At 49.9% G+C, this 71,247-nt stretch overlaps 1 protein-coding gene across 1 annotated transcript; it reads right to left on the bottom strand.

The window, feature by feature from the left end:
• Window positions 1–38,333: 38,333 nt before the first annotated feature.
• On the bottom strand, window positions 38,334–43,853 carry ZFP36L1 (ZFP36 ring finger protein like 1). Its single transcript, XM_040226218.1, has 2 exons — window positions 43,431–43,853; window positions 38,334–40,974 (listed from the first exon to the last, which is right to left on the bottom strand). Exons 1-2 carry the CDS (start codon window positions 43,485–43,487, stop codon window positions 40,015–40,017), a joined length of 1,017 nt encoding a protein of 338 aa, XP_040082152.1. The 5' UTR covers window positions 43,488–43,853; the 3' UTR covers window positions 38,334–40,014.
• Between the last annotated feature and the right edge of the window lie 27,394 nt (window positions 43,854–71,247).

Genomic DNA, 71,247 nt, shown 5'->3' with positions numbered 1-71,247 from the left:
GGCCACCTCATGCGAAGAGTTGACTCATTGGAAAAGACTCTGATGTTGGGAGGGATTGGGGGCAGGAGGAGAAGGGGATGATAGAGGATGAGATGGCTGGATGGCATCACTGACTCGATGGACGTGAGTCTGAGTGAACTCTGGGAGCTGGTGATGGACAGGGAGGCCTGGCGTGCTGCGATTCATGGGGTCGCAAAGAGTCGGACACAACTGAGTGCCTGAGCTGAGCTGAACTGATAGGCTGCCCACATCAGTATTCTTACGGCTTCTATTATTGCTCAGCTGGTAAAGAATCTGCCTGCAATGCAGGAGACCTGTGTTCAATCCCTGGATTGCGAATATCCCCTGAGAAGAGAAAGGCTCCCCACTCCAGTATTCTGGCCTAGAGAATTCCAGTGGGCTGTGTAGTCCATGGGGTCACAAAGAGTCGGACACAATCGAGCTACTTTCCCTCATAGCTTTAACAATGTGTTAGGCATTGGTCTAAAAGCTTTACAAATGCTAACTTGTTCAAGCCCTACAATTAAGCCTGTAAGATATCATCACCCTCACTCTACAGATAAGGAAACCCAGACAGAGAGAGGTTAAGTAACTTGACCAAAGTCACACAGCTAATAAGTAGAGGAGCCAGTACTTAAATCCAAGCAGTCTGGCTCCAGAGTCCATGCTTTTGGTCAGTATTCTATTCTCCCTGAGAAGAAAGGACTAAGAAGTATTGGGAACCCAGTATACAGAAAGAAATTCTAGAAAAAATTTAGAAAACTCAGATTGTTCATTATAAACCAGTCTTTCGGAAACAGCCTTCTCCTACTGCCCTCGGCGCCCCCCACCCCCACCCCCGCTTTGTCACCTTCCCTGCTGGCTTCAGACTGCGGCCCCTAAGCCCCTGGGGTACCCTCTCCCTAGTTACAACAACCCCTCCCTTTAGGGACCACCTCTGTATTTTACAGGAAGGACTGCAAAATCCATCACAGAACCCCTCATCCCTTGCCTCCAAGGCCCTCCCCTGCTGCAACTAATTATGTGTGCTGTAAACTCCCATGTGGAAACAATCGACAGGATTTCCCATCAAACCTGGCTGGCTGGCGGCTTCCACGCCTGCACTGAAGCAAGCCTGCCTCCCCTCTTAAACAAACACATTAAGTTAATAATAACACCAACCACGTTTGACAGCCACATTTACTAATTAATTCTCATTTGTTCCTTCTGCTAGGAAGGGGGGCTAGGACTTGCCCCGTTGACGGAGGAACTGAGGCTCCACAAGGATTTCTCTTAAGGCGGCACCAAAAATGTACTGGAGAGCTTGAGAACCTTCCTCTCTATTCAGCCTTGCCCACTGAGCTAGTGGCCTCACCTACACTTCACCTAAGTTCCCCCAGGGCCATGCTTGGGATGAAGAAGAGCCTAGAGTCACCGCCTGCTCACATCAGGTAGTGGGTAGTCCTGACGTGCGTGCAGACTGCTCCTCAAAACCTCCCCTTCCATTCACCTGGTAGAGCCTGTGGTGATATCACTCCAGCTTACCAACCACCCCTAAGAAATCTTGATGTGACCCCATCAAAGAAGGGCAACTGTGGCTCTGAAAGGTCAATGACATGCTCAAGAACACATGGCTTGGAAGAAACAAGATCTATTGTCTGCAGCCTCTCCCTTTGCCCAGAGATGATTGGTCGGAAATTTGTTCCAGGTGATATGACAGCTTCCAGGAGAACAGAAGTCTCTGTGCTGGCCTTGGGCTCTGACCACAGAACCCGCCCTCTTACCCCACACCTGCCTCCAAAGACCTTTGGGCTCTTGGCACTGAAGAGCTGAACTGTTTGCAGGCTCTGGAGGAAGAAGGGTGGATCCTTCAGGAAAGCTTCTCCTACTGAAGAGCTGAACTGTTTGCAGGCTCTGGAGGAAGAAGGGCGGATCCTTCAGGAAAGCTTCTGCTACTCCAACAGCCTCTGTTCCCTTAACCCCGAATCAGTTTATCCAAAGAGTGCTGTTGCCTGGGCCAGACAGCCCTGGACGAATGGTTTCAGCCATGTCATCGCTGGACTTGCACCCCACGCTGTTCTCAGTTCATGGCATCCCAAGATTAGGAAACGTTCTCTATCTGCTTATCTTAACCTCACGCCCTATCTTCTCTCCCTTCTGTAACATTCAGTGAGCATTTCAATGAGCCAAATGTTCCACTGGAACCATTAATACTCTAGCTCATGTTTAGTTCTTGCAGCAACCCTACAAGGCATGTATTGTTATGGCAGTGCTGGTTTTACAAACATGGAAACTGAGGCACAGGAAGCTTTGTGCATGACAGGCCATGACAGGCCGTGCAGCAAAACTGGCCTCTGCCTTCAAATCCAGGCTTCAGACACTGTTCTCTAGCTGACAGGAGGCACATTTCACAAGGTCCCCCACCTCCCACCCTCCCGTTGCAGAGGCTGCTGAACTCTCAGGGCCAATGGCCCCACCGTCACATTTTCAACTGGTGATGGCCCCTGGGGCTGGTGGCAGCCCTGTGTCTCTTCCAAGAGGTCTCAGAGTCTCTGGTCCAAAACCCAGCACCCTTACCTCTACCTTGGTTGTCGGGCAAGGGGTATCAACTGATTCTGAGCACTAAGAGCCCCAGGTTTCTGAGGTTGCACGGAGGGAAAAGGGGGAGTGCACTTGGCTTCTGCTCTGTCTGGGTCCAGCTAACCATGTCCCACCAGCATGAGACTTCATGAGGAGCAACACCACTGGGCTCTTCCGGAACCTCAAAGCCCTGAATTTCCCCAGAGCCTCACTAAGGACCCACAGCTCTGTGACAAACATGACCTCATGTACTCTTGTGATACCCTCATGAGCCAGAGGGAGAGGGTGGCCAAAGGGGCCCTTCTCCTTCTTTAATAATGGAGGTCGTCTTCCCTGGCAGTCCAGCAGTTATGACTCCATACTTCCAATGCAGGGGACACAGGTCTGATCCCTGGTCAGGGAACCAAGATCCCACATGCTGTGTGGTGCAGAAAAAAATAAATAAACGGTGGAGACACTGAGTTACAGAAGGGAGACTCGGCTTGCCAGCAGTTGATTAGCAAGAACTGAAACTCCGGTCCCTTTATCTGCCAGGAGGCCAGAGCCACAAGACGCCTCCATTTCTTATCCTGATCCAAGAAAGAATGATGGTTTCTAGGCCTCTCAAGGCAGCAGGAATAGAGGTGGCTCCAGGGCACTCATTTAAAGAAAGGCAGTGGCCCTGATGGGAAAGAGCCCAGACAGCTGGAGTGAACAGTTTGGCCATTATCTGCAGGCCTCCCCACCCCCTTCTCCTGCTTAACCGCCCTGCTCCAAGATAACACTCAGGGGCCACTCTGAACGCCAGGGGCTGCCTGTAGACACCGCCTTTCCTCTATGCTGGCCTCCAAACAACCAGGGAGCAAAGCCACCATTAGGCTGGAGAGCTTAGCTTGAGCCATGCGCTGGCCCAGCCGTGCGGGTCTCCACAGCAAGGCCCAGCTGGGGATGCCTCTCCTCCTTTCCTGCCCCAGGCAGGTCCATTCAGCAGAGAGCTGGCGGGGCAATCCTGTGAGGTGAGGACGCCCATCTCAGTCAGTGAGCAGGGATAACATCACTGACTCCAGCCCCTCAGAGGTCCACCCAGGCTGGATCTCGGCCTCGGGGTCTCTTAAGATGGCTGAGCGGGATGGACAAAGCCTGAGAGGGTAGCTAATTGCTCTGATTCCCTATTCACAACCCCTACCCCTAACTCTGACCTTCCAGCCCTTCTTCCCTGATTCCTGTACCTCAGCTGGTTTCTATGACCGCCCTCCTGCTCCCCCAGTTGGTTCCCCCTTTTATACCCACCCAGGCAAACCCCTCGGCCTGAGTTTCCTAGCGGTCTCCCTGGCCCACCCTTGGGGAATGGCCTTTGTTGAGAACATTTGAGCTAGAAGAACCCCCAAAAGCCACTGTCAGCATTTCACATTCGAGGAAACCATGGCCCCCCTCCCCCAGAGGGTTAGTGACAGGTCTAGGGCCCCCTTTTGCTAAAAGCAGAACCGAACTGGTGTCCAAGAATTCCAGAAATGTTTGCTCTACCAACCTACACACAGGAAACCAAATTAAGGTAATTGGGGTGGTAGGTGGGGTTAGGTAGAGAATGTTTCATCCGTTTAAAGATAAGGAAACCGATGTCCAGAGGGGTGAACAGATGATGTTCAAGGTTACTGAATACAGGGTAACTCCGTAATCAGATTGTTAGTGTGATCTCCTATACACAGACTAAATGGATGAGAAGCCCCCAATTCTGTTGGTGACAGCCAGCGTCCAGAGAGCATGATTGTAACCTCAGCTAGTCACCTGTTAACAAGCACTTCTGAAAATCCTTTGGCAGGGTTGCCATCAATCCCTTTGGTTACAAGGTACTGTACACACCTTGGTTCCCAGGAGAGCTCCTCCACAAAGGGATTCGGTTACCAAGTCAGAATAGAAGCCGATGGATCAGAAAAGGAATCAAAGCCAGGTGTGTGCTCAGTCATGTCTGATTCTTTTCGACCCTCTGGACTGTAGCCCACCAGGCTCCTCTGTCCATGGGATTTTCCAGGAAGGAATACTGGAACTGGAGTTGGTTGCCATTTCCTCCTCCAGGGGATCTTCCCAACCCAGAGATCCAGCATTCCTCTCTTGTATCTCCTGTGTTGCAGGTGAATTCTTTACCGCTGAGCCGCCAGGGAAGCCCGAAGGGCCAAATAGTACTTTCATTTTTAAAGTGGTTTAATAAAGAAATTTTTACATTATTCAAGCAGCCAAATCACTAGCTCCTGGAGAATACCTGCTCATCCCTGAGCTGTGGGCCCCACAGCTCAGTAGCCACAGGAGCCCAGCTCCCCTGCCCCTGCTCTAGTTTCTCAGCCCCTTTGAGCCTCAGTTTTCTCATTCATCAGTTGAGAATATTACCTCTTTTTCTGTCTCTGTGTGAGATTAAAATCAGAAAATAAATGTAAACAAATGCTGTGATTTGTTAGGTGTTCCACAAACATAAGCAGTTATTTGTGATTAACGTAATATTCTCCTGATATTTGAGAAGGGCCCTTTGTGGGGAAGGAGGAAGGGCATTTAGGTAACTCTGCCAGGTTACTCCCACCATCCTGATTTAATGAACCCCGCTCTTAGTCACTGAAGCTCCTCTCTCATAGTGCCTGCCTGGGTCCATCAGCTCTTCCTGAAATCTATAATCCAGAGCCCTCATCCACATTTCCCATGGTCCCTCTCCACTGACAATGGAGCCCCCAAGGGCTCTCAGGAAAGGGTTTCTCCCTTGCCTTCTCCCACCTCCAGCTCCCCTCCAATAGGTGAGCTGACTGGGTGACCTGGGCAAGCTGGTGAGGTCCCTTCTTTCCCCACAGAGGCATCACAGGGTGAATCAGAGGCTGGCTGACCCCCTAGTCCTTAAGGCAGAGCCTCTCAGGTCAGTGAGACACTTCTGGGGTGGGGACAGAGGTGGGCTTGGGCCAGGTTGGTGGCAGCATCCCTGGTCCCTCCCATTTTCTGAATCCCACACTACGTCAGAGGGAGGGGCAGCGAAGTAGCATTTACTAACCCCCTATTATGTACCCACATGAGGGTTACTTCCCATAACCCACGGAGGGTATCATTATCTCCGTGTAACAGATGAGGAGAAACAGCTTCCAAAATGCTAGGAAACACATCCACAGTCATATGGGGCAGAAGGGATGGGACGGAAATATAAATCCAGGGTTCTCACCTCTCAGCTGGTGAGGGTGGATGGCACACACCATGGTCATTTTCTTAGTCTATAGATAGCAGGTTTACAGGAGCAGATGAAAAGAAAAGAAAGGATAAAATTCCATGGACTTCTGGATTTTTTATTATGATTTCACAATAAATACTAGAAGTCAGAATAAAAAGTTAAAATAGTTGCTGTCAGAGTACATATCTTTAATATTGCTGTATTACCTTCTCAGTAAAAAAAAAAAAAAAATCAAAACAATTATTTCCCAACAATTTCCTATTCCCAAAGTGAACAGCTGAGATATATAAAGAGTAGCAACTAATACTGATTGACCACTTAAATACACAAAGCCTTATACAGAAACAGTCTCTTTTAACCCACCGCTATGCAATAGGAACTATTGTTACCTGTTTTACAGATGAGGAAACTGAGATGCAAACGTGATTTCCCCCATGTCACTGAGGCAACTAGAACATTTGAACCCCAATAATCTGATATTAGGGACTTCCCTTGTAGCTCAGATGGTAAAGAATCTGCCTGCAATGCAGGAGACTGGGTTCAGTTCCTGAGTCGGGAAGATCCCCTGGAGAAGGAAATGGCAACCCACTCCAGTATTCTTGCCTGGAGAATCCTATGGACAGAGGAGCCTGGCAGGCTATAGTCCATGGGGTCGCAAGAGTCAGACACGACTTAGCAACTAAATCACCACCAATCTGATATTGGAGCCCATACCCTGATCCATTAAACCTAACATTATCAGCCCTGAGACTTCCTGGACCAGGGATGGAACTTCAGCCAGTGAAGAGATCTACTGTGGGCTAGGGCCAGAGTAAGTAACCACTCAGTGACCACCAACTGGAATGGAAAGAAGGAAGAAAGGGATGAGTAGAGAGCAAATGGATGACTTCCTGGGGGGGCCCTCGGGGGGAACTGACACACATGGAAAGCTTGAGTTGACCATCAGCAACTGGATCCTTCTAACTGCCACCCCAACGAGGACAAGATGGGGATGCAGACAGATACAGCTTCAAGGGAATCAGGCCCTGCCCACGTGGGGTACAGCTCAAACCTCAACATGGATCCCACCCGTCCTCCTCCAGAGAGGCCAACCACCCAGGACAATATTGCCTGTCTGGTGTCTTCTCAAACCATCCAAGGCTGGGCTGAGGGACCAGACAGATGCCCGCCACGGATGAGGCGGAGGCCAAGAGGAACACCCATGGGAGGGAGCCCGAAGCCCACAAGCGTTTGCCGAGCACTGACACTGGGAGGCAACCAGATGAGGATGATGAGGCTTCCTCCTCTGGGAGTTACCACCTAAGACCATCTCAGACTTGACTGTGGTTCCCACTTCTCCATAGAGGAAAGTCTCCTGGAGGCCTCCCACCTCCCATCCCAACCAGTCCACATGGCTCCCATTTTCTCCCCCTCCCTCCAGGTGCCACTTCTTATTTCCATCTGCCTGCCTCTGCAGCCCCATACCTCACTGCTTCCTTCAGTCACATGAAACACCACTACTGTCTTTGTCCCCCAAATACCCCAGTCTCTTTAATGTCCTTGGCGCTTTCATCTCCATGATGTCCTCTGCCTGGGATTCTCTTCCTCTGTACTGCCCCTGATTATCTAAACAATCCTGCTCACCCTTTAGAAAGTCTTCCCCAACCATCAGGAAGTTTGGGTCCCTGCCATATGCTTCTATAGCAAGTCCTACCTTGTGCTTAGTTGCTTTTGCTCTCCATGAGGGCATGGGCTGTCTATTTTGTTCATTATTCTATCCCTATTCCCTAGCACAGCACCTAGCACAAGAGCAATTAATCTCCCACTGTGTTTAGGTCCCCAGGTATTGTACAGTTTAGGCTTTCTTTCAGGGAGGCTGGGGAATGCAGTTCAAAAAAAAAAAAAAAGGCAGGGAATCCTTGAATTAGCTTAAGCATGTTACCATAAGGCTCTATTGTGTCTGGAAACCCTTTCCCAGGGACCCAGGAGGCCAGGGGAGAGGCAGAGCTTCCATACCCATTACTTTGGGGAACCCAAGCCACAATCCAAGGTGAAAGCCTTGTATTTTAGCTCAAGTTCTTGCCTAGCCAGCTTTCTGCAGAAGTCCGGGCTGGGGGTGGGAGGTAAAGGAGAGATGTAAAAGCCACTCAGGCCCTGGCCAGCTGAAAGCAAGCCTCCGTCCAGGAACCACATACTGCCCTCCGCCCACACAGCTCCTCTACCCCCACCCCCAGGGACCAGCAGCAAGAACTCAAGCTTGTGTAAACAAGGCCACAGGAAAGCAAGCAATCTGTTATCAGTTCTCTTTCTCCAGCTCAGCCACTTGGCTGGAATGGCAGCCAGGAGGTGGGAGCTGGCCAGGCTCCTCCCCTTTTCTGCTTTATCTTTCCTCCCTGGTCAGCTCCTCCTCCCCTGGGGCTTGAGCTCCCTCGGGGTCACTGCTCCCGCCAGCTGGAGAAGGGAGGCGGCCCTATCTTAACAACCCAAGTCAAGGCCAAGTCTCTGATTGTCTTTGCTGGGGAGGCTCCCTCCTCCCTTTTTCTTCCCTCTCAGCTCCCTCAGGATGGGGTCGCAGATGTGTTTATCTTGTAGGAGGAGATGGGGAGGGGCGGTGGGCAGCTGTCTGAAAGTAGCTAAAGGGTATGGAGTGTCCATGGGGTCTTAAGTCCTGGCTTTGACACCTAGGATAAGAGCGTTGCGTTTTGGTCCTCGTGGCTTTCAGATATCCAGTTGGAACCAGATGGACAAGAGTTCATTAGGTGCAAGGTCTGTTCGTGCTCTAAACTTGTGTGATGACCAGCTAGAAGGCTGTGGGGGAAGGTTCTTGGCTGGGGTGAGTCTGCCTGTCTGCCTGTCTCCTCTTTGGACTTCTAATTACATAAGTCTGGTACTGACCCAAAAAGAGGGGGCGGCCGGCTAATACGCTCCAGACTGTCATATCACACTAGAGGCATTCCAGCCTGAAAAGAAAAAAAAAAAAAAATCTATGAGTCCGAGGCATTAGATTCCATGACATGAAAATATCTGAGCCACATCCCTGAGAAAATAGAGCTCTCTTCTCAGATCAACTGAACTGTGAACGGAATGGTGAACTTCTGCCTCATCCCGCCCTTGTCTTTTCCAATAGTCTAGGGGCCCCTCAGAGAAGTCAAACAAGGAATGTGGACTCATGCCCCAAAGCAAAAGAGATGAGGATACTGATTCACCTGAGACTTACAGCAACACAGTGAGACCCCAACCCTAGCCTGGCCAGGGATGTTAGGAAAGGAAAACAAACTAAAGCAGAAAGTGAACACTGGAAGCAGATGTCAGGAGGTGCCCAAACTGTAATATTGTGGCATTTCATTTTATGGAGATTAGAATAATAAATGTATGACCCTAAGATGGTCCCTGAAAAAGATATTAGGGGAAGCAAGGGGGAAAGCAAGAGCTTCAGAAGGCATCCTTGTGGCTAGATTAGGGGTAGGCAAACTGCAACCCACTCGCCTATTCTGGCCCACAGACTGCCTTTGCAAATAAAGTTTTATTGGAACATAGCCACACCCACTGATCACCTACACATTGTCTCTGGCTGCTTTTGCATTTCTGCAGTTGAGTAGTTGTCACAGAGACCATATGATATGGCCTCCAAAGCCTGAAATATTTACTATCTGCCCTCTACAGAAAAAAAGCTTGCTGACTCCTGGGCTAAACCAAAACAGGGGCTGAAAACAGCATCCAAAGTCAGGAGGTGAAGTCTTAGCTCCTCTGGTTTCATCAGAGAGCTACAGGTTCTCCATATCCAGAGATATAGGAGCATGGGACACAGATACTCCTTGGCTGAGGCAGAAAGGGTCAAATTGCATCTTAAACCCATTTATAATTCATTCAGCAACAAATACTTGTTGAAGGGCCTGTTCTTGGCCCTCAGGATACAGTAAACAAATTAGACCAAGATTCATCCCTCATGGAGCATAGGTTCCTGTGACTGGTTTATATCACTATCACAAGACAGCAGTTATCCACAATAGGACTCTGAGGTGTCTACACCTCTCAAGAACTGGTGCGGCTAGACCCCCAAAGGATCTAAAGCAAAGCAGGCTTTGTGGGAAAGACTTTATTGTTGTTCATTAGAGGACTATGCTTCCCTCTCCCAGAGGAGTTTAGGTTTGGCCACATGACTTACTTTGGCCGATGAAACGTGAGCAGATATAACAACTGTCACTAGAAGTTTTAAGGACCAGAAAGCTGTTCATCATGTCAGTCTCTTTTCCCTCTGCTATGAAACCATCAGTGCACCAGATGAAGAAGTCCCACTGTCCGTCCATTAGCCCAGGAGTAAAAACCACTCAGCATCCCTAAAGCCAAGACACAACAGACATGTGGGTGAGTCACCAAGACTTTGTGGTAGTTGCCACAGCATAACCACACACACCCTGACTTCATTTTTGTACACTAGGTATGTCCCCAGTTGAGCTGACTGTGTGTTTTTTTCTTTTTCCCCATTGACTCTCATTGGGAAAACGCTCAACTGATTCCAGTTGATGACGTGAAATTCTCCACAGGCCGCACGGACTTTCCACCACTCTTCCCTGTACAACACAGGCCTCCCCTCAAGACTTTTTATTATGCTTGATTAGTTCACTCGCAGCTCCCCATACCTTCTTTCTGTGGCCCCTAAAGGACAAGTCTTGGTAGATCTGTGTTGGAATCTTCCTTTTTTTTTTTTTTTTTTGGCTGCATCACATGGCATGCAGTAACTTCCCCAACCAGGAACTGAACTCTCAACCCCTGCAGTGGAAGCACAGCATCTTAACCACTGTACCACTAGGGAATTCCCTCACAGTTTCTAAGTAGGTAGAACCATCTTCCCCACAGTTACAGATCTTAGCCTGATTCTAGAGGCTTCCACTGTTTATAAAATATAGTCAAGCTAACAGATGAATGGATAAAGAAGATACAGTACCTACATGCAATGGAATATTACTCAGCCATAAAAAATAATAATGCTAAGGCCATCACAGCAACACGGATGGACCTAAGATTATCATACTAAGTGAAGTCAAACAGGGAAAGACAAATGTCACAAGATATCGCTTATACGTGGAATCTAAAAAATGATACAAATGAACTTATTTACAAAACAGAAACAGCCTCACACCCATAGAAAACAAATGTACGGTTAACAAACGGGAAAAGTAGGGTGGGCAAGGGATAAATTAGGAGTTTGGGATTAGCAGATACAAACTACTGTGCATAAAACAGATAAACAACAAAGCCCTACTGTATATATAGCGCAGGGAACTATATTGAATGTCCTGTGATAAATAATAAAGGAAACGAATATGAGAAAGAATATGTATATATGTATAACTGAATCACTTTGCTGTACAGCAGAAATTAATAAACATTGTAAATCAGCTATACTTTGAATTAATATATACATATATCCACATCTGTCTGTCTCTTTAGTTCAGTCATACACATCAAGTTCACTTGTGTTTTATCTGCACATCTGTGCTCCATCAACCTTTCCTCACAGTACCCTCTGTTTTGAGAGTGTTTCCTGTTGGCCTGCTCGGTCCCATCTCTACCAGAGAAGCCGTTTTCCCCTGTGACCAACCGTTCTTGCTCTCTAGCGCGTACTCCAGTTTCCTTGTCAAAACCATTTGTCTTCTGGGATGCTATACACCTTTCTTCTGACTCTCTTACTTCCCTGGGCCGGTCTGAGGCAGCCTTCAGGTATTGGTGGAAGTTTCCAAAACTAGAATGCTCAAGTTGGAAAGATTGGTGTGCTTATGGGGAAATATTGGAGCATTTATCTGGGCCAGGATTACCTGAGATCTGTGCCATTTGGAAGGAAGGAGCCTGAGACCTAGCTGGTATGAGAGACAGTACTGACTGCTGCCTTGCCTGGCTGATGGACCTGCAGAGCCATTGGCAGAACAAGATGGAAAGCCATGGGCAGACCCGGTAGGTGAGACAGGTGTGGAAATAAACAGGGGTTACTCTGATGTCAACAAGGTACCAGGAGCTCTGGTTCCCCTCCTAGCCTAGACTTTCTCCCTTCTGGGAGACACAGGAAGAGGGGCGCCCAGATACACCAGGTAGGGGCACATATCTTGGAAGAAGAGGAGAGCAGGATTAACAGAAATGAAGAGGGGTTGCAGGAAGGAGCGCCCTCCCAGAGCCATAATCCCTCCTCTCACCCTCCATGAAAGCTGAGCTTGGCAGCACATCCCACACAAGCTCTCAGTCCCGGAAACAGGGAGGAGAGGGATGGGAGGGTCAGGGCTAGGGCCCTCCTGGGAGTACATGGGGTGGAGGCAACCGAATTCCTCAATCCTCTCCCAGTTCATGAGCTAATAGATATGAAAACCCTTTGTTCACTACAGAACTTCATAAAAAATGTAAGGGATTGCCGTGGTTGGTGGTGGTGTTGGTATTATTATTACTATTATTCACTCTCTCCTTTGCCCCAGAGGTCAGCCCAGGTTCTGTCAACCCCAGGGCTCAATTTTCTCCTTAAGGACATGGAGTCTGGTCACATCCCCAGGTTTACAGGAAGTTCTGTGTTCCATAGCATTTTGAGTGACTTGTCTTCCCATACCCCTCCTCGCCAATGGTCTCATTTTTTGGCTCCATCCACCTGTATCCCCATCTCTCCTGAAGTGACATGTCATTCCATTTCCCTCGCACCCCATCCATCCAGGCTGGAGGTGAACAGAGGCCTACCTGGTCTGAAGGCCACATTGACACAAAGAGAAGGGCCACATGGGAGATTCCTGTTCTCAACAAAGCCCTGAGTAAGTCAATTTTCTTCCTTGCCCCAGTGCCTCTTCTTTCCACCCCAGACCTTTCTTCCCTGGCCACTACAGCCTCTGGTTGTTCCAGCTCAGAGCCCCATTGCCTTGCCCCCAACTGTGGAGCCCACCTTTCTTAGGCAGCACCCCCAAACTAAGCATTAAAGCCTACCAGTCCCATGACCCATCCTTTGAAGCTCTGCTCTCCTATGTAGCTCAGCTACCTATAAACTATCAACCTTCAGTAGATGCTTCATAAGCACAGAGCACTGTGGTAAGTGATGTGTGGACATCAGTAGGACCTGGACCTTGTCTTCAAGGGAGCTAAAGAAATAAACATGTACCTGAAGACAGACATTCATTCAAGAGAATCAAGGCCATGAGTGATGCCCTATGTTCTGTGTAGGTCATGGAGTTCTCTGGGGTTCTGTGGAGCTCAGAAGCAGGGTCCAGTCCTGCATGGAAGGTGAGTTTCATCTGGGTGGAGAGGATACGGTGGGCCTTGCTGCCCTAACATATTCTGGAGTGATGAAACTCTATCCTGTTTGTGAAGGACCTCCAGGGCTGGAGGTTCACTGCCGCCCAATGGTCTGGTGCAGTTTTCCCTTTGACCTCTCTCAGACATGACTGTCCACCGCGGCCAAAACTCCCTGCTAATCCCCAGGAGATGGAAAACAGCTGGTGGCCAGCCTCGGTGCGACCACCTGACCAGTAGATGGGAAGACGGGCAGAAGAGTAGCATGGATGTCGTGAGAGCTGGGAGAACCAGCCCAGTTAGACCTTGAGAAAAGGATTGAGGGAGCAGCCCTCACCAGTCACCTGACATCTGGTTTCCATGATTGCCAGACACTTAATTAGCCACCATTCTAACAAGGGGGTGGGAGGTATTTGGGGCTCTGCAAGGGACAAGAGATTCCCAGGTGTTCTCAGGTAGTGAGGATGATTAAGAAGGAAGGCATGGCCAGTCATAGGAGGACAAGGCTTCACAGTCCCCTTCCCAAAAGGGAAGCTTATGCTTCCAAACTGACGAGGCTGTGAAATGAGCCTTCTGTTGAGGCTGGATGCGGGCAAAGGAAGAGCCAGGTGGGAAAGGATGTTGTGCTTCTGTTCTTTCCCTATCTGCCCCCCTCCCACCACGGCCAGCACAACAATCAATGTTTATTAAGCACAGATCATGGGCTCGTCACCATGCTGAGATCCCACTGATCTGTCCCCAACTCACAGCAACTCTTTTAAAGTGGGTCCGGTGTGTAACCCCCAGCATAGACATAAGCAAACCTCAGAAGGTTTGTTGACCTGCCTAGAGTCACAGAGCAAGAAGTGGCCAGAAGCCCCCAAACAAATCCCTGCTCCAGGTTCCCGCAGCGACCACGTGCCCTCTTGTAATCTGCATAACCCCTCCATGAGGTCATAATAGTGCATAATAGTGCAAGACTATTATCATCCCTATCTCACAGCTGAGGATATTGAGGCTCAAAGAGGTCAAGTGCCTTCCTCAAAGTTATGCCAGAGGCCAGAGGGCAAAGTTAGGGTTGAACCCCAGGCTTTCCAACTTCAGAGCTCACACTTGTAATCAATCAGTCCTACTACCCACCTTCCCATCCACAACATAAGAAGCAGAGAGGGGTTCAGATAGTTTCTTCCAAAAAGAATTACCTTCTCCAAGAGTAATGTGATCTGTAACATGAAAACGCATGTGAAGAAACACACACCCGGGCTCCCCAGGTGGCTCAGTGTAAAGAATCCACCTACCAACGCAGGAGACATGGGTTCGATCCCTGGGTGAGGAAAATCCCCTGAAAAAGGAAATGGCAACCCACTCCAGTATTCTTGCCTGGCAAATCCCACGGATAGAGGAGCCTGGTGGGCTACAGTCCATGAGGTTGCAAAGAGTCAGACATGACTTAGCGACTAAACAATAACGACCCTTTTTAATGTCATGTGGCTGCAGAAGGTTGTTCAGTGGGATAGCCTCATGCTGCCTTTTTGGTGGTTTATTGTGGATTCGTTGTTACTGGGTGGGGAGAAAATGTGCCTCTTGGTAAAACATAAGGGCACACCTGCTGAGAGACTGTGTCTGCAACATCAGCACTGTCACAGCAGACAACATGCTGTAGGAGACACTCGCATCACACAAAGGAAGGGGAGGGGAGACCCAGGAAGGCACCCACATCTCTGAGAAAGCAAGAAGACCCTTCTGCTGGGGCCTCATGGGGCCAGGGCCAGGGTTGGGGAGTTTGGGAGGCCTCATTTTCTGATCTGTCAGCCTCACACTACCTCCAAACTCTGCCCAAAACGGTTTCTTAAACCAGGGAGTTCAACCTGGCTCTCTTGAGGAGTCTCGTAAGAGGAGCCGGCAGAGGACGGGATTGGGTTGCTGAGCTCTCCTGCAGAGGATCTTCCCGACGCAGGAATCAAACCCAAGTATCTTTCTGTCTAACTGCATTGGCAGGTGGGTTCTTTACCACTAGCACTACCTGGGAGGCCATCTTTATGGCAGCAGAAAGCAAACTCAGCCCCAGCCCCTCCTCGCTCCTCCACCTGGAGGAACTTGAAAAGAGCTTAGGCTTTGGAAGCCCCTCACCTGCAAATCCGAACAAGGGGTCCTCACTGCCATCCTTCCCTCTAAGTGGACAAGGGCCATGAATTCCTCGCTCTATGATTTCTTGTACCTCATTCTTTAAGACTTGTGTTGCTTATATTGTCATTTACCTTTTTTTTTTAAGTCTTTATTGAATTCGTGACAATACTGCTTCTGTTCTATGGTTTGGTATTCTGGCCCAGGAGGCATATGGGATCTTCCCTCCCTGACCAGGGATCGAACCAGCACCCCCTGTGTTGGAAAGCAAAGTCTTAACCACTGGACCACTGGAGAAGTCCCTGTCATTTACCTTTTCATGCCTATTAGTCTTGCTTCTGAGAGGGACTGGGTTGTTTCTGGTTCATATGCACAGCTGCATTCCCCATCATACCCACAGGCACGTAGTGGGTCTCAGCAGTTACTTGTTCAGCAAGCGCCTGGGCGGGGAAAGTTAGGACCCGGCCCACGTTCCCCCGCTCCTTCCTCACCTGGGTACCACTGTACGTGTCCTCCATCACCTCCTCTCTTGGTTCATTTCTCCGTTTCTGCACTGAGTCCTTGAAATAGGGCTCTTACCCACTCCTGTGGGAATCCTCTTTGCCCGGCAAAGTGCCTGGCACACAGCTGTTATTGGCATTCATTCACTTAACATGTATTCCATTCCTTCTGCCGGTTTTTTCTCATATGCTTCATATACATTCTCCTTGATTTTTAAACCACATTTCTGTAAGCGTCCATAGGTGGATATTCTCTCATTTTAGAGAGGGACAACTGAGGCTCAGAGACCTTAACTGAGGACATCCAACTTGTAAGAGGCAGAGGCGAGATTCAAGTCCAGGCTCTTCTGGTGCCCAAAACCAAGCTCTGTCTTGCAGGCCCTCTGCCGCCTCAGCTTCAAAGCAATAGCCTCTCTCATCCAACCCTTCCAGGCCTGTGGGATACAGCCACAGCATCACCCCAGGAGGAAGCCTGCTTCTTCTGGGCCCCAGGGAGAGGTCTTGGAGCTCAAACCTGGAGCTTTCCATCACCATGCTGGGAGCATGGGAAGCGGGTGTTTTTCTTCCTTGTGGCCTCATGGCTGTTTCCTACAATGTATCCGCCCTGGAGAATGCCCGGAAGAGGTGGCTTCCGGCTGGCACAGGGAGGAGCTGGCCTCTTCCCATCCTGCAGAGAAGGGGGTTTTGCTCCAATGCAGCAGTTCCCTCTGCCTTACCCTTTAATAGGGAGCATGGGCGAGTTTGGGTGCAGGGTCTGGATTCTTCCCCTGCCTGTTCAGATCAATGAATAGCTATTGAGCACCTCCTAGGTACCAGGGACTGCCTGAGATGAACTCCTCCCATCATCACCTACCAGCTGTGTGACCTTGGGAAAGGTATTCCATTGTGCTGAGGCTATTTCTCCATCTGAAAACGGGAGAGCGATAGCTATCTCAGGTTACTGGAACATTAACACAAAAATATAAGCAAGGGGCTTAGAACAATGCTTGGCACATAGTGAGTATTCAGCAAACGTTCAAAAGCATGTAAGAGATAAACAGATACTACCCTTAGTGTCAGTATTCCCATCTGTAAATTGCTCCCAATTTGCCAGGGAGAGAGCTACACCAGTAGTAGTTGCTCCCAATTCACAGATGGAAAAACTGACACAGACAACAAGAGTGAAGCTGGGACTTGAATCAAGAGGCCCTGGTTCCAAATCCTCTACTCTTCACAAGGCTCCGCACTCCTCACAGCTCTCACCACGTGGCCAAGCAACACAGCTGTAAGTGACAACACCAGGAGGATTCCATCTCAATCCTGTAGAATCAGAATTAGGAAGTGATGAAGTGGGGGTATTTGTTATATTCCCTATTAATATAATTTCTAAATTACAAGTTTGTAGAATTTACTATTTAATAATGGCTGTGTTTAACGACTGACTCTCAAAATTCCTGGAAACTTAGCAATCAGCTCTCATGAGCCAGTGCTTCTACAATGAGCAATTACTTCTCAGGGCTGTTGTTAAACCAAAGGAGGAAAGGTCAGTGTCAACCATGGGTGTGCTAGAACCAGCTGTAGGGCCTTGGGCAAGTTTCTTAAGCACCGTGTACTTCAGATTTTCCCCAATTGTAAAAAGAAGCTGTCATGAATATTACATGAGAAAATGTATATAAAAAAGTCTAGCCAGGGCAGATCCAGGGTGAGGCAAAATTCAACCTATGATGAGAACCTACAGTACAAAATTCAAAAAGGTGCTCTCTTTAAAGGTTGCCTAGTGCAGGGTCAGCAGTGGGGTGTGCCTTAAATTGTGTATGCTAAGTGTCTCGCTTACCTCACCCTCCTCCTAGCCCTATTCCTGGCACACAGTAGGCAGTTGCTGTTATTACAAGAGCTTCAAGGAGGGTGTAACCTATCAGGGTAGACAAGCCTTAAAGATGAGAAAAGTTACCTAACAATCTGCTGTTTGTGAGAAAAACAGCAGCTTGGTACATTGTCCTGGGGCATAAGGTAGGTACCGCGATGAGTCTCTCAGATAGCGGGGTTAAATTTCCACAATAATTGGCCACAGCCTGCCAAGGAGACTGAACCATCTCTAGATCCAAGGCTGTCTCTGGAAATAGCTACTGCAAGCAGGAATTTCTTCACATTAATTTGAAAGATAAAACACTAGTCCTCAAATATACTTTCTAAGAGGTGGCAAGAATACGCAGAAGAATTATACGAAAAAGATCTTCATGACCCAGATAACCATGATGGTGTGATCACTCGTCTAGAGCCAGACTTCCTGGAATGCAAAGGCAAGTGGGCCTTGGGAAGCATCACTATGAACAAAGCTAGCGGAGGTGATGGAATTCCAGGTGAACTATTTCAAATCCTAAAATGATGCTGTGAAAAGTGCTGCACTCAATATACCAGCAAATTTGGAAAACTCAGCAGTGGCCACAGGACTGGAAAATGTCCATTTTCATTCCCATCCCAAAGAAAGGCAATGCCAAAGAATGCTCAAACTACCGCACAATTGCGCTCATCTTACGTGCTAGTAAAGTAATGCTCAAAATTCTCCAAGCTAGGCTTCAACAGTATGTGAACCGAGAACTTCCATATGTTCAAGCTGGATTTAGAAAAGGCGGGGGAACCAGAGATCAAATTGCCAATATCCACTGGATCATAGAAAAGGCAAGAGAATTCCAGAAAAACATCTACTTTCTGCTTCATTGACTATGCTAAAGCCTTCGACTGTGAGGATCACAGCAAACTGTGGAAAATTCTTCAAGAGATGGGAGTACCAGACCACCTGACCTGCCTCCTGTGAAGCCTATATGCAGGTCAAGAAACAACAGCTAGAACCAGGCATGGAAAAATGGACTGGTTCCGAATTGGGAAAGGAGTATGTCAAGGCTATATATTGTCACCCTGCTTGTTTAACTTATATGCAGAGTACATAATGTGAAATGATGGGCTGGATGAAGCACAAGCTGGAATCAAGATTGCTGGGAGAAATATCAATAACCTCAGACAGGCAGATGACACCACCCTTATGGCAGAAAGCGAAGAGGAATTGTGATGAAATCTTGTGATGAAATTGTGAGGAATCTTGATGAAAGTAAAAGAGAAGAGTGAAAAAGTTGGCTTAAAACTCAACATTCAGAAAAGTAAGATCATGGCTTCTGGTCCCATCACTTCATGGCAAATAGATGGGGAAACAATGGATACAGTGACAGACTTTAATTTCTTGGGCTCCAAAATCACTGCAGATGGTGACTGCAACCATGGAATTAAAAGACACTTGCTCCTTGGAAGAAAAACTATGACAAACCTAGACAGCATATTAAAAAGCAGAGACGTTACTTTATCGACAAAGGTCCGCATTGTTACAGCTGTGATTTTTCCAGTAGTCATGTATGGATGTGAGAGTTGGACCATAAAGGAGGCAGAATGCCAAAGAATTGATGTTTTGGAACTTGGAGAAGGTGCTTAAGAGTTCCTTGGACTGCAAGGAGATCAAACCAGTCAATCCTAAACGAAATCAATCCGGAATAATCATTGAAAGACTGATTCTGAAGCTGAAGCTCCAATACTTTGACCACCTGATGCAAAGAGCTGATTCATTAGAAAAGACCTTGATGCTGGGAAAGATTGAAGGCAGAAGGAAAAGGGGATGACAGAAGACAAGATGGTTGGATGGCATCACCAATTCAATGGACATAAGTTAGAGCAAGCTCCAGGAAATGCTGATGGACAGGGAAGCCTGGCATGCTGCAGTCCATGGGGTTGCAAAGAGTTGGACACAACTGAACAACTGAACAACAGCAAAAACAACAACAACACCTCCCCAAAAAACTTTGCCAGTAAAATTGACACCAGGATAAGATGTGCCTGTTGACATGTTGTTTCTGAAGCTCCCTGACACCCCACTGGGCACCAGCCACTACTGGGGAGGATGGGGAAGGGAAGACCAGAGTGCTAAGGCCCTAGCTGTACTCTGTCAGGAAAAGGAGATGTGTGGGCTGAGATTTCTTTTGTTGAAGAACAGGGAAGGGGAATTGGGGACTGGATTTGGGCTTCCCTGGTAGCTCAGATAAAGAATCTGCCTGCAATGCAGGAGACCAGGGTTTGGTTCCTGGGGTGGGAAGATCCCCTGAAGAAGGGAATGGCTATCCACTCCAGTATACTTGCCTGGGAAATCCCACGGACAGAGGAACCTGGCAGGTGACAGTCCATGGGGTCACAGAAATTTGGACACGACTGAGCAACTAACACTTTGACTTCTCACTTTTTTCACTTAGGCATCTCCAGAGACAGAATCAATAGGATATAGAGAGATAGAAAGAGGGATTAATCCAGGTGATTATGGAGGCTGAGAAGTACCCCATCTGCCACCTTGCAGGCCTGATGCCCAGGAAAGTCAAAGTTATGGTTCCAGTCCCAACCCGAAGGCCTGAGAATCAGGGGGGCTGATGGTGTCAATCCCAGTCCAAGTCTGAAAGCCTAAAATTTGGGGGACATACAGAGTCAATCCCAGCATGAGTCCAAAGAGCTCAGAACCAGGGGCACCAATGTCTGAGGACAGAAGATGAACATCCCATCTCCAGCAAGAACAAATTTGTCCTTCATGCACATTTTTGTTTCATTCAGGTCTCAATAATTGGATGATGCCCACCTGCACTGGTAAGGGCAGTCTCAGTCTACTGAATCAAACGTGAATCACTTCTGGAAACACCCTCACATATAAAAATATTCTACCAGCCGTCTAGGCATCCTTTAGACCAGTTAAATTGACACATAAAATTAACCATCACAGGGTTGATGCCTTGAAAATTCCTAAAGTGTGTAACATTTTAAAGGAAGTCAACTCTCAAAACTCTGTCATTTCTCTTCAGTGCAATATTTGAGCAGATTCCAGACTGACATTGGCATTGTGATAAGAGTATTGGATTTGGAATTTAAAAGACTGGTTTCATGGAAGTAAACTGGCTATTGCTTAGGGCTGGAAGGGTTTGAGGAGGGGAGGAATGAGGGGTGATAGCTAAAGGATGTGGGATTTGAGGGGGGTAATAATGAAAATGTTCTAAAATTGACTCTAGTAATGGTTGTACAACTCTGTGAATATACTAAAAACCACTTAATTGTACACATTAATGGGTAAATTACATCTCAAAAAACTTTTTTTTATTTTAATTAATGATTTTGTGTGGTATTGTCATGAAAAATAAAAAATCATTGTTTACAAAATAAATCCCTTATCACCTCCATAGCCTTGAGCTAGTCATTTGATCTCTACAAGCCTCAATTTCTCTATCGGTAAAATGGGGACCATGCTGAGGAGCCAATGAAAAGAGAGCCCTTCAAGGTGAAGAGTTGCTACACCAATGGTCACATGGCCTTGAGTTGGCTGACCATATGAAGATCCTCAGCCAGTGATGCCAAAAGCTTCTTTGACTTCCAAGAGGCATGGTGAGCACTGCGGTGAAGGCCACTCATACAGATCAGTGTTGACCCATGCAGATTTGAGCTCTGCAGACTTAGTTCACATCCAGCTGGACCCATGTAGAAATACTGCAAGAATGTCTCTGCCTCCTGGGTTGGAAGGAGGGCCTTCCATTGCAATTGATGTCTTAATAGCAAAGGAGTTTGCTCCTCTCAGAAAGACCACACCACCAAGGAATGAGGAGAGGCCAGAGCCCCGCAACCTTTCTTCCCATTCACATTTGATGAATCTGGAAGGGTGTCCTAGCCCTGAAGGCGGGTTGGCCTTGAGGATCTCTCTCATCCCTGCCCAGTCTGGCTCTGTAGACTTTGGAGAATATACCTAGATTTGTTCTCTTCTGAGCTTGATGGTGCTGTAAGAACACAGTGGGTTTCTACACAGCATTTAGGAGAGCAGGATAGAGGAGGAGAAAAGGCCAGAGATCTGCAGGAGGCATTCAAACCTGAGCTGTGTGATGGCGGAGAGGTGGGTAACCTACAGGTGGAGGTATGACCCCAGGCAGCCCAAGAAACATGCCACGTCTGGGTACGTGCTCCCCAACTCATGTCTCGACAAGAGCTGTCAGTCCACCCAAGGTAAACAGCAGTGCCACACTGTTCACTGGGTCAAAGCTCTTTGGCTAGCTCTTTGTATGTGTATTTCTTCTGTGTTTTATGTAGGGAGGTGAATTAATACCTCTCCATGACGCCACCTACATTTGAAGTAGCTGCCAAATTTCCTTAAGCTCAAAAGTAAACTTTCTTTAATGGTTGATTAAACCAAGGGAAGCAGTAACATCCTATGTGATTCACTCACCTATGTTTTCTCCTATAAAAATAGTTTCTCTTAAGGAAAGAAAATTTGCTTATTAGCTAAGCAAGTTCAGGGCTTTAAAAAAGTAAACCACCGAATACAAATTATACGTCCTTGACTCAACTTCACTGTTACAACACGTCCCTGTCCAACAGTGGATGCTCTTCAGAGAAAAACAACGAATTTCGTCCTTGGTTCTTTTACCCTAGGATCCATGACTGTGCTTCACGTCTCCCCTACCAACACCACTCCCCACCCACCAGGCCATCCCAGAAGTTGGCGTCTACTCCAGGGCTCCAAACCAGAAGCTCACAACATCCCCATGTCTCCAGATCACCCTCTCTCACTTATTCCTCCATCCTCCAATCGGCTTCCTAAAGGGGGAAACCCTTTACTTTCTGAAATTCTACCTTTTTAAAAGACAAATAAACTATCCCATGCTTTCAGAAACATTTACCCAGTTTTCTTTACCATTCCCCATGGAGCCGGCATAGAGCAAAATAGAGAAGTAGAACCAATACCTTCTTTGGGCCAATCTCTCCCCTCCTTCCATCCATATGCTTCCCTCCCCACTCCCACCTTACAAGTTGGGTTTCTTAGCTGCAAGCCAAGTAGAAATTCATTAAGAGGATATGGTATACTACACATAATCCCTGGGAGAGATAAAAAACAAAGTTCGATTCTCTGCAGCCAGAAGCGTGCACGCATGCTAAGTTGCTTCAGTCTTGTCTGATTCTTTGCAACCCTGTGGACTGTAGCCCACCAGGCTCCTCTGTCCACAGGATTCTCCAGGCAAGAATACTGGAGTGGGTTGCCATGGCCTCCTCCAGGGGATATTCCTGACCCAGGAATTGAACCAGCGTCTCTCATGTCTCCCACATTGGCAGATGGGTTCTTTACTACTAGTGCCACCTGGGAAGTCCCTGCACCCAGAATAAATTCCCCCAAAACATGCCGCAGAATTTGTTTAGCAAAAATATCACTGCCATGAACGCTGGGCACCATGGCTGGTTCGTATCAGCACACAACCCCTGATACAGGGCTCAGCCTCTCCCCACAGCCACCGCTGCTCCAGGAATTCAGACCACCTCTGGAGAGCTCACCGATCCTGCTGCTTCACATCACTAGCTCCTATCCTGAGTCCAGAGGCAGGTATGTCTGACCAGCAAAGCCCAGGTCGTATACTCACCTCCTGGCTGCGGATGGAGGCTAGGAAAGGGAAGACAGTCCTTCCACCATCTAAAGTGGCCAGCTGTGCCACCACTCATCAGAACTAGCAAGGCAGGAATTCCCTAAACACAGGGAAAAGGGCTCAGATACTGGCCAAATAGAGATGTACGTGTGCACGACATCTCCTTTCCCTAAAGCCGCTCAGCTCTTTTCTACTCTTCCAACCCACACAGAATCACCACCTTAGTAAGCAGAGATTTAATGAGCTATCCCTCAGAAATAATTGCTTACTTACAGATGATCAACGGAAAAGACTGCTTAACAGAAAGCATCTGTGGAGAAGATGCTGTAGGACAGAGATGTTCCCACACTTGACCCAGACAGCTTCTGACTCCTACTCCGTCTAAAAGACAGAGCCCACTGGTTTTCGTTGTCCACCGGAACACAAGCTGCCTCGAGGCTCAACCATGTGGTAGATTATTTGTAAGAGTGTATGCAAATATTCCTCTTCCTGTACATATCCTCCTAAATATAACTTTCTAGCTCTTCCCACCAAGAAGCAGAGTCTGTGTCCCCACCCTGTGAATCTGGGCCAGACCGATGACTTGTGTTGGCCAACAGACTGTGGAGGCAGTGATGCTGTGCCAGTTCCAAGCCCAGGCCTCCAGAGCACTTGCCTGCCTCAACCCATTCCCTTCCCTGAGAATAAGCCCCAGCTAGACTGCTGCAGGATAAGAGACTGTGGAGGACAGATAAGCTGTCCCCACGAGGCCATCTCAGATCAGCCAGTTGGTCGCAGGCATGAGTAAGCCCTGCTGAGTCCAGAATTGCCCAACTGAGCCCAACCCAAGTTGCCCATCCACTGAGATGAGAGCTAAGTAAACTGGTTGTCATTTTAAGCCAGAAAATTTGGAGAGGTCTGTTATATAGCAAAAGCTATGATATAGGATGGGCGTAGCACCTCTGCAAAGCACGCTGGGCTCCAGACAGGACACTCAGCCTGTATGGATAGAAGGGAGGCTGCGGGCACAGCAGGTACCCTCCTACACATCCCCTTGCCCTCACCATTTCAGTGCATGCCTGTTCAGGTGCCAGATGCCAACACTGTATCTCTGTTAACTGGAGTCCCCTCTGCCCACCCTCACATCAGGGCCAAGTGGCCCCAACCGATCACTGAGGGGTTGGGGTTTGAACACCCCAGTTCCCTTGCCCCTTGGCTATGCTGTGTCTGAGGCATGCGTCCTTCACTGACTCCTAGACCATCCAGGAGGATCAAGGTCCAGCTATCCCCGAGGAGAACAAGCTTGACTACAAACACTTTATCAGCTGCCTACCCTTCTCTGACTCACTTCTCCCCCTCTCCCATTGGTGCTTCCTGGGATTGCCTCTCAAATAAACTACTTACATTCACATCCTTATCTCAGGGTTTGCTTCTGAGCAACTAATGGCTGGCACTGAGATGGGGCATCCACACAGGACTGCTACTGCCATCCGCCCCTCTGTGTTCCACAGCTATCCCCCACTCTGGTCCTGGAGCCAGCTACACAGACACTGCCCACAGTCCCACCACAGGACAGCCCCTCTCAAGGCTTCAGTGGCCTAAAGGACCACTTCCTATTCTATCGGGCTTCATCAACAATCATGCTTTTTCCTTCACTCTCCAGTGAAGATGCCTGCTGTCACATCTCATAGTCTGCAGAGTGAAGGTGGTGGGGAAAGAAATACTTAGAGGAGATCTAGACTTGGAACAAAAAGGTGTGGAGTAAATTAGTCTGTCCCTGCTTGTCGCTCTGATCAGACCTGAGCCCCCAGCAGGCTCAGAGGAACAAGTTTAGTAAACACAGCCCCAGAACACAGGGCTCAGGGGCCATCTGCCAGCACATATCTTCAAAGGTATTTACCAGGTGCCTGTTTACCATGCCTGGACAGGCATGCACTGAAATGGTGAGGGCAAGGGGATGTGTAGGAGGCTACCTGCTGCGCCTGTAGCCTCCCTTCTATCCACACAGGCTGAGTGTCCTGTCTGGAGCCCAGCGTGCTTTGCAGAGGTGCTATGCCCATCCTATATCATAGCTTTTGCTATATAACAGACCTCTCGGTGCTAGGACAGAGTGCGCATGCATGCACACACACACACACACACACACACATACACCATGCATCTATCATCCCAGGCCAAGGGCATCTGTCTTAAAGCCTCATAGCACAGAGGAAGCAAACATGAAACTGGATTCTGGAATCAGGCAATTATTGTTCAGTTGCTTAGTCATGTCTGACTCTTTGCAACCCCATGGACTGCAGGACACCAGGCTTCCCTGTCCTTCACTATCTCCCAGAATTTGATCAAACTTATGTCCATTGAATCAGCGATGCCATCCAACCGTCTCATCCTCTGTCACCCTCTTCTCTTGTCCTCAATCTTTCCCAGCATCAGGGTCTTTTCCAACAAGTCGGCTCTCTGCATCGGGTGGCCAAAGTATTGGAGCTTCATCATCAGTCCTTCCAATGAACATACAGGGTTGATTTCCTTTAGGATTGACTGGTTTGATCTCCTTGCAGTTCAAGGGACTCTCTAAGAGTCTTCTCCGGCACCACAATTCAAAAGCATCAATTCTTCAGCGCTCAGACTTCTTTATGGTCCAACTCTCACATCTATATATTCAAATCCTGTCTCCACCCTCAAAGAGCTGTGTGACCCTGGACATGTTGGTTAACCTCTTTATGTCTGCTTCCTCCTCTGTGAGGCAGAGATAAATAACAGTACCTATCTCTCAGGGTTGTTGGGAAGGTAGATGCACATATAAACCCTTAATAAATCTCAGCTATTAGGACTAGTTCTCTTGAGGGAGAGCCTCTGTTATATAACCTATCTGTTTCCCACAAGCTCCCACAGACTCCACTGACACAGAGCCCAGCAGGAATCTACGGGAGAGAGGCAGGTGGGCTAAATTCCTTCAACATAGATGCCCTTTGTTTGCTTATTCTTCATTTCTATGAAGAACAGGCTTGTTCTTATCATCTTTAAAAAAAAAAAACACACACACACAGCTCTATTGGGCCTTTGTTTTTCTTATTCTTGATAGAAATATGAGTACAAAGAGATATATTTCTCTACCATTATGGGAAAAAGATTCAGGCAGTATTGAGGACTTACAGAGAGTGGTAGGGACTGGAACAGGCCGAAGAGTATGAGCTTTGACTTAAATGAATGCTACTTAGATCCGCAGGACTGTTGCCACAATTGATGTCAAAGAGGAATTTGAGTTTTACATGGCCAGATCTCCCAAGATTCCCAGAGATGTCAGATAACTGGATTTTGTTTTTTTTTTTTTAAGAATTTGCTGCTTACATTATTTCCTGGTTTTTTAATTATTTATTTTATTTTTTATTTTTGGATGTGCTGGGTCTTTGTGGCTGCGTGTGGTCTTTCTCTAGTTGTGGGAAGGGGGACCTACTCTCTTGTTGCAGAGCACGGGCTCTAGGTACATGGGTTCGGTAGTTGCAGCTCACAGGCTTAGTTGCCCTGCAGCACATGGGATCTTCCCGGACCGGGGATTGAACCTGTGTCTCCTACACTGGCAGGTGGATTCTTAACCACTGGACCACCAAGGAAGTCCTGGATTATTGCTGGTTAAATCTTTTGATTTTGAAGTGTTGGCTCAAATATTTAGAAATATTTGTGTAAAGGGCAGTACATTTAATGGGTCCATGGGCTGACCAAGACCCAGAGGTGTTGACCTTGAGGCTTCTCCGTCCTTTGCTCATCTCAAGGTCTCTGCAATCTGAGCCTCATGGTGCCGGGCTGCCATCCTACACAGCCCCAAGTGGGCACCACACACATTTGATTCCCTGAGACTTGTGACTCAGAGCAGTAGCAAGGGCACAGCTATACCCCTAGAGCCAGGCCAGTGTAGAGATGCAAGCAAGCCTTTCTCCAGACAAATGCTGACCCTCGCCAATCTCCCCCCTCTGACTCATTGGCACTATGTGTCCCACCCAACCAGCAGAGTCTCACCAGGTACTGTCCCCTAATTATCTCAAGCTTGTCTTTTATTGTGTCAGTACACAATACTATCAAAGTAAAAAATCCAGTCTTTTTAATTGGTGGTTTCATTAGATTATGCCTTGTCTCCTCAACTAAAATGTAAACTTTATAAATAAACGTCACGTTTTATGTTTTTGAACCATATAGCAACCTTTATGCTATATTAGCACCCAATGCCTACCTATACGGATCTTCTAGCCGCTCAGTGGTAAACAAACTGCCTGCAATGCAGGGGCTGCAAGAGACATGGGTTCAGTCCCTGGGTTGGGAAGATCCTCTGGAGAAGGAAATGGCAATCCACTGGGGTATTCTTGCCTGGAGAATCCCATAGACAGAGGAGCCTGGCGGGCTGCAGTCCACAGAGCCACTAAGACTCAGACATGATTAAGCATACATGCACTGACTGCTTCATCATGCTGCAGTGATTTGTCATACTTTAGGATGTAGAAAAAATCTTTTCCAAGTATAGGAAGAAATAGGAATATGTAGGGGAAAGCCCTAAATTTATCTAAAAGGACAAAATGTCACCTTCTGCCTACCTTCCATGTCAGCCCATGCCAGCCACAGAGCACAATCCTTCAGCAGGGGGCATTTTAACTTTGTCCTTAAGAGTAGCTTACTTTTAATTTTCTCACCAGTAAAACTGAATCATCCAGGCTTACTAGCCATCTCCAAGAGAGGCCAGAGAGAAGAAAGAATGTGTGCACTATCTCCATTTATAAAGTATTTTTTAAATCAGAACATTAGGTATGTTGCAGCCAAGTGCACTGTTAAGTGGCTAAAGTATATCAGCAAAAGAATCTCAATTGTTAATTTATGCCTGGGTTGAACTATCTATATTTAACCTGGCAATTATTTCATTAAACAGTCCATTCCCTTGGGGTCTCCCTGTAGTCCATGTAATTTGTTAGAATAAAACAACCATTTGCACTTGTATTTACTCTTCCCTTCTCAAGGCTACTTAATTTTTTTTTTTCTGTTTTAATAGGCATAGAACCCCTAATAAAAGAAAGTTGAACAAACAGTCTGAGAACAGAGGAGTGAATGCAGACACAGAGTACTTGAAATCACAAAGTAGGCCAGCTGGAAAGAGTCTTGAAGATAACTGAATCCAACTCTCTCCGTCTATAGATGAAGCAACGAGACCCAGAAATGTTGGCTGACTCACAAGGGGACCAACAGCCAGCAAGGGAGGCGACACACATCCAATTCCCAGGGCTCACTCCATGTTCACTAACCCGGGACACCAAGGCCCCTTCAAACCGCCCCACCCAGGCTCTACAGGAGCCTAATCCCATAGACCAGTGGGCTAGTAGACCTGGAAGGGATAAAACCTAAACCAATAGTAAACTTTTACCTGTTCAGTATTTGCTGCGTGCTTCAGTCATGTCCTACTCTTTGCTATCCTGTGGACTGTACCCTACCAGGCTCCTCTGTTCATGGGATTCTACAGGCAAGAATACTGGAGTGGGTTCCCATGACCTCCTCCAGAGGATCTTCCTGACACAGGGATCGAACCTGTGTCTCCTGCATTGCTAACAGATTCTTTACCACTGAGTCACTGGGGAAGCCCCAGTATTTGATGAGTGACTGCTAAATGCCAGGAGATGGAACACTGGAGGAAGAATGATGGACAAGAGTCCAGGTGCCTGCTTTGCCAGTTTTACCTCCAAGTTTAGAGGGGCAATGGCCAATGAATGAAAGAATGCATGAACGTGACATTTACGGAAAGTGTCAAGTATTAAGATACCCAACCAGGACGGTATGACAGAGTAGAGAAGAGGGGGCTGCTTCGGACAGGGTGTCCGGGAATCACTCTGCAATGTCCCTGATGAGGGTGGGGGGCAGGAGAACACGGAGGTGAGCAGAGGGTCGGTGGTAAGGGCCAGGCTTTGGTTTGAACATTACCAACAACAGGAAGTTCAGCATCTCTAAAAGCCAGCCCCACTTGTTAAAAGTTCTTTCCTGGACTGAGCTGAAATCTACCTCCCTGGGACTTCAGATATCAGTAACTCGTTCTCACGAGTGTCACAAAAACAAGTCAGCTAAAGAGATGTTAACCAGCATGTTCGGGTGCTAAATACAATCCTCAAATAAGAGAGTTGCTTCAATGTTTTAATTTAAAATGGCGTGTTTGGGGAAATACAACATACCAATGAGATGACTTACATGTTCTCAACCAACCTCCAGTTCATAAAAGGGTTTCATACCACCACTTCAAAGGAGGTTCAGACTGCCAGCTTCTAGAGTCTTGGACCTGTCCATGCGAGTCACCTGACATCATCAACGACTCACACCAACTCCCTTCCATCTAGAACTCCAGCTGGGGCTTTGCAGCATCAACACTGCTGCCCCCAGTCCCCCATCGCTCAACATGGCAAAGGACATTGGCCTCATGGGTTCTGCTTTCTAAGATGTTCATGGAATCATAGAACTAAGAACTCATCTGGCCCAACCCCTTTATTTCACAGACAAGGAAATAAAGCCTGGAAATAAGAAGTAATGACTCAGGTCAATATGTCAGCAAGTTGTAACCAGGACGTGTCCTCTCCAGGCCCCAAACCAAGCTGGACAGGATGAGGGAGATGCACAAACATGTAACTCCCAACTTTGCTTGGATGTTGGGAGGGACTTCCTATCCTCCAGTGATTTCTAATGCATGTTTAAGAAGAGAAACCCAGCTCCCTAACTCCCTTCTCATGTGGACCCATAGCTAGGGCTCAGCTCTTGCCCCTGGAGGTAGCTTCAATGCCATGACAGGGAAACTTTGCCCCATGTTCCCACAGCCTCAAGTAAACCCCACCACCCCAAGGCAGCTGTCTCACCACCAGCGTCCAAAACCACTGTGGACAGCGATTGCAGCCATGAAATTGAAAGACACTTGCTCCATGGTAGAAAAGCTATGACAAACCTAGACAGTGTATTAAAAAGCAGAGACATCACTTTGCCAACAAAGGTCCATATAGTCAAAGCTATGGTTTTTCCAGTAGTCATGTATGGATATGAGAGTTGGACCATAAAGAAGGTTGAGCACAGAAGAATACTCTGGAGAGTCCCTTGGACAGCAAGTTCAGACCAGTCAATCCTAGAGAAAATCAACCCTGACTATTCATTAGAAGGACTGATGCTGAAGCTGAAGTTCCAATACTTTTGGCCACTGATACCAAGAGTCGACTCGTTGGAAAAGACCCTGATGCTGGGAAAGATTGAAGGCAGGAGAAGGGGGTGACAGAAGATGAGATGCCTGGATGGCATCACTGATTCAATGGACATGAGTTTCAGCAAATTCTGCGAGATAGTGAAGGACAGGGAAGTCTGCCATGCTGCAATCGATGGGGTGGCAAAGAGTCAGACACAACTGAACGACTGAACAACAGCAACACAGCCAGAGACCTTCCGAACATCTGGCTACACACTGAAGGGGTCACGGACAAATGCTGCTTGGTTTAGGGGGAGGGGGTCCTCCACTGTGCAGGAAAACTAGCTTCCTGCTCCAAACTAAACCAAAAGATGCAGGATGCTGGAAGAGAAGCCAAGGTCAGGGTCAACACTGAAGCTAAAAATACTCTAGCTTCTGAGTCCAAAAAGCTGACTGAACCAATTGCCTGACTGCCCGCAATGCCCTCAGGAAGGGCTATAAGCTGAGCAGTGAAATGGGAGTCACAGGAGAAGGAAGAGGCCTGAGGATACGGGCCTCCTTGAGCCAGTCAATGAAGCACCAGGCCCTGCCCTCCTTCCCCCAGCTTGAGGCAAGCAAGGGAGGGTTTGAGCAGCTGACAGGCAGGACCTCCTTCCTCTGCCCTTGCTGCTTCTGCTGCTGGCTGGAGCTCTGAGAATGTAGCATTTTTGTCCCTCGGACCCCCACTTTGACAGGAATAAACGACTTCCTTGGGTGGAAGGGGAATGCTGGAATGCAATTCAATAATATGGGCAGCATCCTTCAGAAAAGAAAGCATCTGAAAAAGAAATACCAACTCCAGCAGCCAGCCAGTGCCTTCCAGAGCGGGCCCCCAGAGCCCCCAATTTCAGGTAGACAGTAAGGCTGGTAGCTGATTAGAGAGTAGTCCTGGGGAGGACTACTGTTAGTCCTGGGGAGGCTCCCACATTACCCGGGGTTTCTCCATTCCTCATCAGGCTGGACGACAGCAGCCCTCTGAGTGGTCAACATGCCTTCCACCTCCAGCCGTGCAGCGACACAGCCGAGGTACAGATCTGGTTTTCAATCAGCTGCTGCACCTGAGGGTGAGCCCAGCTCCATTGCCGTCAACAGATCAGACCTCAGACTGCCCCTCGATAAGAGAAGCAGAGGGCTTCCCAGATGGTTCAGTGGTAAGGAACCTGCCTGCCAATGTAGGATGCGTAAGAGATGCGGGTTCAATCCCTAGATTGGGAAGATCCCCTGGAGGAGGGCACTCCCTATTCTTGCCTGGAGAATCCCATGGAGAGAGGAGCCTGGTGGGCTACAGTCCAAGGGGTTGCAAAGAGTCAGACACAACTGAGGTAGCTTAGCACTGCACGCACGCAAGAGAGGCAAAAACAAGCCTACCCTTGCTCACAGCTCCAACCCCATGGGCTGCAGAGAGGGTAACCAGATGGGATAAAAAACATCCCAACGAGGGATGGGCTGGGAAGAGACCAATTCTCCTCCATGACTGTGGGTCTCCAGGGAGAACAAATATCAGAATCCAGACCTGCTGAGTGACCCCAATGCCATCTGACATCTGCCTCCCAAGTCAAGTACGGGGGCCGAGAGCTTGGATGTTGGGGTCACACAGACCCGGGTCCCAGCTTGGTTATGTATGACTAGGTGGTTGTGAATGGAGACTTCTCCCTGAGCCTTTCTTCGTTTGTAAAACGGGTCTAATGATAGTACCTATTCATAGGTACCGTCAGATGGGACCACATGACAAAAGCTGGGCCCAGAGCATGCTTGCTAAGTCTGAGTTGTGTGTAACCTGAATGTGTGGTTTTTCTCATGTAAATTTTAACGAATCACGTACAACATACACACCACATGTGAGTTTGAGACAGGGAATCTAGAGGATGGGCCAGGGCAGCAAAGCGCGCCAGGCGATGACACCAAGACATCTCTAGAGAAGGGCTTTCTCACCCCAAGGGCTACATACTGTTCCCACACTCTTAAAACTACCTATGTCCAGGGTCTTCTCACTCCTGAAGCTCCTTTCCCTCCATCTCATCTGATACTCACCACAGCCCTAGAAGGTGGCCAGGGTGTCCCTGTTTACAGGAGGAAAACGAGTCTCAGAGAGGTTAAGTGACTAGCCTAAGGTCACATAGCTGGAATGTGACTGAGCAGAGTCGCATTAGTGACTGGCTGACAGAACTGGAATGAGAGGAAAGCAAGTAAGTAAGATGCCTGGTGTGTAAAATGTAGCGAGGCACTAGCTGGCTCACTGGAAGGAGCATCTCCTTCAGTTCAGCCCTGCTCGTGTCTGAGCCCAAGCCCATGGGCCCTTCCTGGAGCATGAGGCTGCTGTCCACACACGCTGCCTTGGCAGGTCAGCCCTGTAAGAACCCACCCCCAGAGCCTTGGGGTGGCCACATCTACTGGCTGTGCTGGGTGTCTTCCTCTGTCAGGACTCAAGAACATCTTTCCAGAGCCTGGCTGCTGGAACCACTTCCCAAAAGAGTGAAATGGAACAGATTGCAGAGGGGGGTACCATAACGGTCACATGACGCTTCCGTGCCCTCTTGAGCCTGAGGACCTGGGAAGACAGGCTGGGCCTGGCCCACGGAGGCCTCAAAACGCCCCCAGCCTTAGGAAGAGAAGGGCGGAAACAGGCCACGCTGGCGAGTCCCTGGACCGCGGCCCCTGGATGCTGGTCTACCCAGCCAAGCTCTCCTCTCTCCAGCCCCTCAGAGCCCAGCCAGGCCCCAGCTAGGCCTCTTTCAACCTCACACAAAACCTGGAAAGCATCAGCCCTCTGACAGAGATTTCTTTAGTCTGCAAAGAGCAACTTTTCTAACACGGATGATCACATTTAGATATTAGCCCACTTGCCCAAGTCTGGATTACTGTATATTTAGTTTTTCTGAAGAAGCATCACCTGTGTACCAAGGGCCGCATTGAGTCATTGGCACCTGTGTAGGCTTGAGAACTGATCTGCCAGATTCAAGGCCCACTTCATCTGGGCAGGTTACTCACCTGTTCTGGGCCCATTACCTCCTTCTATAAAAAGAGGATGAGAACAGCACCTGAAGATTTCAGGTTCTTGCTATTAAAAAAAAAAAAAAAAAGCCGCAATGTATTAAACGCCTATAACAGGCCAGGTACTGAATTTCTTTTTTCTCTTTCTTATATGTATTTTTTAATATTCACAGTAGCTCTGTTTCTCTTCTTGAGGTGTAGCTTGCATGCAGTAAAGTGCATAAGTCTTCAGTGTGCAGTTCACTTAACTTTCATGTATTCCTTTAATCAAGTCTCTCTTGGTGTACAGCAGTTTTGCCTGCTTATGAACTTCTTACACATGAACTCAGATAAAATGTGCTCTTTTGTGGCAGGCTTCTTTGTAGCTCACCCAAGTTGTTGTGTATATACATGTCATTTATCCTTTTATATCGCTATATAGTATTCTATTGTGTGCCTCTGCTAGAGTTTATCCATTGAATTAGGTGTTTGTCCTCATCATTACCATCATAATCCCATTTCGCAAATGAGGAAAGAGGGGCCCTTGAGCTGCTTAACTAAGTTTTTAGTCTGAAGTGTCAGAGTGCAGTTGACTCCAAGCAGGATCTTGAATCCAGACTCCTGACTCTAAAACTAACTTGTTACCTGGGCAACAGAGCCTCCCTCCCTCCTGCAGTGCTGGGGTGGGCAGAAATGAATTCTGTCCCACATGGTCATGAGCTCCCTCTTCCCGAAGTACTATTGGGAGTCAGGAGCAGCTACCTGACTGGCTTCCGGTGGTAAGAAAATTGCCTCTCCTTAGGCCATTGCCAATATTTATTTTTCACTATCCCCCTGATAGCACAGGCACAGTCGTCACTCCCAGCCCTGTACCTTGAGACCCAGCCTCTGCCGATATGTTTGTTGAAAGAACTGCAAACAGCCTACGTGTGGTGGAGGCAGCCTTGGCCCCCGATCAGCCACTGGCTCTCGTGGGCAAGTGGCGCGATCTCAATCTGGCACGTGAGCAGCCCCTGCCCTACTTCCTCAGAGACTAAGTTCCCACAGTGGTAACTCAGACGTAACCCTTCTAGGCTCCTGGAGAAGTATCATACGTCCTTGGAGGTTTCTCTGTAGGCCAAGCTTTATCCACCGAGAGGTGGGTCATCCTAGGGCCCTCCAGTGCTGATCAGACCTCAAGAAAAGGCCAGGATTCCACCTTGCTTCCCACCTCTCTGAATCCTTGTTTGCTGGCAGAGGCCGGCCTGAGGGGGCCACCTGCAAAGAAGGGGGAGGGCCCTGGCTGGTCACCACTGTCCCCGCCCCCTGAACTCAGGTAGCATTCAGGTCCATCCAGCCAGGTGTGATTAAATGATTGGTTACTGCAGGGAGGGAGACCCTGGGGGAAGAAGGGCACAAGGCCAACTCTGGAGGCAGCCCCAGGCACCCTTTGCTCTGTCAGTCATTAACAGAAGCCACCCATGACAGGCAAGGAAGGGGAAAGTCCAAGGCGGTGGCCTGCCCCTCCTCCTGGGCACCGTCCTCCAAACGCTCCAATCCAGGGCCCCGTGGGACATGAGATCCTGACACCCAGTGGAGGGGGTGTGTGCAGAGTCATCTAATCCAACTGGTCGCCTCTCATGCCCCTGCAAAATCTCCACAAAAGCCAAAGGAGACAGGAACACTGTCAATCTGCAGTTACTATGTGCTGAGGACTATGCCAAAAGCTTCAGTGTCTGAGACATAATAGTGAAGTGCAGGCATGGAGCTGGCCTACTTGTGTTCAAATCCTGACACTTCTAACCATGTGACAAATGAGGGAACTTCTCTGCACCCCAAATTCTCCATCTGTAAAATCGTGGTAGTATTGAACTTCCTCTGAGCAGTCACTATGAGCATTTAATGAGTTAACACACAAAGTTCTCAGACTACCTGGCACTGATGGAGAGCGATCATTGGTATGGTTTGCTTAATCCTCACAGTCACCCCTTAAGACACAGATGGAAAATTCAAGGTTGAGTCATTCACCCAAGGAACAAGGTGGCATAAGTAGAGCTGGGATTTGAACCCAAGTTGAAGGGCTCCAACCTCCATGCCATAAAAACATCTTCCTACCTTGACCATGTCTGCCCATAACCAGTGCTTTGTTATGATCCACTTGAATGCAAAACCCATCTCACATTTGCCTCTCCATTCCTCCCAAAGGTCCTCCTTTCACCAGGGTAACACTGAGGTAGAGCAGGCTCCCAAACTCCTCCCCCAAAGTGAGGCTTCGAGGCCTAAAAAGGTGAATCATTGCTCAGTGGCCAAAAGAGCTCATGTCTTTGAGCTGCTCCAAAGGAAGAAATTTAACCAAAAGCCAGACCATAAGTTGCAGACCTGATGCTGGGAAAGATTGAGGGCAGGAGGAAAAGGGGGCAACAAAGAATGAGATGGTTGGATGGCATCACTGACTCAATGAACATGAGTTTGAGTAAGCTCGAGGACATAGTGAAGGACAGGGAAGCCTCGTGTGCTGCAGTTCGTGGGGTTGCAAAGAGCTAGACACAACTGAGCGACTAAACAACAACAAAATGAGTTGCAGGGCCAACAGCCATGGAGGCCCTGCCCAGCCAGGACAGACCTTGCAAAGACCCCCAAAACAGAGATGTCCCAAGTTCCAGGGCATGAGGTGAGGAAGTAGGCCTCTTGCCACAGGAAGCTGGCTGACAAAGGCAGGCCTGGCCTTTCCTGCCCCACCTCCCTCTCTGGAGGCCTTACTTCCCGCTCTCTCTGCATGGCTCTTATCTTCTCTGGCCATAGAGGGGCTCAGGGAGGTTCCCTGCCAGCTCTGGGCTCACACCTCCTTGGACTCCCTGCCAGCCCAGAGCACAGGACTAGGGCTGCTATCGAGGCCTTTCATCACCTACTATCCCGAAAAAAGAATAGGCCTAGAAAGATTCTGCTATTTCATTTCCCAAGTAGCTTTGGACTTCAGGATCTCGTCTACCTTTAAGTCTATATGGTAGAAAATCAGGTTCTTGTGGTGACTATGCTTGGGCCTGAGAGGGCCTAAGTCCAGCCCGTGTGAGTTTTCCATGGAGACACTGAAGTAAAGGGTCAAGTCTTGGGGACAGAAAGCTTCCCCAGGCCATAGGGAACCTCCTCTCACCTTTACAGCCAGTGCCTACACTCCAGGATCTCTGGGAATCAATGCTTCCACCCAGGACTGACTCCAGTGGAGGAAATTCTGGGCTGGCCAGCGGGTGTGCTCAGCCCCCAGCCAGTGCTCCATGAACTGGGGAATTACAAAGGTATCTGCCATATGCTCAACTATGCCTATAGTAAACCAGCTCAAGGTGCACAATTATGTTTTTGCTTTTAGTCAGAGAGGAAACTCATATGCTGCCACACCACCATCACCACCCACCACACACACATACATGCATTCATTCCCTCTGCAAGGGACAAGAGGCCTAGGTTTACTCCAGACCCCAGGAGGGCTGATTTTCCTCCTTCTTCCACTAGCAGCCCTTGCCCTAGAAGAGGTAATAATCCCTTTTTTCTACATCCTGGCCCTGTCCCCCAGCAAGCACCTACTGCCAGGGAACAAAATCACAGGAAGCCTAAGGTAGGTCTGCCCCACCTCAAAAGCCCTGGGCCAGCTGATGTGTGCTGCAGACCTGTCTTCCTTGGGAGAGGCCCAGTGGAGTCCCAGTGGAAATTCAGCTTACTCTCTAAAACTGAATGCTAGGAAAGATTGAGGGCAGGAGAAGGGGGCAACAGAGATTAAGATGATAGGATGGCATCTTTGACTCAACAGACATGAATTTGAGCAAGCTCCAGAAGATGGTCAAGGACAGGGAAGCCCAACATGCTACAGTCCATGGGGTCGCAGTCAGACACGACTAAATGACTGGGCAATCACAACAGCAACCCGAAAACTTACTGAGTGCAAGGAACTGAAGGCAGCTAAGCCTCAGATATCCCTGCCTCCTCAGATAGAAATCCTCCCAAGAACCAGACTGAGATTTCAGGATGCAGCCTCTCTCTGGCAGGCAAAACATCCCCTCTAAGTGGCCATCTAACAATGGCTGAGGTTCCTCTATCCAAGGAGACCTCATCCTTTCCAAGATGACCACCGGCCTATCCTGCGTGGCATCAGGGATGCAACCAAGACGAAGGTGGTGGGAACTGACGACTTCCCATTACACAGGCCGTTTTCATGCCTCTTTCCTTTAACAGCCTTCCAAATACAGAACATGTTGAGTCCAAATGAAACCACCTTTGCCCCTAGTGCCCAGTGATTGAGCCCCTCACCACCCAGAAAACCCATGAGTCTACAGGGTTCATCATACCCACCCCAGACAGGTGTTAAGAGACTAGGGTCTCAGGTCCATCTCCTGCAGGGAAAAACAAGCCTAGAGGGAATTCCTGGTTGTCCAGTGATTAGGACTCCACATTCCCAATGCAAGGGTGTGGGTTTGACCCCTAGTCTAGGAACTAAGATTGCATGTGCCAGATGACACAGCCAAAAATAAAAAAAAAGGCTGGGAGTGCCCAAATAAAAGAACAAATCCAGGTTTGCTGGAGTGCAATGTGCTACATCCCCCTCTTATCATTTCAGCACGCCAAACATTAGGACCACAGACTAAGCAGGGAAGACTGGAAGCCCCCATGCCTCAGGTCTCCAGAAGAACCTTCGAGGCTACAGGGTGGATAAGGCTGGCCCCTAGTCAACAACCAACAACTGGGCAGGTTAATACAAATACAGTCTGCTTTGCAATCAACTCGCACACCATCCCCTCTAAGCTCAACAGACTTCCAACCTCAACAAAAGGAACCAGCCACTGGTTTAGCTGTTAAAGACTAAGAAGAAATCAACCAGGGCCCTTCCCCCCTCCTCCCCTTCCTAGCACCTACCTCATCTACAAAGGACAAGCCTACAGGCACAGTAAAACCAAAGCAAGCAAAACCAGCTTCACCATCGATGTTTCTTGAAAAAAATGGGTTTATTGATTTTTAAACTGCAAATAGTCGTTACAAAAAGTTTTTTTTTTTAAATAAATTCACACAAAGAAAGAGAAATAGAAAGCGACGGTAGTGACCAGCAAGAGGAATAATAATTACATTCATCTTAAGGTGTGGTGTGCCAGTTCTGTTTGTATTAACATTGGAAAACTCCAAAACCTGGAATCCAGAACCTCAAATCTGCAATCGGAATGTCTTGAGATGGGCACGTGGAAGTCAAAGGGTTTCTTTTTTTTTTTTCCCTTTTAGAAGCTATACATAAAAAGTTGTTTTCCTTCTGTACTGTCACAGAACTTTTACATACATTCTCAGTCCTAGTTGTGAAAGGCCAAAAGAGAAAGAAACTCAATTTGCAGTCCAACACAAAGGGGGGAAATTTCTAAAATAAATAATCCAACAGTTTTTTGCATTTTTTTAAATTAATTTTTCATTTTTTTAAAATAAAATAACCAAAAAAAGTGTAAAGTTACAAAAAAATGTCGTTGAAGAATAATATATTAAAACTGTGGAAAAAAAGGAAAAAGACACGTCACAAAATTTTAAGATTAATATGAAGATCATAATTTAACATAAAAGAATATATTCTATGGATTTGTCATCCCGATAAATATGAACAAAATTAACAAAAAAAAAGCATAGTTTGGCAATAAATACGTTTTGATAAGTTAAATAAGCTTTTTTATATTGATGTGCAGTGACAAGCAAAATTTTTGCTCTCCAATTTCTGAAAGTTATATGAAGTTTAAAACCCAGGGAAAAAAGCATGGCGTGAGTGCTCTAAGGATAGACCTACGGTATTCTAGAGCAAAAACCATTAAAGCTACTTCTACAGGAAATCGTTTTACACAGATATTGTATGTGGAATGAATACCATTAACTGCTCACCCCTTACATGTTTTTTTTTTTTAAGCTTTTCTCTCTTTTTGTTGTTATTTTTTAAGATGTCACATATGAACTGGGGAACTTTAGCACCAAAATCAAGTCTCTCATAGTCCATCTAGCTTCCCCTTCCTCCCCACTTAAAAAAGAAAAAAATTAAATCACAAAGTCCCACTTATGTCACAATCTTCATCCGCTTTTGCAGTCTTCCTTCCTGCAGACCTACACGAACCCAGGCAAGATTAGTCAACAGAGGTTCAGGTCGGGAAGAAAAAAGGTTTTGAATGTCAAGACAGGTTTCCCCAAAAACCCAAGTCTGGCAACAACTCTCCCGAGGGGGGCGTGGGGGCTACCAGGGAGAGGGAGGGAAGAAGTGTGTGGGAGACTGAAATTAAGGAAAGGTGCAATTGTGTTGCCAGTGGAGGGAGCTGCTGGGTCTACATGCCCCCCCCACCTCCCCCTCCCCCTGGGCAGAGGCTCTGGGGAGGCCCACGGGTGCCCTCTGGCGCTGAAGAGGTAATGTAGTCACAGTGACAAAGTTAGATTACAAGGCACTAAGTTGCTTCTGTAAACTGTTACTGCTTTTTCTTTTGTGATTTGGCACTTAAGGCTTAAGCCAGGTGGGGGGGTAAAAAAAAAAAAAGGCATCTACTGACAAATATGGGACTTGTCTGTTATGCATGGTTAAGTGGGCTATAAAAATCGAGGGGGTTCAAGCCAGAGGAAGCTACTGACAAACTGACTTGTCCTTATGTTGGGGGGTGGGGTGTAAAGAGGGGAGAGGGAGGGGGCATTCCAAGGTTCTGGGGGAAAGGGGTTGAGCTTAACCTTGTTAATGTAGGGGTTTGTCAGGAGTCGGAAGGGGAGGGAGGTAACGGGAGGGGATGTGGGGAGGGGATGAGGGGGTGGGGGAGGGGAGTAGGCAGGGGGGTCCCTCCCTACCCTGGTTTAGTCATCTGAGATGGAAAGTCTGCTGAAAATGGGCAGGCGTCTTGAGTTGTCCAAAGTAGGGGAGTCTGAGCCACTGTGGCTGCTGCTGGAGCTGCTCAGGTAGCCCTCCTGGTCCGAGAGAGAATCCTGAGGGCTGGGGGGAGAGTCAAACATGTGAGGGGACTCAGACATGGGCCGGAAGAGGAAGGTGGTCGGGGAGCCACCCCCGGGCAGCCCCATGCTAGGGGCAAAGAGGCTCGCCAGCTCCTGGCTGGAGAAGGCGAAGGGGTTATTGGTGCCATCGGGGAGGGTGGGTGAGCCCAGGAGGTCATCGGCGCTCAGGATGGGGGGTGGGGTGATGGATGTGGGGCTGTCCAGCAGCCCCGTGGCAGCGGCGGTGGCGGCGGCACTGGGAAACCCAGCAAAGCTAAAGCTATGCTGGAGGCGGGGACGGTCAGCAGAGAGGTCCCGGGCCCCGGCCAGGGCACGGCGTTCCTCGGCGTTGTGGATGAAGTGGCAGCGGGGGCCATACGGGCAGAAGCCGATGGTGTGGAAGGTGCGGCACAGCTCCGTCTTGTACTTGGGGTGGCGGGTCAGGCTTCGGAGCTCGTGGATGCCGTGGGCGAACTGGCACTTGTCGCCGTACTTACAGGCTCCGTTCTCCTCGAAGGGGCGGCACAGCTCCGTCTTGTAGCGGCTGGAGTTGACCTGGCCGCTTCCCGGCTGCTTCTGGGGGGGCAGCAGCCGCTCGCCCCCTTCTGAGAAAGAGCGGTCTCGGAAGCGGCTGTCCCGAGAGCTCAGAGCTGGGGCTGGCTCACCCTTGAGGCTGCTGAGGAGCTGATTCTGGTGGAATTTGGAGCTGGGCAGAGTGACCGAGTGCCTCCGGGGGAAGCCCCCGCCGGCAGGGGTGCCCACCGCCTTCCTGTCCAGCAGGCAACCCCCGGCACTGGGAGTACTGTAGTTGAGCATCTTGTTACCCTGCAGAGGAAAGAGAGGAGAGAGACTGTGGTTAGCGGCAAAGGCCATCCACCAGGCCCAAGAAGAGTACCTCCTAAGGGCAGCCCCCTCCACGATCAGAAATGCTCCCTCTCTCTCAAAGGAACTCACCATCCTCACCTCTCCCCTGGCAAGCCCCCTCCTCCTCTCTCTCCCATTCCACCAGCCAACAGGGTTTACTTTGGTCCCAGGCAGAAGAAACCACAAAAATCCTGGCCTATGTGAGAAATTGTTTTACACATGCACCTACTCCATGCCAATCCCTGGGTCCCTGGAATGCACTGTCATATCCTGTCCCCAAAGCTACCACTTTCATCCAGAAAATCCAACTTAACCTTCCTCAGTTTAAAGTATCTCACACAACTCACAAACTCTCATTTCCCACCCTCCTAACAAAAAAAGGTAAACCGCAGGAGACTATGGGCTAGGTCTCCTTTCAATCAGTCCCTGCTTAACTGACTACCCCCGCCCCCCCGCCCCCTCCACACACACAAACACACAGCCTGGTGAAGACTCTCAACTTCCTCCTTCAGAAGCGATCTATTGCTTTGGCAACAGGTTTCCAGACTGCCTTCACTTTACCTAGCTGCTGAGAGGGGAGAGGGAGGGGCTAGAGGAGCAATCCCTGATTGGGGGGGAGGGGGTGGCTACGGGGAGAGGGATGTGATCCCTGAATACAAAACTCCCATGCTCCCAGAAGGGGAGCCTTCTACAATGATCTCTCCCACCATTCACTGCGCACCCCACCCCCTCCGCTGAGAGGATGCCTTTGCAGTTAGTCTCCTGGCTGCAAGAGCAGGCTTGGATAAGAGCGCCAGTGTTTAATCTTTAACGCAAAGCTGCAGGTGGGAAGGAAAAGGAAAGCACCAAATCCCCCCAGCCTCCTCCCAGTCAATAATGGACGTGGGGGAGGTGGGGCAGGGGGCAGAGGCACCACAGGCAGGTCTCTGTTCCAATGGGACTCAATTCACCTGCCCAACCTGTACCCAAGATTTGGAAAGGGTGTGAGCAGGGGACCTGGGAGTTGGCTTCCAGGCCCATGTGGGTGTCATTGTGCAAATTCTAAAGTTGGCCCCTCAGGATCAGCTGCGGGGGATCGGGAATCTGTAACAGCAACCACCCCCTGGAGCGGATTACAGGAACCCAGTGGAGAGCCAGTTCCCAACAATGAGGTTCATTTAAAAAGTCCTGAGGGGGGAGGGAGCAAGAGAAAGAGAAATAGATCAAAGAGCCAGAGAGCCGCGAAAAGAAGGAAGAAGTGCTGGCTAGCTCAGGCAGCCGCCAGGGCAACTGAAGTTTGGAAAAGCACAGGGAGGGAAGGAAACTGAAATTCAAACTTTTTGATGTTGCTCTTCAGCTCCAGGGTGTCCCTGCACCCCAACCCTGCAGCCCTGGGGCCCTGGCAGCTGCACCGACTGGAGAAGCAAGCTAGGAAAAGACAGCAACATGACTCGACGTGTTTAAAAGAAGGCAAAACACTTTAGCAATTAAAAGTAGCCAAGCAGCTTCTTTCAAACTGGGGAGAGGGGGCGAAAAAAAAATTTAACATCCACAGGTTTCTGTTATATAGCCTTAAACTGCACTTCTGGAATAAATATTTCGGATTTAAAACTCTTTTTTTTCCACACCGGCTAGGAAGCTACACGACTTAAGGAGGCCCTCATTAAATCCTTCCTCGCCAAGACCCTAGAGCTCAGACGGGCATTTTGTCGTCGTGTCTCCCCCCCCGCCCCCCCCCCAATCCCGTCCATATCCACGAGTCTCATTTTGTCAGAAAAGAGGAAAGGGGTGAACCGAGTGCCACTTTCACCCCCAAAGTTTGCAGCACGATCGGCTATCACAAGAGCAAGCCTGTCGAGCTGGGGCGAACTGAAGTCCTAGTGCAAACTTGTTTGACATCCTTTGAATCACAACTCTTGGCCTTTTTCTCGCAGATCCCCAGCCTCTCCAGAACAGAGGGGGAAATCACCCAGCAAAACGTCATCCTGAGATTCTCCTTCCCGAGGGACCCGCACCTCCCGACCTGCAGTCCGGCAACGTGGCTGGAGAGACTCGAACTCCCTCCCGGGAGCGGCAACACTCGAAACGCAGCGGACTAGCGAAGCCGGGCTCAAGAGTGGCACGTCACGGACGAAAAGAATCACCGAAAAATTGCCCCAATCCCAAACATTGCCCAGGGCAGCCCCCACGCACACTGCGCCCCTAAAACTCTGGTCTCTGGATTCCCAGGTAATCCCCGCCAGAACAGTTGAAACGCAAAGGGTGGGGAGGAGAAAGCCAAATTCCTTCAAACTGGGGAGAAAAATGAGGCGGAAAAAACAACCATCTCGCCTCTTTCTCTCCCCCACCGCTGCCTGTCCAGACCTAAACTTTTGGAGATTCTTTTTGAGGACAAAAGAAAAAAGACTTTGAAAAGCAAGCGCTGCGCCCCACCTTACCTTGCATAAAACTTCGCTCAAGTCGAAGATGGTGGCAGACACGAGGGTGGTGGTCATCTTGGGCGCTCGCGCGGGGCAGGGACAAGGGTCTGGTGTGTCGCGAAAGTCCCGGTGCGGGGAAGGCGCAGCCTCCGGCTCTCCGGTCAGGAGTCCCACACGCCTGCTCCCAGCGCCCCTCGCCTTTCTGACTCTCCCGAGCTGCGGCGCGCGAAGCCCAATTTATATAAGTTTCAGATTTGGTGGGCCGGAGGGGGAGGAGGAGCTTTAAACTTATTTAAATGAGGAAGAGGAGAAAAAAAAGTTGATTGACACTGAAGTTGAATCAGCCATGCGGTCAAACTCGGGGGAAAAAAAAAAGAAACTTTCAAAAGGAAGAGGGGGGAGGGGAGACGAGGAAAGAAGGCGAAGAGGGGAGAAAAAAAAAAAAACCCACTGCGAGCCGCGCACAACTTTTTTTTTTCTTAAAGAGGAAAACTTTCGAGTCCGCTCGCCTGTCTACCCCGGGCTGCCGGCGCCCCTTTCTGGGGCCGCGCGCGGCGCGGGGGGTGGGGAAGGGGCGCCCCCCTTTTGTCAGCCTGCGAGCGCTGCTCTGTGACATCACTCATTCCACACTCTTCGGGGTTCTTGTTGTTGTGTTGTTATTTTTCTTTCTTTTTTTTTTTTTTTTTGGTAGGGCAGGAAGGCGGGCTCGACTTTCTCTTTTTGCTAGCGGGAGCAGAAGCCCGTCCTAAGCGCCTGGTTTCCATCTTGTGCCGATCTCCCTTGAAACTTCTCTAAGTTCCCGCACAACTTCACTCTGTCCCCGAAATCTCTTCAGCCCTTGGTTCCCCTCCGCAAATCCCACGGGGAGAGGAAACTGGAAATAAGGGGAGCACAGAGCGTTCAAGCCTAGGGTTTTGTTTATTCAGGGGCGGGGGAGGGACAAGGACTAAGGAGGTTCCCCCCAAAACACACACACACACAAACACCCTGGAGGACCGGGCCTGGCGACGGCGAGCACCAAGCGATTTCGCGCGCCGCTCGTGTCTACACTGGCGTTCGCTGTGCAGCGGACACCCTCCAAGTCTGAGCCCGGGCGGGGGGGTGGGGTGGGGGGGGGTGCTCCACGAAAAAGACCCCCGCCCGGGCTGATTGTTTGTTTTCACGGGCCTGGGAGTGGTATTTATTGCACGCAGCAATCTTTAAATAGTTTTCTAAAACAAACCTGAATCCTCACGAACGCCCTTCTGCCCACCCCCGAAAAAAAATCACCCAGCAACGCACAACTTGCCCCGCGCTCTGAACCACAGGTTGCGCCCGAAACTCCCTAAGCAACACGTATACACACCACAGACGCTGGAACCAAGAAAAAAAAAAAAAGTTACTTTGGCAAGAATGAAGATACAAAGATGGGGGGAGGCGACACTTACTGTTGCTTCTCCCCCGCCCTCACGGGAATGGAACATATGGCTTGTCACACTGCGCTGTTTTGGCGGGATGGGGGGCGGGGGGCATGGGATCCTCGAAACCGAAAGGCCTCGAGTTGGCAATTACTCTTCTGAAAATTGGAAAGTATATATTTATTTAGTTTGTTCGGACACCCCTCCACCCACCCACATAAAAAGTTGCGAATGCGTCCCCCACAGATCGAGGTGGAAACCGCGGGGCTGCGTTTCTTTCCTATTTCCCCGCGTGCCCGGCCGCCTCCTCAGTCCTCGCACGTTTCTTCCCAGCACTCGAGGCCGCCGGGTCTGTTATGAAACCCCGTGCGCTGAGTGGCTAAGAGCGGGTTCCATTGCGATGTAATTAGGTCACCCCATTATGAGCACGTTTCTTTGAAAAGGTCCGGGCGGGCGGAGCAGAGCGCTGGAGTCGCACTCTCGCCGCCTCCACCACCACACACATTTTTACTGTATTTCTTATTTATTTATCAGCCTCCGAGCAAACCCGGAAACCTTCCAAATCACAACTGTTTTAGGAACCTGTTGTCTTTTTTTTTTCCATCTTCATGAAACACACCACCTTTGCTGCAGCCATGAACCAATGTATGTGCAATGTATGTGATCCCCAGTCAGCTCTGCTTTTATTTGTCCCCTGTGACTTAAATTAATGGCCCCCACTTTTAACCTGGCCGCTGCCCCCTTGCTTTTCTTCTTTTGGTGTCTTCTTTTGCCTGTTGCTTCCCTCCCCCTGTTCCCATTTTTTCAGCTTTTCTTGAAATCTGGCAAGCGCCAGAAGGGGAAATAACTTCCATCCACCTTAATTTAAATCATTCAAATGTAGGTTTCTTTCTTAAAGGGCTGTTTGCTCTCTCTAGTCCCCGCTTCGAGGAGGGGGGTGGGGGGAGCGGTTTCGTGCAGTTTCTTAGTGATGAGGTAATGAGTTCCAGATTTCAGGACAGAATAGGGTGCGCGTTAAAACCACAAGGTTAAGTCTGCGTCCTGATGTGAAGCTATTTCAGTTCTCTATACCCCCACTCTCCCCGCAAGAAAAAAATGAAGAAAAGGGCCCATTGGTCTTTAAATCTGGAGGGTTCGCGAAGCTCTGCTGGGGGGGGGGGGGGGGGGGGGGGGGGGGAGAAGCGGGGGTGGAAAGTCAGGGGGTAGGGGCCCGGAGCGGGCGGGGCCCAGGGCCAGTCCCGACCCGCACCCAGGGCCCCCCCTCCAGGTGGCTCCTCTTACCTCCCCCCACAACCCCCGCGACTGCGGGACCGCCAAAAGCACCATGACGGGGCCTTGGCTCCGCGGGCTAGCTAAAAAGTCTTCCACTCCCCACCCCCCCCCCCCCCCCCCCCCCCCCCGCCAAAAGAAGGCCGATTCCTCGAATTTCCTTCGGTTCCCAACTCCTGGAGGGCGCTCCCCTCCCCCGCTCCCAGGGGCGCTGGCTCCGCGGGCGGCGTCCAGCCCGGCCCGCTCGCTCCGGAGTTGTTTACCGGCCCCATCGACCGACCGGGTTTGTTCCAACTCCCAGAGCCTGTCTCTATAATTAAACTCTTTTTTTTAATTGTTGGGTTGCAACGTCATTTCGGGGACTTTCCAAGGGTGAGGGAGCCGGCCTCCTTAACCCTTCGCTGACCTGGCATCCGAGCCGCGGCGGACCGGGGAGCAGCGTCCCGCCGGGCGGAGGAGGGACAGAGCCGGCCTGCGCGCCCCCTCGACCCCGCGCCCCGTACGTGCTCGGCAGGTGCCGGGTGTTGGGGCAACGGCAGCCAGCCGCGACCCGGGCCGGAAGCCCGACGGGAGGCGTGCGCCGCCCTCCGCCGCCGCCTGCGCTCAGCCCTCGGGTTCCTCGCCCGCGCCCAGCCCAGAGCCGCCGCCCAGTCACCTGCACTACCTTTTCCGACCGGGAGGCGACGGGCCAGGTTTGCCGTCCTGGGCCCGACGTCCGGGCCCTCCCCGCTCACACGGAGCCGGTCGTCTATGCGAGGAGGGGCTAGCCAGGTATTTTCGGCTTGGGGGGGTTTTAGGTTTTACGAAAAGAGGAAAGTGAAAGTCCTCAGAATTAGGGAAGCGCGACGGACAAACTCCTTCGGCCAGTTTGGGCGCACCTCGAGGCAGGTGAGAGTGTGGGGCGACGGGCTACTGCGATGTTGCGCTTCTTTCCCAGCGTCAAGTAATTTGCAAAAAAAAAAGCCCAAATTCTCAGATCAGACCCCGCGCTTCCCTCCAACCTCTGCTAGCTGAGACCCTAGGACAAGGGACAAGTGCTGTTGCAGAGTTACCTGGTTCAGATTCGCGTGTGGAATGCAGGTTCCCCTGGTTCCAGGCCCACTGAATCAGTTACTCTGGGATGGGACCAGGAATCTGCATTCTTTGTAAATTTCACGTTAGTGACTCAAACACCAAGGTGTAAGAAGAATCAGTGGTCCAGGGCTTTGCAGTTTGGGCGGTTTGGAATCCAAATCTTGGCTCTGCCACTTCTTAACCTTTTTCCAAGACACTGACCAAAGCCTCTAAAGTAGGGATAACAATTAAGCCTTAAATTGGCAGGTAAAGTGTCTAGTCTCATGCCTAGCTGAACCCTTGTGTATGTCCAGCCCATATGTTTGTGTATGTGTAAATTAAACCATTCTTGGTGTCTTATTAAAACATAAAACAAATTCAGGAAGTATTCACTTTGCAAAGGATTCTCCAATATAGATTCTTCTATAAAATGATCAGCTGATAGCTTTGATCTGGATCACTCTCTGACCTCCCCCCCCCCCCAACCTCCTGCCCAGGCCCAGGCCTGGACAAAGCAGGCCTGGATGCCTGGAAAGGGGCAGAGGGCACTGGCCCCAGAGCCTGGGAAAGAGCAAGGTGAATCAAGATGAGGTGATCAGGATCTGCTGCCCAACTGAAAAATACTGGGTTGTCACAGGTATTTCTGAAAACTAGATCACTTGGCCCTGTTGATATCCAATAAAAGCCAGACTCTTCTTTTTCTCAATATTCTCAAGCAACCTCAGTGCTTAGTGGCCACAGCTCAGCTGCCAGTATCCTATGAACGAGGCAGAGGCTTCAAGAGAGGGCGCTTGAGGGTCTGCTGTAAATGCAACTCTGCACAGTGTTGGGAACCTTTAGGGTACAGCTCAGGGAGCCCACCACCTCCTGGTAGGACTGGGAATCCAACCCCAGGGCTACCACAGCCTTGGGGAGTCTCATTGCCTGGCAGCGGGATATCTAAACCTACTTCTTGGTTCAGTTGTTTTAACACTTTTCCTGCAGAAATGTCCCATCATTCCATTAAGTTCCCAGGCTAACCCACCAGCTATATAACCCCTCTTTCCTTGCCTGGGTCACCTGCCTAGAGACACAGGATAGCCCATGAGTTTTGAGCCACCTAGACTTTGATGGGAAGCCCAACTGTGTCAGCTGGTTACCAGTTGCACAACCTCGGGCAGGTCCCTTCGCCTCTGGGGTGTTCAGGAAAATGTAGCCCTTTCCCGACAGTGCTAACCCCTGAGAGCCATTTCCCCTTCAGCCACTCTAAGCTGCTAACAGTTGCTGATGGTTGCTGCACACCCCTCCCTGGGGCTTCCTTTTCCTGGGGTTTCAGGCAGCTCCCCAGCAGGCAAAATACTTCTTTCCTAGTGGTGCCGTTTGTAGCCTGCAGCATTTTATGGAAATTACCTGTTTACTCCCCACTAGGCTGAACTCCTAAGGGCCAGGACATCTCTATTACCTGCAACTCATGAATAGATCCTGTGTAGGTGGTCAGTAAATGTTTTCAGTTTGCACCCGGCCCTTGCTGTTGAGCCCATTCAGACTCTCTGGTCACCATGAATCTAGCAGCAGGAGTACAAGGAAGGGGCAGAGGTTCCAGGGGTGGCAGGAAGGGAGGGAGGGCCTGGGCTTTGCAGGAAGAGGGGCCTTAACACTGGAATGTTCAGAAAGCCAGCGCTGGTCACTCAGGGAGGCTGGGCTTCCACAGTTTGCCCAGGGCATATTCTTTTTTTTTTTCTTGTTATTACCCCCAGGGCATATTCTGTGCAGCTGTTAAAAGGCCACAGGTTTCAATGGAATGAGCACTGGTCCAGGAGTAAGGGATTCTGGAGCTACTCTGCCTCCGGTTCAGGGGGTCATTTCTCTAGTCTGGGCTCAGTCTTCTGAGATGGGGACTAGGCTGTGGTACCCAAACATCACTCTGAGCACAATCATCTGGGAAGCTTTTAAAATAATGCTGGGCGTTGGGCCCCACCTCACCTCCAAAGATTCTGCTTCAGTTGGTCTGGGGTGAAGGCCAGTATTTGTATTTCCTAAGCTCCCTAGACGATTCTATTGTGAAGCCAGAAATGTTGAATTTGGTTGTTTTAGAGTGGTGCTTCTCAACCAGGGTTGATAAACCCGTAGTGAATATTTGGCAATGTCTAGAGAAGTTTTCTAGCTGTCACAGCTGGAGGAGGGAAGGTCAGTGCTACCGGAATCTTGTGGGTTGAGACCAAGGATGCTACTGAACATCCTGCAACGCACAGGCCAACCCCTGGCCACGCACCCCCGGCCACGCACCCCCCGCCCCGCACCAAGAAATTATCTGCCCCAAAACATCAATAGTACCAAGATTGAGAAATCTTGTTTGAGAGGTCCTTTCCAACTCTTAAGATTCCTGTGTGCTCTCCAAATCCTTTCCTTCGGGCAGCCCAAGGAATTTTTTTCCAAAACCTAGATCTGATCTTGTGTTTTCTGTGTGTGTTAGTTGCTCAGTCCTGTCCGACTCGGTGAGACCCCATGGACTGTGGCCTGCCAGGCTCCTTTGTCCATGGGATTTCCCAGACAAGAATACTAGAGTGGGTAGCCATTCCCTTCTTCAGGATCTTGTGTTATACAATTGCCTCAAACCCTTCACTACCTATCCCTTGTAGAGTAAAAATGAAACCCATAATCTAGCATGATCAGACTCTTTTACTCCTCAGTTCTTGACTTTCATCCCCCTGCCACTCCCCACCACCATCTCTCCCATCCCTCCAAGGCACTCCCTGTGCGCTGGTCTGTTTCAGATGAAAATGAGCCATCCTTCCTCCTGCCCCAGGGCCTTGACACGTTCAGTTTCTTCTATCTGAATTGACCTTCCTTTGACCCAAGTAAATTCTCAATCATTCTTTAGAACCCAGCTCAAGCATCACTTCCTCAACCATTCTTGGCACCCTCTCCCCTCCATCAAGGCAATGTGTCTGTCTTCTCTCTTCTTTCTTCAAGGAATATTCGTTTCCTCCAAAGTCGTCGTTTCAATTTGTATTTGTACATTCCTGTAACTTTACTATTTAATTTAAAATAGAGTAAAATTGACCTCTATTTGATATACAATTCTATGGATTTTAATGTGTGAGTATATTTATGTAGCTACCACTTCAGTTGGGAAACAGAACAGTTCCATTATCCCCCCAAAACTCCATCATGCTCTCCCTTTGTGGTCAGCTGTGCTGTGCTAAGTCGCTTCAGTCGTGTCTAACTGCCATCCTATGGACTGTAGCCCGCCAGGCTCCTCTGTCCATGGGCTTCTCCAGGCAAGAATACTGGAGTGGGTTGCCTGCCCTCCTCTGTGTGGTCAGACCCTCCCCATCCCTTACTCTGGCAAGCACTGATCTGTTGTCTACAGTGTCATTTCGTCTTTTCTAGAATGCCAGATAACTGGAATCATACAGTCAATATGATTTCACAGAGCACATTGCCCTTGAGACTTAGCCATGTTGTTGCATGTATCAATAGTTCATTCCTTTTAAATGAAGAATAGTATTTCACTGTATGGCTCTACCACCATTGGTTTATTCACCTGTTAAAAGTCACTGGATTATTTCCAGTTTGGGGCCATTGTAAATAGAGCTGCAGTAAACACTGTGTATAGATTTTTGTGTGAACATAAGTTCTTATTTCTTGAGGGTAAATAAGTAGGAGTAGGATTACCGGATCACATAGTAAGTGTATGTTAAAGTTTAAAAAAAAAAAAGGCAAACCTTACTTGAGAGTGAGTATACCATTTTGCTAGAGAAGGAAATGGCAACCCACTCCAATATTCTTGCCTGGAAAATCCCATGGACAAAGGAGCCTGGAAGGGTACAGTCCATGGGGTCACAAAGAGTTGGACATGACTGGGCAACTTCACTTTCTTTCACTATACCATTATGCACCTCCCACAGCAATATATGAGTTTCCAGGTGGCTCAGCGGTAAAGAATCTGCCGGCCAGCACAGGAGATGCAAGAGATGTGGGTTTGATCCCTGGGTCGGGAAGATCCCCTGAAGTAGGAAATGGCAACCCACTCCAGTATTCTTGCCTGGAAAATTCCATGGATAGAGAAGCCTGGGGGGCTACTGTCCTTAGCAGCACTTATAACTGTCAGTATTTTTTATTTTAATCACTCCAACAGTTGTGTAGTGGTATTTTATTGTGGTTTTAATCTACATTTCTCTAACAGGTAGTGATTGTAAACAACTTTTCGTATGCTTGTCTGCCACCTATATGCCCTCTTTCATGAAATGTCTGTTCACCTCTTTCACCTATTATTTAATTGGGTTTGTTTTCTTACTGTTGAGCTTTGAGAGTTCTTTAGATATTCTGAATATAGGCTTTTGTCAAATAAGTGATTTGCAAATATTTTCTGCAGTCTGTATCTTATCTTTTCATTCTCTGAACAAAGTATCTTTCACAGAGCAAAAGTTTTTAATCTTGATGGTGGCTAACTTATCAGTTTTATGTTTTATGAATCATGCTTTTTGGTGACCCATCTAAGGACTCTTTAACTAGCCTTAGGTCATTAAATTTTCTATTTTATTCTAATAATTTTATAGTTGTATGTTTTACACTGAGATCCATTTGGTGTTAATTTTTATGTAAAATAGATTTAGGTTGGGGTTAATTTTTTTTTTTTTTGCCTCGGAAGTCTAATCACAACATTCTTTATTGAAAAGAGTATCATTTTTGTATTGTGATTGTATATTTTTTTGTATACAAAAGATCATTTTTGTATTTGTATTTTGTAACGTATTGAATTTTTCTACTGAATTGCTTTTTATTCTGTTCTGTTGATCTGTGTGTTTCATTCCTTTGCCAGTTCCACAATCTTGATTATTGTAACTGTGTTTGTGTGCTCAGTCCTGTTTAACTCTTTATGACCCCCTGGACTGTAGCTCACCAGGCGCCTCTGTCCGTGAATTTTTCAGGCAAGAATACTGAAGAGGGTTGCCATTTCCTAAACCAGGGAATCCTCCTGACCCAGGAATCAAACCCACCTTTCTCGCATCTCCCGAATTGGCAAGCAGATTCTTTACCACTGTGCCACCTGGAAAGCCCATTGCTAAGTCGCTTCAGTCGTGTCCAACTCTGTGCGACCCCACAGAATACTAATGGAAAGCCCATTAGTAAGTCTTAAAATCAGGTTGTATAATTCCTCCAACTTTATTCCTAATTTTCCAAATTGTTTTAGCTGTTCTAGTTCTTTTGCTGCCTTTTCATGTAAATTTCAGATTCAGCTTGTCTGTAACTACAAAAGAAAAAAAAATTCTACTGGGATTTTATATTGGAATTGTATTAAGTCTATAGGTCAATTTCAGGAAGAACTATATCTTTACTTCTTTACTAGTATGTCTTTTAATTCATGAACATGATATGGCTGTTTATTTAGGTATTCTTCAATATCTTTAATCAGTGTTTTGTAGTTTTTAACACAAGATCTTATGTATATTTTGTTAGATTTATATCTAATATTTCTCTTTTTTGGGGGGAACTATAGTTGACCCTTGAACAATGCAAGAGTTAGGGGCACCAACCTTTCTCAGAGGCAAAACTCCACGTAGAACTTGTAGCTGGCCCTCAAGAATATGTGCAGTTCCTCACATCCACAGTTCTGCATCTGCGGATTTAGCCAACCTTGGATCGTGTAGTACTGTTGCATTTACTTTTGAAAAAAATAAGTGTACTTGTGCAGTTCAAACCAGTGTTGTTCAGGGGCCAACTATATTATCATTTTTTTCTTAATTTGTTTTCAATTTCTCATTACTATTTTATAGAAACACAGTTGACTTTTGTATATTGATCTTGCATCCTATGACCTTGCGAAAGTCATTTTAGTTTGTTTTCTTTTTTAATTTATTTTATTGGCTGTGCTGGGTCTTCATTGCTTTGTGTGGGCTTTCTCTAGTTACAGCAGATGGAAGCTACTCTTCCTTGCAGTGAGCAGGCTTCTTATCGTGGTGGCTTCTCTCGTTGCGGAGCACACGCTCTGGGGGCAAACAGGCTTCAGTAGTTGTAGGACGTGGGCTCAGTCATTGCAGCACAGGGTCCAAGTGGCTCTGAGGGTAAGTGGGGTCTTCCCGGACCAGGGATCGCATCCATCCCCTGCATTGGCAGGCAGATTCTTCTCCACTGTACCACCAGGGAAGTCCTCCTTTAGTTTTAAGACGGCTTTTTGGTGAATTCCTTGAGTTTTGTTTGGGATTTTTTTTTTTTAATATAGAAAATCATGTTGTCTTTGAATGGGAATAGTTTGACTTCTTCCTTTCCAATTATATGCATTATATTTCTTTTTCTTGTGCTATTGCCCTGTCTAGGACTTGCGCTATGATATTGAATAGGTGTGGTGAGACTGGACATGCTTATCTTGACCCCAGCCTTAAGGGAAGGTGTTTAATCTTTCACTATTAAGTACGATATGAGTTGCCAGGCTTTTGTAGTCATCTTGCTTTTTGACATCTCTCTTCCCAGCAGCATGTTTGCTCCATAAGTAGGCTCTTTCTGCTCTCATCTCAACTGCCAGTACCTGGCCCAGTGCCTAGCACACAGTAGGTCTTAAAGTAATTCTCTACTGTGGTAACTTAGCCAGCAGTAACTACTGTTCTGTGACAGACAATAGAGGGACTTGGCTGAACACCCACAGACATAGAGAAGAATAACGTTACAGTAAATATCCCAACAGATCCAACCAGCCAGTGGCCCCGTAGAGTTGACTATTTTAAGCTGTACAGCATCTGTAGATCGGCTTTCTAGCAAGCCATCCTGTGTCAGAGTATTTATCTGTGAGGAATAGATGACTGCAGTAAAATAATTATTTTAGATTGAGCGCATTCCATTTTCAAAGGGAATTTTAAACAAAAAGCTCTCAGCTCTGAAAAACAGGGGCTTTCAGGGGAAAGAGTCCCACTGCTCTGAAATCTTAGGCCCTCAGATGGGTGGGGTTGTTTCGCTAAATTTATTTCAGCCGCTTATAGAAACAGAAGGGGGAAGAGGGGGGCGGCTGCTTGCACACCAGCCCTGGCTCTGGAGTATTAATATCTGCCGGGTCAGACTTTTATTTGGGTTTTGTTTTACCTTTGGGGGGTGGGGAGGCAGGCAGCAACAGGAATATCTTCCAGCTGCGCGGCTCTGAGCTGTGCTTTCCTACTTTCCTCCCCTGTGCCCAGCCCATCCTTCCCTGCCTCACCTTGGGATGGCCTGCTGCCCGCTGGGTACCAAGCGCTGGGCCAGGCCTCTTACCTTTTGACAGCAGCTTTCCTCTCAGGCCCAGAAGGAGTTTGAGCTCGGAGAGGGAGAGAGACCAAATCTACCTGTTTGCTTTCTGGCACAAGTATGAGTGTAGGAGGAGCCTGGGGCCTCTGTCTCTGGCTCCCATCAGGAACCCCTACCCATTCATACACCCGCCTTCCCAGTGGCTTGACCCCTTGGTGAGAGCCAGGCCTTTTTATCCCCGTCTTCTCCCTCCTCAGGCTCCCTCAGCACATAGGTACCTGATACCTGAACAGCCTCTTCTGTCACACATAGCACCTCCTCGCCATACATAGAGAAAGGAGTTAGATGACCCCACGCTGTTGCTTTTTAAAGCCTGTTGTTGCACTGCTTTGCGTTTAGAGTGCTCTATGGGGAACAGGTTAATTGCCTCCCACAAGTGTGGGGGAAAGCGAGGTGCAGGAGGGAGGCTGCAGCAGGTGGCCTGACCTCACTGCCAGCGAGAGACAAGTTTCCACTGGCTGGCCCCTGGAGGCTCCCCAGGACCTGAGAAAGAGCCAGAGGAAGACAAGGCGCTGTGTCTGGGAGCTCACTGCCACGCGGCCACGGCTGTCTGAGGGCAGGAACAAGAAAGACACACAAGGAAGCTAAAAAATCTGCTGGGCTTAAGGCTTGAATAATTACATGAGACTATGGGGAAGTACCTCGCACAGCGCCGGGCCTGTGGGAACCCAACAAATGGCAGCTTGATTCTCTGGCAGACTCCTGCTTCCTAGGTCACCAAGGAAGATGGGGGAAGAGGCATCTGTCCCCTCCACTCCCCAGCCCCCAGGTATTATTGGTGGGAAGTAAGGTGGCCTGGGGCAGGAGATGGGGAGAAGCCCCAGTATGAAGATTCTCTAGCACTAAGCCGGGGAATCTGCTTCAAGGGGAGGATCAAGGGTATAGCACAGACTTGCAAACTGTAAAGTGCTTGCAAGTACACAGTTCCTGTTCTGTCCTAGCACCAGCCAGCTTGCTTCAGCATTGCTCTCCAGCCCTCCCCAGCACACCCAGCCCAGAGAGGGGCAGACCCCACCCTGGGGAGCTGTTTCTTGGAGAAGCAGGACCCACAACCCCAGCCAGAGCAGGGATCAGACAGCTCTTGGAGGGTCGCCATGGAGGCAGCCGGCAGAGGAGAGCATGGACCTTTGCCACCGCCCGTGACTTCTTTACAGTTGAGTTTCTCCCACCAACTGCACCCTCCACCCCAGAGGGGGCCCGCAAGGCCCCCAAACCAGGGCCTGCCCTTGTCTGACCAAAGGCAACCAGATCTGCTGCAGCTGTTCAGTAAGAGAACAAGCTCTCCCAGAGACTGGGGAAGCAGCTGGAGAAAGATTCCTGCCAGCCCGGGGGTGTAAATATTTATACAACGTGGTGCGTGGGAAGGGGGAAAGCAGAGGGGGTGGCAGGGACGAGGCGGCACTGGCACCGCAGACTGGACGAGCCTGGGCTTTGGGCTCAGGTGGGAAGGGCAAGAGGCTGCAGGAGCCTGATCTGCACCCAAACTCCTGCGCCAAAGAGGCCAGGTCCTCCCCCAGAGTGGAAGGGAGAACGTGCAAGAAAATTCATCATCTGTCCCCTCACCAACCCTCCTGTCTAGGTTGACCCTCTATGCTGGGGAGGAGGGCGGCTCTGCCTTGAACCAGAGATGAACCAAGTCCATGGGGCCCAGGAGTCAGGGCCTTGGGGCGGGGTGGGGGGCGGGGGTGGATGGGCGGCTCCTGGGACTCAGGGTTCCAGGGTCTTGAGGGATGTTAGCTAGACCCAAGAGTTGGACTCTAGGACTGGAGGCTTAGCAAACATAAGCAAATGATAAGCAAAATATAAAACAAGTGAACATTTCTCTCAAGCTTCCATATGATCAACAGTCTTTCCTAAAGTGGCAGCGAGCCTTGTGCACTGATAAGGGAGGAGGATAGATGGGACCCAGCAAGTGAGCAGAGGGAGGAGAAGGCGAGGGGCCCGCGACGGCACTTGCAGAGAAGCAAGTGGCCGCCATCGCCACAGGGCCTCGGGGCAGGCAGCGCACCAGAGCGCCTGGTTCTCTCGGGCCCCTTCACCCCAGGGTGCAACCCAGCTGCTGTGGTGCCCCAGGCAGAACACTGATGCGTCTGCCCCCGCCGAGGACTCAGCCAGCACCCAGCGGCACTGATGGCCCAGGGTGGGACGCCAGCCTGGGCCGGGGAAGACAGCCAGATGGACTCCAGTTGACTCGCCTCAGACAGCTGGGGAGCAGGGGCCGGCCGCTCCTCGCCCCCACCCCCCACCCCCAACTCCAGACTAGGAGGGGTGCGGCTGCGACTTCTAGGATTTCTCTGCCACTTCACCCATCGAGAAGTGCCACCTGCTTCTCTCGGTACCAGACCGGACCCTCAGGGCCTCCCACAGATGGGCTCTGTGTGGCTCCCAGTGGCCAAGAGCCTTTAAAGACACCTCACAGTGATCAGCCTCTTCTTGCATTCTTCCTGGGCCCTCAAAACGCCCACTGGCTGGGGTGGGGGGTGGGAAGGAAGGACTTTCCACCGGAGAACTGCCTCAGTCTCCCCGCAGGCAGCTCCCGATGCTTAGGCTGGCTTTGGCCAGGGACCCAGCGTCACAGGATACCTAGACTCCCCCTGAGAGGCAGCCCCCACGCAGCAGGTCCTCCCACCCACAGCACAGAGCTTTGCAAGTGATACATTCCCCTCCGGGGCACCTCCCCCGAGCCTCAGCCTTTCTGGGTGGAACCTGATGAGTCTTCCACCTGTCCACCGAGAAGGGCTGATTCCATCGCTGCCCTGTGAGATGGGGCCCCGGCCCACACACCATGGAGGAAACACCATCTGCCCCCAACCTTCAGCCGGGGCCTGGCAGGGGGTGAGCAGCAGAGGCCCAGCCCCCTCTCCAGGAGGAAGCCCTTCTTCCAAGGACACTGGAGCCGGGGGAGAATCTTCAGTCTCCCAGGCCCTCTTCTGCCACCGTGGCCCTGCCTGCCGGCTGTGGCCTCCTCCTTGCCAGCACAGCTTAAACAGATGAACAAGAATAAAAGCCTGTGTGGCCCAAGGAAAGCTTTGGGGGAAAGAATTGAAGCTGAAGGAAGAGAAACAAGAACATCAACAACAACAAAACTGTAAAAAATGGGAGAGGAGGGAAATTCAGGAAACAGACAAAATAAACCATCCGGGAATCCAGATGTAGAACAAGGAAGGCCAAAAGAAAAGAAAAATTATGTGAAGAAGGCAGAGTGGGGTGGGAAGGGGAATTGAGAATGAAAAAGAAGGGGGTGGGGTGGGGGAGATGTGAATATTCTGGAGAGAAGAATGTGAGAGCAAACACCACCAGAAAAACAAAAAACACAGACCCAGGAGAGAAAAAGAGGCAGCAGTGGATTTAAAACAACTGTTTTGACCCTCAACCAACCACACTCAGGAATGTTCTGAGCCTTAATGTTTTTTATGGATTACAGACTCTTCCAAACAGTGAACAAGGACAGTCCTAGAACAGCAAGCTTTCCTTCTTGCCCTTGTTTTTCCTACAGTTCCCCCAACTCACTCCCACCGTTGGTCTCTCACAGAGTGAGGGCTGATCTTCCTGGAGCAAGGCTGAAAGCCAGTCTAGTTCACTGCAAATTCTGGAGGTTTCCATTGTGGTGCCTCCATGGAAGACTCAGCGGAGAATCTGAGCAGGAAAAGCATATGATGGAGCTGGGTTATAGCTTTGCATCTGCCAGGCACGTCTCTGTACACTGGGGCAAACCCAACCCACCAGCACACCATTCCTAGAAGAGCACGAGTTCATGGAAGATTGGCATACCCAACTGAAGCAAAAGCTGGAGGAGCCCCAGCAAAGGCAACTTCTGGAAACAATGTAGATGATTGGATTCCTCTCTAGACACTCCCAAGGAGACCTAATGATAACTGCAGCTTCCTCATTGCCATGGTGGGCAGACAGCTTCTGGAAGTTCAGCCTCACTGCCTAGTGTCCATAAACCCCATGAACATGTCCAGCAAACACTGCTTCCTCTCCTTTTGTGTGTCTGGCCTCGCGATTCAGCTTTCGGTTGCTTCTCTTTCCCCTGTGAGTCCGCCAGTGCGCCTTTCCTCTGTGTCTGCTTTGGTTGTTCCATGTCCCTTAATTAATCAAACCCACCTCTGCCCACTCTTCCATTGCTCTAGAGCAGCAGAAGTTGGGAAAAAGCTTAAGTGAACTAAGGCAAAATCAAGAATGTGAGTGAATTTAGTTTAGTGCCCAGCTTTCATGCCCAGGCTGTCCATGGTGGGTGAGACAGGCTTGCAGTGGATTGGGACTGAGCCTCACCAGGCCACCTAAAACTGCTCCTGCAAAGTTCAGCCAAGAGGAAGCCACACAGGCTGAACTCTGACTGCCTGGGTTAAAGGGCACTGTGCCTGCACTAGCCCTTCTCCCTCCAAGAATTCTTAAGTATTCGACCCTGATTCCGTACATTCCAAAATCACATTTTTCAGACTATCAAAACACCGAGAGATGTGACAAAATGTACAGAAAGGATAATGTCTAGGTTGTAGCCTTATTCAACCCAGCTTCTTCCCATCCCTCCTAACCTTCACACCTGTCAGTCCTGTAATCTATGACTCAAACTATTATTTAACCATGAAAAAGACAAACCAGGAAATTAGAAGCTGAATGACCTAAAATGTATTCCATTCAACTGAGCTAATCTCCTAAGAAGGGCGTGTATAATAAAAAGTCATGCTAGATCGGTTCTGGAAGATGGGAACATTGCAAGGAAAAGTGCATGGTGGCTGCAGATCCCAACTTGTCGAGATTTGGTCTCAGAAGTGTCAGAGCCTCATCCTGGGCCAAGTTGCCTAGAAGTCTGCTAAACAAGGCTTAACGCTTGAGAACCAGTGTTGCGATGGAGAGCGCTCAACATTCAGTGTGACCGTGTTCAAATCCTGGCACAGGCACTTCCTCGGCCAGCAAGGCACTTACCTGCCCTCCCCTAGTCTTATCTGCTGTGAAATGGTAGTGACAGCAATACCCATCTTCTGGCGCTGCCCTGAGGACAGATGAGCAAAGCACTTGGCATGAAACCACCCTGTCAACTGTTGCTGTATGTTAAGCAGCAAATTGGCAAAACCAAGACGGCTGGAGGCCCCACAAAGTGGGGTTCCACGGAGTCACTGGAAAATAGTCAAGTATCTGGAGTGCGAGAGAGAAGAGGGTCCCCTAGGAGGCCCCGGCAGCTGGCGGGTGGAGCACGCATGGAGAGCCAAGGACAGCCACTCAGAGTGTGGGTGGTGGGACACGGGGGCTGCTCTCCAGTCCCCCCGCATTAGCTCAACGCGCCACATCCCCACCCTCCCTGTGTTCATCTTTAAGCTCACACTGGCCTGGCCCCCACTTACATGCACAGCCCTGGCCAAGCAGAGGGCAGTGGTGGGAACAAGCTGGCCTCAGAGAATTAATAACTGGGCATTTCTGCCCAGATTCAGAAATCTATCCTTTTAGGAGCCATCGTCAGGATATAACCCAATGCTGAGAAATACGTTTCTTTTTTTTTTTTCTTTAAGTAGAAAGGCAAAAAGTTCAAAAAATGTCCTAGAAAGGTAAAGAGCAGATGAATCTTGCTAATATTTAGGGCAGTTATTAATTTTTAAATGAAGTAAGAACAATGTAAGTGTAATGAGTTTCTTTTTTTTAAGAGATACATTCTGAAATACTAAAAGATGAAGTGATATGACCTGATACATTGGACTTACTTAAAAATTATATGGGACTTAGGGAGGCAGATGGTGGCATAAAGGGACAGACTTGGCTAGGAGTTGGTGATGCTGGTGGTGGGTGCGTGGATGTTCAGCATATCACTCTGCTCCTTTATATGTTTGAAATTTTGCATAATGTTTTAAGTTCATAAAAGCTGAAAAAAATGTGCAATGAGGGATTCTCATCTTACTGATTCTTGCAACACGATATTTACTTCCTAAGGACATGTACTCTTGGACAAGAGATAAGGCTGTGGGGAGGCCTGCCAGGAGCTGGGAAGGGCTGGAGAACAGACAGGGAGACCACCACCCGGGGATGAGGAAAGTGCCCAAAACATGCTGAAGACAGAGTGCTGTCCTGCCCGTCAAGGACCTCCGAGCCTGGAGAGAAAAACATTCATTATTGTCCCTTTGCACTGCTTTTGAACTCAGTGAAAATTATTTTTTAGTAGACAGCCATGATAGCAGAGTGGACAAGTATTCCGACCTCACTTTCTTCAACTGGAAAGTGGGAAGAATTCACATGTACCCCATTTCCCAGGGCATGGGGTAAATGAGATGAATGATCCTAAAGTGCCCTAGCACTGATAAAGACGGGGTCTGATTGAGGGGGTTTTGGCAAATGTTGACCTTCAGCCTGTCAGGACAAAGGGGGAGCCATCCCGTTGTGGGCACTCTCATAATGTCGGTGCTCCTCTTAAACATATAAGTTAAATGTGAGTCAGGGCACACATTCTCTGAGACCACTGGAAGCCGGGCATCCTGCCGAGTGTTGGCCCCTTTAGGTGTCACACAGAAGCCACTGCTGGCCTCCTCCCTCCCCAGGGGAGCCACCCCTGCTGTGCACCCCTGGGAAGAACAGGAACGGGGGCCCCAGAGTTTTCTCTCTAGTTAAAGAATGAGTTAGAAAATGAAAAATAGGGCACTACCCACTCTGGGCTGTGGATTTGAATGGAGGAATGCGTCCTAAGAAAACAGATCTTTGGCAGATCAGCTCACCCTCAAAGACGGGGACAAGGGCTGCACAGACAGACACCTGCTCTGTGCTCAGGGGGCCCCCACAGGGAGCTTCTGGAGCTCTAAGCAGGCATGATGGCCTCCAGACACCAGGGGGCAGCCTAACACACCCTCCAGCAGTGGGAGGGACCCACCAAAGGTGACCTGGCAACAGACACACTTCCAAGACAAATCTAAGTAGCCTGGGCATGCAGAGGCGGAAATCCCAGGGAGCAAGATGGCCCACACTGCCAGCTCTGGAGTCTTTGCCACTTGCCCCCAGGCAACTGCCGAGTAGCTTCCTGCAAGACAAGCTTCAGCCAGAAGAGAGTGTTGGTGAGGGACCCACAGGCTACAGAACTGGCAGGGACATGGGAGGCAATAAAAGCAGAAGGTAGGCTGGGGGCTGAGAGAGCAGCCAAGCCAAGTCTTTGGATTCTTGCTCTAGAACCTCCTGCCGAGCAGATGAAAGGTCTGTCCCATCCCAACCTGCTCCACATTCTCTCCTTCGGCTGTCCACAGGACCCCACCGCATGCTCTCCGTGCCTTCATCCCATTAAGGAAGCAGAAAGAAGACCCCAGAAAAGTCTGAATGTTTTCCAAAACTCCTTGGAGTTTGAGATCTTTGAAACGCATTCACGGGATTCCTCTCAGAAAGCCCCCTGGCTCCAGAGAAGAGAGCAGCCTCTGTTGTGAGCCCTTCAGAGCTGCAGTGCCTGGGTTCAAATCCTGCCTCTGCTGTTTACCAGCTCTGCAACAGTGGGCAAGGTACTTAGCCTCTGCGCCTTAGTCTCCCACTCTGTAAAAAGAGTAACAGTGACTCTCTTGGGTCATTGCCTACAACAATGGCTGGCTACAACAAGGGAAAGCATTTGAAGAAAGCCTGAAGTTTTCACAGAAAATAACTCAGAGACACGGATAGCACTGCTCTCTGCACAAGCCAGAAGTCCCAAAGGTCTGTGCTTCTTCCTAGCAGGATGAAGTTCACAGAGACCACCAAGCTGTGGAGGCACTGGCCCTGAGTCCGGAGCAGCAGTGGGTTTTGTGTCTTCTTAAGAGAGGGAAGCTCCTCTCACAGGGAGCTTCTGGAGCTCTGAGCACCTGAGCTCAGTGCAGCCAGCTTACCCAGTGCAGCCTGCCTGTGCCCACTTTGGGTTTTGTGCAGGACAAGCAGAACACATCACTCACATTGAAGCTGGGCTTGTTAAACTCATCAGCCAGAGGCTGAAAGACAGGCTGGCAGGCCTCTGGAGGACGGGCCCACGTGGGCAAGCCTGGGGAGAGCCAGCCTTGCGGAGGCCAGGCCTGCACAGAGGGTGTGAGGAACCTACCAGCCTCAGAGCAGGGTTGGGCTTCCCTGGGATGGAGACGAAAGAGTTAAGTCGACTCTGGGCTCCAGAGGGCGGCTCTACAGCTATAAACAGTGAGCCAAGGGAGGGAGGGAGCTGACACAGGATGTGGCCAGGGCTCGAGCTGTCTGATTATTAACTTCACTTTTATTTGGAGGGGGATTCGATTCTCTGTTTTACTTCCCATCAAGGAAGTGAAAGCCCAGGTCTCGGAGGGGCCTGGTTTCAAATTGTTTTGTCACAGCTCATTTATTTTTCCTCTTAAATAAATAAACAAAACCACCTCTTTGTTTTCCCCTGAATGAATGTTCAGCAAATTATCTGTGGGTGAGGCATGAAAGGGGTTTTCTGGAGTCTTTCGTGGGGGCACTTGGGCTTTTTCTTTTAAAAGGAAAAAAGAAAAGATTCTTCTTTTAGCTTCAACCTTCTCCAAGACTGTCAAGGCACTTTCTTTTCTGTCTCATCTTGAGATGGCAGCCTGAAATCACAGCCTCAAGCCCAGTCAGACACACAGACCTTCCTTTGCTGGTCCTTGGGGCCAGCCTTCACATGTCACAGGCTCCAACCCCAAGGCCACACAAAGGAAGCAACAAGAACACTTGGAGCTCAGTGGTTAGTTAGTCCTCTTGGTCAGCTAGGACCCATGGTTTTTGTTCCTTCCACTAAAAATAACAAAGCAATTAAACCCAAAAGGGTTCCATCACAGAGCTTAATAAAATCCCATTGCGTGTTCCTTCGCTCAAGGTTCAAAATGTTTGGAAAATTTGTTTACAACACTAAAAGCATTCAATAATCTCTTGACTCTTGGAATAACCCTTTCCTGTATAACCTACATATGGGAGGGACCAAGGGGGATACCCTCCTGGCACCCACAGTTCAGAGCGGAGAGAGGAAAACAGGAGCTCCTACAGCAGAGGTCAGTGGAACTACAGGTGGGCAGGGAGGGAAAAGACAGGCTCTGCTGGAAATGAAGGGGGAAATGGAGGATGGTTTCCTGGAGCTTATATTTAAGCGGGATCTTGAAGAACTGATGCTATTAAGAGGAAAGGATATGCGAAGAGCTGAAAAGTACTCAAATGACAGACAATATCAATGTGTGAACCAGGTCAGATACAAGACCATGGGACTGGTGGAGCCTGGAGGGCCTGTGGTTCCTCAAATGGCATTCAGAAAGGCGGCTGAAGTCCTCACGGTGGAGAGGAGCTCAATGGAGCAGGCCACTTCAATTCTGCTTCAGCTGCCAGTCCCTGGCTTGGCTTGGAGACGGGCCTGCGTGTGAAGAAGCTGCTATTTATGCTGTGAGATACACTTGTCTGGGGGCGGGGGTGCGGACTGACGCTGGGCTAGTCCCAGACACCTGAAGACGACCACCAGGAGCAGCGTCTGCTGCCTGTTCGCTGCCTCTAGCTTTCTGATCCTGGAATAAGGGGCAAGTAAGGCAGGAGTGACTGGAACAAACACAGTTCACTTGCAAAGGCTCGGGCGCCTCGTGCATATATGGGCTATGGGATGGGGTTTCCAAACACCACCACCACCCCGGGGGAGTTGCCAGGATCCAGGGTTTTCCTCTAGGCCTTGGAAATTCCTGCTCGTCTCCCGTGGCATCGCAGCTTCCAAGCCTCAAGGTGCCCTCGCCGCCGGGCTGGGCCCGGGCGCCGGCCACGAGGGGGTTAAGGCGCCGCCAAGATGGCCGCCGTGTTTTGCACTCCGGAGGGGGTCACGCGGCAGGCTGCCCTTTGCCTCTGGGGAGGCAGTCAAGGTCCCGCCGCCCTCCCCGGGCGGGCGCTCTGCCCTCTGCGGCCGGACGGCGCCTCCTCCCCTGCGCGTCCCGCACTCTCGGGGCCGCTGAACTTTGCAGGCCCCGAGTGAGCCAAACTCCCAACCTTCCAGGCAGCAGGCCTGGCCTTGGAGGAGGCGAGGCAAGGAGCCCCACCCAGCCACCCTCGGCGATACCGGGGCCGGGGGTGCGCTCCAGCCGGGCCCCTTCGGCCTCTGAGAACGTCTGGGGGACGTGTGAGCCGAGGCCGCAGCCTGGGCCGCGATCCCTACTTCTCGTCTCTTGCCTGAAGCCGCCCCAGTCGTCTCCCGGAAGGCCTCCGAGGGCTGCGCCCGCCTGCAGCCGGGCAGGGGCGCGATGCACGTGGTCGCACTGCCCTCCAGTGGCCGGTGCGCCGAACAGCACGGCGGGCCGGGGCAGGGGTCCCGGACACTCGGCCGGCCGGCCCGCCTTAGAAAAGGGCTGCCCCTTGCTGCTTTTGAAGACGTGGCCTTGCTCATCCCCAGTGCCTTTTATCGGCGGCCCTTTGCCGCGGTGGCCACTGATCGAACAGCAGGGCATTTGCTTCCGCCAGTGGTTCTTGAACTCCTGTGTGCCCCCTGAATCTGAGTGCCCAGTTGCTTCAAACCCAAATTCCTACACCCAAAGTCAGGGCATCTGCATTTCCTTGCTAACAAGTTCCCAGGAGCAGCTCCTAGGGAGACATTTATAGAACCACTGACCCAGGAGCTCCTCCTGTCCTGAGGATCCTGTTATTCACTCATTGAGTCTAATACGCCCTGCTGGGCACTGAAGACCAGAAGTGACCGTCACCAAGCTCCCACCTCACGAGACCCTCTCTAACAGAAGAGACAGATTCGTTTAAACAGATAATCTCATAAATAAATACGGTTCCATTTGAAAAAGTGTTCAAATTCCTCTGAAGGAAAAGAATAAGCTGCTCAAAGAACTTGTATGCATGGAAAACTATTTCAGAGTTGGGATGAGGAGGCTGTTGTTCCCCCTCTGAGGAAGCTCTAAGTTGAGGCCAACAGGAGGAAGGAAGAGATGTCAGGGAGGTGGGAGAGAGTCTGAGGCAGCAGGTAGAACAGGTGAGAAGCTGTAGACGGTGAAAGGAGATGCAGAGACTGGAAGGATGGAACTGGATGGTAGAAGGGGAGGGGATGTAGAGGGTCAGAGGCCCCAGGTCTATTCATCTGGTACCCAAAGACCCCACTTCAAAAGGGGAAACACGCAGAGAAAGCTGAACAATTAGCCACCCGCCTCAGGGCCCAGGAATCATGTCCCACCAGTGGAAACCTCAGCCAAGTGCCCCTGGCCCATGAACTTGCTGCTCCCTGAACAAAATTTGTGCGGGCTTCTCCCCTAAACCTGAAGGAGAGCCACATTTGATGGATCCAGCTGAGCAACGGTAAGAAGACATGCTGTACCATCTATCCACCTGCACGTTGGGCGTTTCATCTCCTCCCTACTGTGGGTCAGGATACAGCCATTTCTCCAATGAGCATTTTTAATTATCTATGTGTCTGCTCTGGAGTCACTACAGTGACACGTGAGGTGTGCCACAAGGGGCATGGCCTGGCCCCTGGACTGTCCTGCAGGGCAGGGAGAGGGAGGACCCCATCCCTGATCCCAGTTTCAGTTCCTAGCCAGCTGCCTGAACCCACATCCCACCCACATATCCCTGGGGCAGCTCCTGGAGGGGAAGGGGGCCAGGGAACAAGATGGCAACGGGAGGCTGAGGACTCTACTGTGAGGATGTTATGTGTGTGCACGCTCAGTCGCTCATTCATGTCTGAGTCTTTGCGGCCCCTTGGACTGTAACCCTCCAGGCCGCTTTGTCCATGGGATTCTCCAGGCAAGAATACTGGAGTGGGTTGCCATTTCCTTCTCCAGGGGATCTTCCCAACCCAGGGATCAAACCCACATATCTTGTGTCTCCTGGATTCTTTACCACTGTACCATTGACTTGGTATCAGTGCCAGTTTGATGGCAGGGGTGACCTCCATCCACTCCACTGCCTCTATTCCTCAAGCTTAATCTCTAGGTATCTTCTCATTAGGACTGTCACTTTGCATAGTCACTTCCCTCTCCAGTTTTCTCATCAGAAAAATGGGGGTGGAGATGAGTTGTATTAGATGGTCTCCAAGGTGTTTTGATCCAGGCCTAGCCCATCAGCCCACGGCTGGAGGGATGGATGAAGAGGTTTCTGCTCAGTGACACTGCAACTATGCAAAGTCAGGCCTTGGTGCTAATCACCTCCAGGTTGTGGGGAGGGAGAGAAGAGCATCTGGAAATCTGTTGCAGCTTCAGAGTCAAACCAGTCCAGTTCAAATACTGGCTCGCTGTGTGATCTCCAGCAAGTGGCTCAACCTCTCTGAGCCTCAGCTTCCTCACTTGAGAAATGAGGATAACATAGGAGCTTACCTCACAGGTTGTTCTGCAGATGAACAGTGATAACTAACCACTTATCAAGCACTTATTCTATGTGAGATGGCACACTAAGGGCTTCTCAGGAATGACATGAGGTCACGCACGTAGTCCTGGATCGCTGCCGGCAAGGAGTGAGGTTTGATAATGAGAGCCCAGTTGTTATCATTTCACAATCGCCCCCTGTTGCTTTGCACAGGCGGGTGCGTTCAGTAGACACGAGGGGCTTAGTAAGCCCTCAGCACACAGGAAGCACTCAATAAAAGATGGCCTTTATTATTAAAACAGAAGGGACCCTTGTGAAGAGTTCCTGCAGCAAGGAGAAGTGGGGGAGGGTGGGCTGAGACCAGGGCGCACCCGCTTCTCCCCAGGCGGGCCAGGCCCCGTGCTGCCTGCTTAGCCATTGCCCGGGCTGCGACGTCAGCTCTTACTCACCCTTCCAGAGAGCTGCTAATTAGCCTCCTCGCAGCCAGGAGCTCCCCAGATGAAAGGTGCCTAATACACATGCAAGGCGTGACCCCCATATTTATAACCAAGGTTCCCTTGGGTGAGGAAGGCCCGGAGGCGGGGGAGACAGGCCAGATCAGGGCCTCACCTTTTTTATGACAGAGGTTCTCAGGGAAGGGAGCTGCGCTGGGGTGGTTGCAAGCCTGAGAAAAAGGCTTCAGGGCAGTGGGTGTGGGACACCCAGGTCTTGGGAGTGGGAGGAGCTGGGTGGTTGAGGGGGAAGAACACTCCAGGCCTCAGGCTGCATCTCGGACCAGGAGCTCAAGGTGGGGACGGTGGTAGCCCTAAACTCACAGCACTTAGGACAGTAGGCCTGCCACCCTCTGGCCTTTGCTCCTTCCGCAGACATTTATTAAGCATCTACTCTGCACTTACTTCATGGCAAATAGATGGAGAAACAGTGGAAACTGTCAGACTTTATTTTTCTGGGCCCCAAAATCACTGCAGATGGTGATTGCAGCCATGAAATTAAAAGACGCTTACTCCTTGGAAGGAAAGTTATGACCAACCTAGACAGCATATTAAAAAGCAGAGACATTACTTTGTCAACAAAGGTCCATCTAGTCAAGGCTATGGTTTTTCCAGTGGTCAGGTATGGATGTGAGAGTTGGACTATAAAGAAAGCTGCTGCTGCTAAGTAGCTTCAGTCATGTCTTGACTCTGTGCGACCCCATAGACTGCAGCTCACCAGGCTCCCCCGTCCCTGGGATTCCCCAGGCAAGAACACTGGAGTGGGTTGCCACGTCCTTCTCCAATGCATGAAAGTGAAAAGTGAAAGTGAAGGCACTCAGTCGTGTCCGACTCTTCGCGACCCCATGGACTGCAGCCTACCGGGCTCCTCCACCCATGGGATTTTCCAGGCAAGACTACTGGAGTGGGTTGCCATTGCCTTCTCCAAAGAAAGCTGAGCACCGAAGAATTGATGCTTTTGAACTGTGATATTGGGGAAGACTCTTGAGAGTCCCTTGGACTGCAAGGAGATCCAACCAGTCCATCCTAAAGGAGATCAGTCCTGAATATTCATTGGAAAGACTGATGCTTAAGCTGAAACTTCAATACTTTGGCCACCTGATGTGAAGAGCTGACTCATTTGAAAACACCCTGATGCTGGGAAAGATTGAGGGCAGGAGAAGGGGACGACAGAGGATGAGATGGCTGGATGGCATCACCGACTCAATGGACATGGGTTTGGGTGAACTCCGGGAGTTGGTGACGGACAGGGAGGCCTGGCGTGCTGCGATTCATGGGGTTGCAGAGTTGGACACGACCGAGCGACTGAACTAAACTCTGTGCCAGGCACTGAGTGTGCTGGGAATACCAACATGAACACACCAGATCAAGCAGAGCTCCCCACCGTGGACTCACATTCTGTGTGGAAGACAGACAAGAAACACAAGCACCGAGCGATCCCTGATACTCTCCCTGACGGTATCTGCACTGTGAACAAGACAGGACTGAGGTACAGGGATATGACGGGGTGACATGTCAAATGCAGCGGTCACGCACACTTGCCAAGGCAGGTCTGGGCAGATTAAGAAACAGACCGAGGTTGAGGGACCAGCCCAAAGCTGCCCAGCAAATCCAAGGCTGGAGCCTGGGTCCGCAGCACAGGAACCTTGATCACAGCTGGTGAAGCAGCCGCGGAAGTCCCCTTGACCCCTGGTTAAAGGATGAGCTCGCTGCCTGGCCTCATCTGCGCACCGCCTGGCCCTGTGCACTGGCCACAGTCTGGAGTTGGGGGAGCAGGGGGCAGCGAGGGTTATGGCTGCTAGGCCTCACATCAGCCTCACATCTCTCTCCATTATCCCAACCGCCGTGCGAGGCCAGTAGCAACCCCATAATGATCACTCAGGTGAGATTCACAAACCAGAAAGCGAACCCTCCCAGAGTGGACAGTTCAGCGGCATTTAGCACAAGCCCAGTATGCAGCCTCCAGCTCTACAGAGCTGCAGCTCATTCTCTCCAGCCCAGAGGAGAACTTGTGTGCCTCAAGCAGCTGCTCTCCATCCCCTCCCCGCAGCCCCTGGAAACCACCAGCCTACCCTCCATCTCTACGGATTTGCCTGTTGGGGATGCATCCTGTACCCAGACCTTTAGGCCTGGCTTCGACCGTGTTCAAGGCTCACCCACACTACAGTACTCTGTTTTTTGGCTGAATACTATTCCATTGTATGTAAGCATCTTCTCTGTAAGCAGTTTTTGGCTGAATACTATCCCATTGTATGTAAGCATCTCTGTAAGCAGTTTACAGACGAGGAAGCACTCAAACCAGCAACGCCCAAAGGTCACAGCCGGTCCACACAAGATTGGATCCCAGCTTGAGTCCACACAGGCCGTTTCCGGAGCGGGCCTGCTCCCCGGAGCCTGGGCCCAAGTCCCAGGCTGGGAGAGGGCTGCCTCTGGGAGTGGACTCCGGCTCCCCCAGGAGCGGCCCGCCGCTTCTCAGCACAGGTTCTCAGGCGTGGGTGAGGTGGCCTCCCAGTCACCCTGCTCCAGGTCGGCCCACAGCGTGGCTGAAGAGGCTGCCTCCTTGAGTGGAATTCCAGGTCCCTGCCAACCTCAGGGCACTCCTGGGCCCCAAACACTCCCTCTCAGCTGGGTCACGAGGCTGGCAGGCACGTCAATCCAGGGGCGGCCTGGTGGGCTGGCCAGGTCAGGAGCACTGGACCCCAGCTGGCTGATGGCCCTGGGCAGAGCTCCCACCCAGCAAGTAGATGCCTTGACCCACAAGCATTTATTAAGCACCCATTCTTTGCTAGGTGGCATGAGGCTCCTGCCTTTACAGTGCCTCCCTCGCTGAGGAAGGCACCAACCCTTGCACAGAAAGTGGGTTCTGGGACCGAGAAACAGAACGGAGTGGGGGAGTCCCTGACCTTGGTCAAGAAGGCTGCACATGTGCCAGCCCTGCCAGCCTCCCTCTACAGGGCAGGTGGAGGGCACAAGGCAGGCTACACAGAGACCACTGGGGTACCCACCCAGGATGCCCACCTGGGCTCCTCGATGCCCCAGCAGGATGCGATATTCACTGTCCATGTACCCTGACCTGACCGCTTGCCCGCCTAGCATCCATTCACTCATTCATTCCTCCCATTGTGTTGGCCAGTGCCCGTCTACGGTGTGTGTGTGTGTGTGTTAAGTCACTTCAGTTGTGTCTGACTCTTTGCGACTCTGTGGACTGTAGCCCCCCCAGGCTCCTCTGTTCATGGGTTTCTCCAGGCAAGAAAACTGGAGTGGGTTGCCATGCCCTCCTCCAGGGCATCTTACCAACCCAGGGATCGAACCTGGGTCTCTTACATCTCCAGCATTGGCACCTGGGTTCTTTGACACTAGCACCACCTGGGAAGAGGATACAACATTTTTTAAAATGTCAAATAGTCCTTGTCCTTTGGGAGTTTGAAACTGAGTGGACTCTGCAAACTAACAGTGGCCGTGTGGCCCGGCGCAAGGAGCCCAGAGCCAGGACCCCCACTCCATGGGCAGCCACTGCTCCAGCGTCAGTGTGAGCGGCTCCCCCGCGTCCTGCAGCTGAGCCCGTTTCTAGACGATAAGCTCCTCACCCCAGACACGTACACTCCCCCCCCATCCACACACACGATAGGCTCACTCAGCAAATCAGGCTGAAAACATGGGCCTGGGGGGCTTTGGGTTCCTTAGCCACTACCCCTACCTGCATTTCTATCCAGGATCCAGAAGGATTTCGCCAGCCAGGAAATGTCCCCCGAAAGTTCCCCTGAGGACTCGCAAAGGGGAGGGAAGGACCCCCCAGAGCCCCCAAAGGGCACCATTGCATGGCTCCTGAAGGCTGCCCTGGCCGGTGCTGGGCTGAGCTGAATGACTAGGGAACTCCCCCAGGCTAGTACACGGCCCCTGCCCACAGTGGCCTCCTCTCAGTGCCAGGCACATGCTCAGCATGGCACATGCATTTCTTAAACCACTAAGATTTTAATCAGTGACCGGCCCAAGGTGCCAGGACCAGTGGAGAGTCTGCACTGTGGTCTGATGCACCCCGAAGTCCACACCCACAGTTGTACACATTATCCCGGAGACAAGGCTGGTATCCAACACTCCCCCACGTACCAGGCAGCCTCCTGACTGTCTGCG

This window comes from Oryx dammah, unplaced genomic scaffold, assembly GCF_014754425.2.
Source record: "Oryx dammah isolate SB20612 unplaced genomic scaffold, SCBI_Odam_1.1 HiC_scaffold_26, whole genome shotgun sequence".
NCBI lineage: Eukaryota > Metazoa > Chordata > Mammalia > Artiodactyla > Bovidae > Oryx > Oryx dammah.
The sequence above is the reverse complement of the archived record's forward strand: the minus strand, read 5'-3'. Positions and strand labels throughout refer to the sequence as shown.

Excerpts from the sequence above, each read along its gene's own strand:
- ZFP36L1 (XM_040226218.1), bottom strand. The coding sequence starts at position 43,487 with ATGACCACCACCCTCGTGTCTGCCACCATCTTCGACTTGAGCGAAGTT. Across the intron at positions 40,975-43,430 it reads TGAGCGAAGTTTTATGCAAG|GGTAACAAGATGCTCAACTA; the intron begins GTAAGGTGGGGC and ends TTTCCTCTGCAG.